This window comes from Chenopodium album, chromosome 12, assembly GCF_948465745.1.
Source record: "Chenopodium album chromosome 12, dcCheAlbu1.1, whole genome shotgun sequence".
NCBI classification, from domain to species: Eukaryota; Viridiplantae; Streptophyta; class Magnoliopsida; order Caryophyllales; family Amaranthaceae; genus Chenopodium; species Chenopodium album.
Window position 1 is genome coordinate 36,933,739 of NC_137845.1, and position 72,089 is coordinate 37,005,827.

Here is a 72,089-nt window from a genome sequence, read left to right on the forward strand (position 1 = left end):
AGTAAGTTCAGTGCAGTAAAATTTAGTTTTCTTAAGGAAGAATTATAATAGAAAATCAGTAAAAAATAATTTCAGTTCAGCAAAAATAATTTCAGTTCAGTAAAATTAATTTAAGTTTAGTAAAAATAATTTAAGTTTAGCAAATATAATTTTGTTTCACTAAAAATAATTTCAGTTCAGCAAAAATAAGGTAAAGTGATTCAAACTTTAATAAGGAATATAAGGAATTCAATCAAACTTTAATAAGGAAATTGAATTTAATGAAAGTATTCAATCAATTAAAATAAAAATAGAAATTTATGGTATAGTGTAATATAAAGCTCTAATAAAAAAAAAATTAAAAAAAGAAAACTAAAAAAAAAAAAAAAAACTTTACATTACCGAAACCTATATACGGTCAACAGTCACTAAATTCGATGCTTAATCCATTGAAATTTAGTGAATAGAGGAATTTTTTAGATTGAAATGAAGTGTTACTCATATACTGTATATAATATGTTTTATATAATTAGTGTTAATGCAACTATAATGGGTGTCCAAGGCGAACAATTTAGGCCCTGTTCACTTCACATTAAAAAATTAATATTAAGTAAAAATAATTTCAGTTTAGTAAAAATAAGTTCAGTTCAGTAAAAGAAATTTCAGTTCAGTAAAAGTAAGTTCAGTTCAGTAAAATTTAGTTTTCTTAAAGAAGAATTATAATAAAAAATCAGTAAAAATAATTTCAGTTCAGCATTAATAATTTCAGTTCAGTAAAATTAAACTTGGCGCATGTATGTTGACTACACTAACTTGAACAAGGCATGTCTAAAGGGCAGTTACCCGCTTCCAAAGATCGACAGCCTTGTCGACTCTACATCCGGGCATGCCTTGATGAGTTTTATGGATTCCTACTCCGGCTTCCATCAGATACCCCTGTGGAAAAATGATCAAGAGAAGACAACCTTCGTCACTGATCAGGGGTTATTCTGTTATACGGTGATGCCGTTTGGCTTGAAGAACGCACGAGCTACTTTCTAACGGATGATTAATACAGTCTTCATTAATCAGATTGGAAGGAATGTAGAGGCGTACATTGATGACATGATAGTTAAATCCAAGCTACAGACGGATCACCTTGCTGATCTCCGAGAAACCTTCACCACACTCAGGCGGCATAAGGTCATGTTAAATCCCAAAAAGTGTGTTTTTAGTGTTGAGTCTGGGAAGTTTCTCAGATTCCTGATTGACCAAAGGGGGATAGAGGCTAACCCCGAGAAGATACAGGCGGTGATTGACATGAAGTCACCCCACTCTGTCAAGGAAGCTCAGAGGCTTACCTATTGTCTGGTTGCGCTTGGGAGATTTCTCAGCTGGTCAGGTGACAAGTGCCTTTATTTCTTCCAAGTAATCAGGAAGAAGACTAGATTTGAATGGGGGGATGATGCTGCGGCGGCCTTTCAAAAGCTAAAAGAACATTTACACTCCTTGCCAAGGCTTGTTAGCCCTCCGCCAAAGGAGATGCTCTATATGTACCTAGCCGTCTCAGATCATGCCCTTAGTGCTGTTCTCCTTGCTAAGAGAGACAGAAATCATCTCCCGGTCTATTTCATTAGCTATGTGCTCAGAAATGCTGAACTCCGGTACCCCATGGTTGAAAAATTTGGCGTTGCTCTTTGCATGGCTGTCAAGAAGTTGAAACCATACTTTTTGGCACACCCGGTGGTGATCTACACAGATCAACCCCTCAAGCGGCCAATGACAACCTTATACTCATCCGACAGAATGCTCAAATGGGATATTGAAATGCAAAGTCTTGAAATCACTTACGAACCAAGGAAGGCAGTGAAGGGTCAGGAGTTTGCCGACTTCATTGTCGAAATAACAAGGCCGGTTGCTCCGGATAACCTTGATCAGGTTTGGAAGGTGCATGTAGACGGGAGCTCTACTATGAACGGCTGTGGTGCAGGCATTATCTTTCAATCTCCGGAAGGAGATAAATATGAGTATGCACTACGGTTTAAATTTCAAGCCTCAAACAACAAGGCGGAATATGAAGCCCTGCTAGCCGGCATCCTCATGTGTAAGGCGGCTGAGGCAACAAAAATTGACGCCTGCTCTGATTCTCAGTTGGTCGTTAGCCAATACCATGGTGAGTATGAAGCCACCTATTCGGCAATGATCAAATATTTGCAGGCGGTCAAGGCTGAAGCTGGGACACTTGAATAATTTCATCTAACTCAAGTGCCCCGGTCTAAAACAACCAGGCGGATTCTCTGTCTAAGTTGGCATCCTCCGCCTCCTGTGATACGCCTCGGTCAGTCTTTTGGGAAGTAATGGAAAAACGAAGCATATCTGATGATGAACCCATTGGAGTGCCGGACCGAAGTTCTACTTGGATGGATGACATCCGGGCGTATCTGACAGACGGCACGCTCCCTGATTCACCTCAGGAGGCAGCCGTGCTGAAGAATCGTGCAACAAACTTCGAGATGAGAAAAGGAGAACTCTTCAAGGCGGGGTTTCTAAAGCCTCTATTGAAGTGTGTTACCCCGAAAAAGTAGAAAGAAGGTCTTGAAGAGTTGCATGCGGGATACTGCGCCTCTCATGCAAGCAGCAGATCCTTAGCCGTCAGGGCAAGGCGACATTACTTCTGGCCCACTCTTGAGTCAGATGCCATGGAATTTGTAAGAACATGTGACAAGTGTCAAAGATTTGGCAAGCTAATCCATCGGCCGGCTACAGACCTGACGGCAATCCACAGCCCAGTCCCGTTTGCTAAATGAGGCATGGACATTCTGGGCCCGTATACGCCTGCACCAGGCGGAAAGCGCTATATTCTTGTGGCTGTGGATTATTTCACCAAGTGGGTGGAAGCAGAGGCGGTAAAAGGCATCAAGATAAAAGATGTCATCTTCTTCATCTGGAAGAACATTATCACCCGGTTTGGGGTACCCATGTCTATGGTGTTTGATAATGGACCTCAATTCGAGACGCCTCAGCTTAAAACTTGGTTAGGAGATCAAGGGATCTCGCATTGTTTTGCATCAGTCAGCCGACCCCAAGCAAACGGCCAAGTTGAAGCCTTCAACAAACTCATCTCAGACGGTATCAAAAAGAAAATTGAAAGAGCCAGTGGTTTATGGGCTGAAGAGTTGATTCATGTCCTATGGGCCATCCGGACAACTAAAAGGGGGCAATAGGAGAAACCCCATTTCTCATGGTTTACCGTGCTGAAGCTGTCTTGCCCATCGAGCATTATGATCAACTCTACGAGTCATGCTATACGATGAAGAGGCAAACTGGGAGGCCATGCGGCTAGCATTGGACTCACTCACAGAGCGCAGGGCCAATGCCGCCTTGCGTCATGAGATTTACCGTCTGAGAATGACTTATGCCTACAACAAGAGAGTGCACAAACGACCCTTAAAAGTTGGGGACTTTGTGCTACGAAAGATGGAGGCAACCGGTGGGGGCAATGAGCAAGGAAAGCTAACTCCTAAATGGGAAGGCCCCTACCATATCTATGATGAAGTAAGAAATGGCGCCTACCGGCTGGAAACTCCAGACGGCAGGCAGCTGCCTAGAACTTGGAATGTAGACAACTTGAAAAAGTACTACTTCTAAGACTTTTAAATTTTTGTAAATAAAAAGCCCATCAATGCAAAGTTGCTTTTTGTTTTCAATGCTAATTGCTTTGTATATATACATGCGCAACAATATACTACTACCTGTTGAAAACACAGACGATTTACTGAATAAATAAGCTAGGTTAAAAACTTAGAGGCTAATCTAATATTTAAAATTGGTGGACCATCGTCAGTGCAATGCACAAACGACCCTTATAATGAATAAAACTAAGCTAAGTTAAAAGACTTAGCGGCTAAAATGATATTCAAACCGAGGCCAATGGCCGAATGTAAACTTATTTCATAAATTCGTCTGCTCCTATTTGAGTATGGCGTCTGACGACGCCCCCCCGGGTGTTATCGTCGCAGAGGGCGTTCTATTGTTTGCTCTACCAGCATACGCAGACGACAAAGATTGAATGATCAAATTGGTAAACTCATAGCTGTCTGACCAAAACAGTCTAAAAGAATGATTAAGCTTAACACCGGATGACAAGTGACATCAGCCCGTTAATTATTGAAGTTCTCTGTTAGGTTGTTCAACGAAATTGTACCAGTCACCCCAATGGGGCAGACGAACCAGGTGCAATGGATTAAGGTATCCCAGACGGCCTTTAAGCTGTCTGGGGTCCATCAGACAGGCGGACAATATGTTCCTTATTCCATTAACTGTCAGGCGGTAATTTCCCGTCTGGCTCACAAAGAAGTTATATGCGAATACCCGGTTGGTTAAAACGGCTGTCGTTGACGGCTGTGTGCTTGGTTTGGGGCAGTCACTACTGTGATTGATTGACTTAGTAATATTCCATACTCTTTAAATTATCAAGCATTCCAAAGTCAATCAATCAAAGAAGTACTGAAACCAACCACACAGCCGCCAGGGGCAAGAGTAGCCGCCATACTTTCTGAATTGCCGCATGCTTTAAAAAGTTAGGCAAAAATTCATAAATTGAAACAAAAGAGCAAATTCATCAAACCGACCCAATCGGGAAATTTCATTTAAAACCGTTCAAAACTGGATAACATTATTAACCGAATATACATCCGGGATGAGAGAAAGTATAATTGTTACCCGACCCCTCAGTCGGTAAAACTACAGAAATACTCGACACGCAGGCCGGAAAAGGACAAAGATTGGCATATTGCCGCTGAAAGAAAAAGGAGGAAGCTGAATTATGGCTGCTGGGCCTGACCGTCCGGGACTTGACCATCCTAGACTTGATTAGCTTGAGCTTCATTAGCTTGGATTTGATAATCTAGGTCCACAGCTGGCTCCTCCTCATCATCCGAAACCTCGTAGCCTTGTTCAAGGGATTATACCTTGAATTGAGGCAGGGCCTCCTCGTTGAGCTGTTGTGCATCATACACCTCAGTGGCGTAATCGTATCAAAGCCTAAGCACATTAAACTCAACCTTGGTATGGAGTAGACCCCATGCAATGCGCAGTCAGGCTTCAGTGTCCCGCTCATTCTCAGAAACCAGCAGCTTCTGTTCTTGGGCAGTCTCGTCCTTGTGTTTATTCCTTAGTTGGACGAGTTCGACCCCCAGGCGGCTGACGTCTGCCCTTAGCTAGGCGTTATCGGTGTCAGCTCCTTCCAAGGCTTTGAGGTCCGACTGGGCAGTCCTCAGCTCGTCTTCAAGCATGGTTACCCGCTCGTTTACGACGTCATTAGCAGGCGTCAAGTTCTTTATCAGCTCCTCCTGTTTCAACTCTACTGCTTTAATTTCAACATCACATTGTATTTTACTGTATTTAGCAGAGTTGAGAGTTTGAACGGCCCTCTATTTAGCGTCATTTACCTCTTCTCTCTTCCGTCTGAAGGGGACCCTGAGCCTGTCAACCCTCAGCATCGCCTGAAAAGGTGGGGTCAGACAGTTAATAAGGAGAGTTAAAAGCTTTAAAAAGATGAGGTTCTAAGTAAAAGTACCTCAGCTAGCAGGCCTTGGATTCGGTCGAAGTCCACGACCTGCACATCCGGCACAGAGTGTTTCTCTGTCCAGGTAAGTGTCCGCACCATCCTCTTAGAAACACCTGCATGTCAGGCAGAGCTGAGGGAGTATCTGCACTAAAAGAAGTACTTGGTGAGAAAGCAGCATAGGCAGCAGCCGACTCATGCCGGCTACTCATTAAACCTTCAGGCGGATTGACCCGAGTCTTGACTCGCATATAGTCAACCGGCCAGGGGAGTTCGACTCATGTCTTACCTTGGACGCGGGGTTGAGGAGACTCCCCTTCAGCCGCTACAGCGCTGACTGTAGCAGTGAGTGGCTCGCCACCCTTCGATACCGTTGAGACATCCGGCTGTTTTCCAGCAGATCGCCCTAAGCTTTCACTCAAAGCTTTTATTGTTGCCGGGCCTTTGCCCCCGGTTGTAGGACAATCTGGGTTGGCTGAAGAGGGAGTAGAAGAGTTCTTTCTCCCCGTCTTAGACGGAGTTTTGGCCAGCTCTTCTCTCAGCTGCTTGAACAATTTGGTGATGGAGCGGGGGATTGACTTGCTTCTGCCTTGTAAACAATAAAGCATGAGATACAAACGGAAATTCATAACTTGAATGAAAGGGGTACAGCCGAAAGTTTGAGTTTAACAGACGGCCTACCCCTCCCTTCTTGGCCTCCTTGGCTTCCAAGGCCGCCTTCTTCTCCAGAAGCTGCCCCTTCCTCATAAGAGCAGCCGACTTAGTAGGCGTCATCTCAAGAGGAACCATATTCTTTTCTTCGTCTGCAGTAAGAAAGGAAACAGTTGGTCAAAAAGAGTAACAAAAAACAAACAAGGTATTAATATAGACGGCAAATCGCCGGGTGTGTTATAAGTCTACCCTGCTTGAACATAGGGCTAAGCCCACAGGCGGAGAGGAAGGCCTCGTTCTTAAAGAAGTCCAGATGAGGTATCCAGTTCCTAGGAACAATTATTTGAGTCCCATCCTCCAAGGACATAGTTGTTGTCTTTAAAAAGCCCGGCTCCATGATCTGCTCGTAAGCCTTAGAAGACATCCGGGGCAAGGCGCACTTCTTTTCGAGCAGCGCCGGATCTTGATTGTACCGGCAAAGGAACTAGTTGTGCCCTTGAGTTGGAGAACAGATCAAATAAAATATGTCCTTCCAGCCGGACCATTTGGACGGCTTGTCCAAGGTTATTAAGTATTCCGGGTGTGTGGTTAGAGCATACCACGCACCATACCCGCCTGGAACCCGGCTCATATAATGCATATGAGCAAACGCAGTAAAACTAGGCTCTAAGTTTTGATACTCGCAGGCGGCAATATAGCCCAGAATGTTAATCCACGAGTTTGGGGTAAGCTGCCAGACACCCAAGTCATACCCCTTCAAAATTCTTTTAATCCCTTTGTGAAGGGGGAAGCGAGACCGGGTTTAATCACGGCCTCATAACAGCCGAAACAGTTGTCGGCATTCTCAATATCGTCCCCCTAGGCAATCGTTGCCTCAGGCGGAGTAACCTCTATTCTCCATCCCTCTCCTACCGGGTGCGCATCCGCAAAAGCCCTGAAGCTGCTTTGCATGACAGCTAAGTCCCATGACATTAAAGTCAAAGCATGGAGGTGATTTCTCCTTATAGATAGGAGTTGGAATGTCATCTAAGATGTTGCAATCCAGGAAGATTTCGAACCCAGGTTGTCTTATTCCATTTCTGACAAAGGGCTCGTGAAATTTATAGCATGGATAATCTTCGCCCTCTCTTATGAATTGTCCATTTAGGGTGAGGGGATATTGATCCATTGTGATTGCTTTCTTTTGGGTACGAGCATTTCTTCGCGCATAAGCTTTTTCCAGGGCTTGCTTATAGTCTTTCGGAGTCGATTCAAAACCAAGTCCAAAAGTATCTAACTTAGGAAGGCTAGGCGATTTTGTTTGCATTGCTACTCCTTTCTTCTTTCCTAAAGTCATTCCAGGAAATTGTCCCAATTTTCGGAGTATACCATTAACTACATATTTGAATGGAGGTCGTAGCAAAGAGGGTTCCTTTCATCTTCCTTGATTAAGGAGACCTCTTCTGCGTTGAAGCCCCATAGGTCTTCATCGTTGTCATCGTGTTCCACATTTATGATTGGCTTATCAATTGCCTTGATTTTTATTTAGGAAGCATCGATTGTAATAGGAATTCCCCTAACTATGGCCTTCACTTGTTGATGAAGGGATGAAGGGACGGCCTTAAGGTCGTGAAGCTAAGGGCGTCCCAACAATAAGTTGAAAGAAGCTTTGATATCAACCACTTGGAAAGTTGTAGCATGTTCTATAACTCCTGCAGTGACATTCATAGTAATAGTCCCAAGAGCTTGGCGACGAGTGTTGTCATAAGCTCTTATTCCTTGTATGGAGTGAGACAAGCTTCATCCCTTATTCCTAACATCCTCGCAGTTTGTAGTGGGCAAACATTAATTACCGATCCATTGTCTACAAGAGTCATTGGGACATTCATTCTCTTACAGATTAATGTGAGGTTTAAGGCCTTATTGTGTTTGTCACCTTCTTGAGGTAAGTCTTTGTTAGAAAAGGTGATTAGATTTGATGGGACTTGGAAGATCACTCGTGAGGAAATTAGCTAATCCCTTAGGAGTGGTTTCTGATTCTATACCTACTTTAGCTAAAGCATCCATTACTGCAATTCTATGTTCACGAGGTGTGGCTAGTAATTTCCATATGCTCATTTTGACCTTGGTCTTTTTAAGTTGTTTAACAACATCGCTACCTTCTATGATTGGTATGGGAACTTGTTGGGTATTAGGGATAGGTTGTATACTGATGGGAGGTTGCACTGTCCCTGATCTTGTGAGAACATCTATGGGTGAATCTTCTTCATCCCAAATGTCGTCTACTGGGTATATTGTGGAAAGTGGGGTTTCTTCCACATCTTTGAGGTAGACATCCTCATCATCACTTTCCCAGACTCCGTTGATGCTAACATCCCTTTCTGGTGGGATTTGGACCAACTTTTTACTGTTAGTGAACCCCTGGATTAGATCTTTGAATTTGAAATAGTGTTTTATGGTATGTCCTCCTGCTTGATGGTATGGACAATATAACCTATCTGTCCTTTTCAAAGATTCAAATGGTCCTGGCTCGAGAGACTTGATCTTCCCACTCTCGAAGAGGATTTTAAACATGTTTGCATAAGAAGTTCCAATTGGTGTGTAAAGCTTGTTACTCCTTTTGGGTGCTTCGACTACTTGAAGAGAAAATGGCTTTCTCTTAGTAGTCTCTGCAGGTGTTGCCTCTTTAATGTCACATTTATATCGAGCCATCTTTACATGATTGAGGGCCTCGCGACATATGACTATTGCTTCCCTCACCATTTGTGTGAGGACCCATACTTCTTCTTTTGTAGTAAGTTGTTGACCTGTGAGGAGATCACTCATGGCATCGAAAAAGGTTTCCTCCTCTTCCTTGATAGCATGGGTATCTTTGACTTGTTTAATGAGGGACGATGGGTCAATATCACTTTTCTCATCAGAAATAGCCAAAGAATCTGATAGTGGGGCACTATTGATGCTTGGCTTCTTACTTGCAGCGGGCAATGGAAGTTTGTTGTCATCAATCAGATCTTGAATAGCTTCCTTTAGCTTCCAGCAATTTTCAGTAAGATGGCCCCTGCCTTGATGGTATTTACGATGCGCATTGGGGTTCCAACTAGCCGTCCTTCTTTCGATCGGTGGATCTCCAAATGGTCCAATGGGAGTTATAAGACCTTTTTCATGATGGCGATCAAATGCGGTGTCATAACTCATGCCAATAGGAGTAAAATTCTTCCTAAATGGCTTCTTTTTTCCTTGATTATTCATAGCAAGGACTTCATTCAAATTAAAGGTACTAACTTTTTTTGAGTGGGTAGTTTTGGAAGAACAAGGATTGTCGCTCTTCTTTCCTTTCCAGCCACTGATGGAGTTGTTAGCAGCTTTTTGCTTTGCAGGGTCGTCCTCAATGTTGATCCCTATGTCACAGACAGCCTTGAAAGTATTCAAATTACTTTGATATTTGAGATGCTTAGAATATTTTTCTTGGAGGTTCTTAATGAACATCCTTACAGATTCCTTCTTACTAGGCACCTCAACCATTTTAGCAGAAGTTTCCCTTCACTTATTGAAGAAATAAATAAAACCTTCATTCTCTTTTTGTTTTAACATTTCAAGTTCTCTATGATCAGTTTCAACTTGAATGTTACATTTGTACCTATCAATGAAAGCGTTTTCTTTGTCAAGGAAAAAGAACCATTGTTGGCAAACGGTTTCATGAGATAAAGAGAACAAAGAGTGAAAGACTTTCCTATCAATCCCCTTAATGTTCATTATGGTTTCGAAAGCTCTTAAGTGGAAATAAGGATTTTCAGTAGGTTTGAACCTAGGGATGTCATTGGCATTGAACTTCTACGGAAGAAGCTCCTTGTCCACTAAGACCTCTTGTGAACTAATGCCCTGGAAATTGTGGTCATTGGAGAGCTTGTTCAAGCTTTCCTCCATTCGCTGCATCTATTGCTGTTTTGCAGAGTCATTGACTTGAAGAGCCATAGCTTTCATCATTTCAGTTACATTGGCCAAGTTCTGCCTAAGTTCATTGACTTCTTCTTGATTTGCCATTACCCTCTTAGATTTTCTCTTTAGACGAATCGGTTTATCTAAAGATTTGAACAAAAGCGTTGTCCTTGATTAGCCACCCTTCTCTTCTTGACCAAGCGCTATAAATTAAACCATTTATTTTAATGAGTTGACTCAAATTGACGTTGATTTTGTTGGTTTTTAAAAGGCAAAACAGAAAAAATAGGGTGTATGTTTTTGGGAATCGGTGCATAGGGTTCAAATAGGAATTAAGTATAGGGTTTAAACAAGTATGGTTTATTTGGAGGATTAATATTCGACTTTCCCCCCTAAAAAAAATGACGGAAAACACGCGCACACAAGACTCTCTAGACATGGTTAAGGTGAAACATACATATAAAGTGTGTGCTTTTAATAGTGAGTGAAAGTGACATGCTTTGACACTTGTGTAAGACCATGGGACTATCTTCTTTGACACAATTAAGTACTAAATATAGCTTCTACAGTTTAATAAATTGATTAATTAGACTCAACGTGACCATGGGACTCGAGCAAAAATCTGGACCGTCGCTTAAGCAACGGGATTGTCGCTAAACGCCAGGACCAGCGCGATGCGAGAGTGCTGTCGTATAACGCTGGACACTAGCGTGTCGCGCCACAGGCCAAACTCATGCGCCATTACTGAAGTAGTAGTCTGGGCCTGTTTTCAGTGTTTTACTCTAAATGGACAAGCCTATAGTCGTACTAAGTCAAGTTTGATCAATTTATTAATACTTTAATTACTCATATTAATTTATTAATTAACTAAGAAAAGTCTCTTAGCCATTAATTAGTTTATTTAGACTCATTAACAAGTCAAACAAACGATTAGCGTAAACACACATAGGTTATGCACAAGCAAAGAATGCACAAGTAGTCAAGTAAGCACCATATGATGCAATGAGTTTGCAACCTAACCATGGCTCTAGTTCTCTAAAGTTCAAGGATAAGGGTTAGTCAAAGAGGGTCCATGGTTATGAGTCCGGATGCACCGTGCAGAATCTTTAACTTTGGAAGGGTTGGCGCATGTGGATGGGACCCCGCGAGTTAAACTCGTTTCAACGGTTTGGTGAATTCAAAAAACTCGGATGTACCCTTCGTTGCCGTGAGCTTTCGATTGGGTAGATGAAGCGTGATTTCCCAGTGAGTTATGGCCATATGTAGAACACATATGGGTTTAGGAAAGTGAGAAAAACTCAATTACGAAGTAGAATCGAACGAACAGTACTAGAATTGATCGAAAGAAAGAAGGTAGATTTTTGGCTCGGTATTGGAAGAACATGGCACGAGACAACAGGGCCTATCGCCAGAAGATAACTCTGTCGCCAAACGACATTGCTGTCGCACGGCGACAGAGCCATCGCATGGCGCTGGCACTATTTTCTCGGCGTCGGTTCCTACATGCCTCAGCAGCTTTCTGTTCTTTGAATTTTCCGAATTTTCGTAGAGTTTTTTCTATCATAGTTGTAAAAGATATTTCCCAAATTTCCTACGTGTAAAAATCCTATGTTTTTGACACATTATGGATGGTCTTTCCAATGCGGACCTTTTTTGTGCTTATGCCAATAATGTCAATCAAAATTACGCACATGAATACTTAGAACGTTTCGAGTCTCATCCACTCATTCTAAATCATTGTCAAAATAAATTTTAGGAATTAAAATAGAAATCCTCCCTAGTGAAGTCTCCAAAAACTGTAAGGAATATTTCAAGCATCCCACACTTGAGCCCCATTGTGATCATACAATTAAGCATGGTGGCGTCCAAAGGGAAGGAAGCTAGAGTAAAAGAGCCACCAACATGTTTTAGGAACTTGTAAACCGTTCACAAGGTGAAGGTTACACCCCTTCACGCTCCATGAGATCGCTAACTCCATAGTGGTCCTGAACCATGACTGGATATTCGGGGATGAAGGTACAAATCCAACCTAAAAGAGATTCAACCTACCCTAAAATAGGCCTCTACTTTATTCATTTCATATTCATGTGCGCTTTCTGACTAACATACAATCAATATATTAACCCTTAACCTGTTTATCTATGTTGGTTGAATATTAATGCACAAACAAAACTATTATTGGCGATCACTTGAATTAAAATCACATTAGCCTACACAAGATTATTAATTATCTTATTAAGCATGATTACAAGTACAAATTCCCTTTAGTCCTGCAAGAGAGGGTGTGATCAAGCAATAACAATAATAATATATCAAGCAACATAATATTAACAAATCATCATCATAATAACAACCCCAATAGCAAGATCCTAGGCATGATATTAACAAGAATAATAATAAATCGTAACATGTCACTAAGCAATAAAGATCAAAGCTTTATCCCTAACATGATTCTAGCATGATAGAAGAAATAGGAAGCAACCTAAACATGATACTAGAAAGAAACAAAAGAATCCTAACATGACACTAGGAATTAAATTAATTAAAGAAACATAATTTTATATCAAAAGAATAGTCGAATTACTTACTTCGATGCCTCGTATTTCTTTCTAATAACAAAATACACGCGTCAGTAACTTCAATAACAACATTAAATCAAACAATTAAATTAAATAATTAAAATAGGGATTTAGGACCAAACTCTTAGAAATTATCAACCTTTCACGTCTAGGGTGAAGGTAACTTCGAGCTTGGATAGGTGTTTCTAGAACTTGTGAATGCGGATTGTATTTGAAAAGGGGAAGGCTTAGAAAGAGGGAGAAAGAATAAGCTATTTCTTGAGAGAATATAAAGAGAATTAGATGATTCTGTATCAATAAAAAACGGGGAAATACGACCCTAGTTATAAAGAAAATAGTCCGGAAATGATAGAAAAGAATCAGAATTTGAATCAAAATAAAACTGGCTCCTGTCGCCAGCGATAGGATCCAGCGCGAAACGACAAGCATCACGATGGCGAGAGGGCCTGTCGTTTGGCGCTAATTAAAAGATAAAACGCACTTTTGTACGGAATCCTTTCTTTAATATAATTAAATAATTAAACTCCTTTTTTATCCATTTTAAATTAGTTTTTATTATAATAAAGTACTTGTTTTATTTCAAATCAAATTCATTATTTCTCCAAAGATAATTATCAATACTAACCCTATTAGAACTCAAAATAACCTTCTAAATTATCCTAGAAAATTAGAATCAATCCTAATAATTTTAGGAATATTAATTAATGGGCCCTCCACTAGATCATTAGGCCATAAAACTATTTCAAACCCAATTTAGTACTTTGGCCATAACTTCCTAATCATTCATCGAAACTGGGATTACAATATATAATTGGAAAGCTCTTGGCGAGCTCGACCCAACTACACTATTATTGGACCCTCGTCATGGACCAAGCTAAATTGGACAAGCTATTTTCATAAATAGAGAAGATTTTCGAAAACAGAAAGAAAGATTTCTATTAAAAACAACCGCATCACAAGACTTTTCACACTTCCACTTCATTCGATAATCAAGCGACGTGAAAAGTATTCATCACCGGGTTTGGTTTTTGGGGAGAAACATTTGGGTGTCTACACTAATACATTTAAAAGGAAAATCAATGCCTAAATTCGTTGCAATATAGCCCTAACCGTTGTAATAGACCTAATGCAACGGTTGTATACTGTTGCATCCCCTGGCATTACATTAGCACTGATACAATAGTAAATAGTCCTCATGCAACAACAACCTTAGAGTCGTTGCATTAGCTATATACCTAATGAAACAAAAACATCGTAGCCACCGCTTTAGCTATTTTAGCTAATGCCTTAGTACCATATACTTAATGCGATGACATTTTGCGATAGTTTGATATACAAATTATTGTCTAATGTAACAACTATTTAGTAATAATAATAACAATATTAATATAACAAGAATAACGAATAATAGTAATAGTAATAGTAATAGTAATAGTAATAGTAATAGTAATAGTAATAACAATAACAATAACAATAACAATAACAATAACAATAACAATAAAGGCACCGTTCTTTTTCTAAACGAAATGCTAAAATAATAATAATAATAATAATAATAATAATAATAATAATAATAATAATAATAATAATAATAATAATAATAATAATAAAGGCACCCCTCTTTATCTAAACGAAATGATATTGGTATTCGTGCAATTTCTTACATTTTCAACAGGATCGGTTTTGCTATAACTAGAGGGGTGGGGGGCCTAGATTGTATCTTGGCTCCGCACTAATTTCCTGTAAATTTATTAACTTTGTAGGTTTTTTTTTATTTTTCTATAATAATAATAATAATAATAATAATAATAACAATAATAATAATAATCTGAGTGAGATTGTGTCACCCCTAGATGAAGGAGATGATATTGTTCGTTTTGTGCTTTATGGTTTCTCCAAGCCGCAATTTCCCTCTTCTCCAGCTCGGCTTGGATACATCAGTGGTTTAGTGCACGATCAATAGTGTGGTTTTGATGTGGCTTTTCTTGATTGTTTGTTCTCTTAGGGGTTTCATACTATGAAGTCTATCCTTCCCAAGTGTTGTTTGGGGTTTTCTTGGGTTTTGAAAGGTGCTCTTGATAAGGTGATCTCTAAGCCTGATGATATTTCTAGTTGGGTCTCTTTGTTGGTGTTACCTCCTTGCACCCTTAAAACATTTTATCCGTGGAGTAGCTCGGAGTCTAGGTATTTGGAAAAATGTCGGCTTCAAGAAGAGAGTATTTCCCATGCTATTTGTTCTTGGAGTGCACCAGGTGGCAATTTGCAGCTTTTGACGGATACTATGGTAGAGGATTCTCTTACTTTCACTGTGGTTGATGATGAGGACCTTGATTTGGAGGAGCGTAATATCAAACAGTGTTGTGGGAAGATTTGTGATGGCCTTTACACCGATGTAGTTCGGTGCTTTCTTCTTCAGGCATTGCTCCTTATAATGAGGCCACTCTCTTGGATTTATGGGCTAAACATCCTACTTCTCAAGCCCCTTCTTTGTCTGATATACTTGTTGATCACCTTCATCTCGTTACTACTTCTGCTTTTGTTTTGAATTGGATTAAGAGTTTTTCACGTGACACACCATGTTATGGGGACGATTTATGTGATCAGCACCTTATGGATTGCTTGAGTGGTGCTGATGTGGCTGCATCAGATGAGTTAGTTGACTCTATTTCTAGGGTGGTGAATCTCTTTCTACCTATAAGATGTCCTATGCAACTGGGAGAGTATATTACTAGTGCTCCTCTTACACCACTTGTCAAGCCTGGTGATGGTATTCGTCCTGTTGCTGTGGGTAATGTTTGGCAGCCTCTTATTTCGAAAGTGGGTATTGTTATGGTTGGCCAGTCTTTAGGAACTTACTTTGATGGTCTTCATATGGTGTTGAGGTTTCTTCGGGTGGCGAGGAAATTCTTTGTGCTTTGAATTGATTGATTGAGGATTGTGGTTCTAATGTTGGTATTTCTTTGTTGTTGGTGCATTTTTAAAATGCCTTCAATCTAGTTGATCGTTCGGTCATGTTACGTGAGGTTTGTCGCCGTTGTCTGGGCATTTCACGTTGGGTTGAATTTTGATATTCTAACCCAGCCAGATTGTATTATGGGGACCAAACCTTATGCTAATCTCAGGGGGTGCAGTAAGGTGATCCCCTTGGTCCTCTGCTTTTTTTTCTTTTTTTTTTGTTTGGTTTTACAACCATTGGTGTGTAAAATCAGAGACACTTTTGATGTATGTCTTCAGGCTTGGTATTTGGATGACGACACTATTATTGGTGATACGTTGGTGGTGGGGAAGGTTCTGCAGTTGATTATGGAGGAAGGGCTTTGTTCTGGGTTACATCTTAATGTGAAATTACTGAAATTTTCTGGCCTACAGAAGATCCACAATGCAGGCTTGTGGGTGTCTTTTCACCTAATATTGCTCGACCTTTGCGTGGTGTTAAGTTGCTTGATGGTCCCGCTAGTTCCGATTCTGGTTTTAGTGGTGAGCTAGTGATGTAGAGGGTGACCAAGACCATTTTGCCTATGGATAAGGTTTATATGTTGGATGATCCTCAGTGTGAGCTATTGTTACTTAGGGCATGTACCGGAGTTTCTAAACTCTAATTTGCATTGTGTTCTTGTCCTCCTATTACTTTTGAGGCGGCTCAACGCACATTTGACGGGGCTCTTTGAACTTCCTTGGAGCATATTGTTACTACTTCGGGGCTTGGGTTTGGCGATTGGCAGTGGCGGCTTGCCACCTTACCATTTGCATTTGGAGGGCTTGGTTTGTGTTTCGCACGTGATGTTCATCTTTATGCTTTTCTTGCTTGTCAGTTACAGTCTGCTGGGTTATAGACACAACCTCTACGGCATGCCAGCATTATTGGTCTTGGATGAGCCTTTGAGAATGCGTTGAGTCTGTTTAATGTAACAGCGGAGTCTGACATCTTGCGTAATCCTACTGAGGTTGCTGCCCCAAAAATCATGAAGAAATTGGAAGATATATATATTTCACAAAGGTTACCATTTCTACAGAGTCCACCTATTCTTTAACTCCTCGACAATCAGCATTGTGGAAATCACAACTGGGAGATCACACCTCTGCTTGGCTTCGGGTAGTCCCTATTTGAGGGTTGGGTCAGACGATGAACGCCAAGACTTACCGATGTGTGTTTTGTTACTAGTTGGGTGTTCCATTGTTCTCTATCACGACGTCGTGCTCTACTTTTTTAAGGGTTTTTACTAGAGATATTTTCGGTGATCACATGGTGTCGTGCTGGTATGGTGGGTGTTAAACATTGGCATAATGTTGTTTGGGATAATCTTGTTGATGTTTGTTATCAATAAGGGATTTCAACTAGAAAGGAGGTTGGCATTAGGTTTCCTGAAGGGAAGGATGGGGCCATCAAACCTGCAGATGTGTTACTTTATTCCTTGGATCGTGGTCGTGATGTCTGTTTTGACTAGATAGGGCCTTCTCCTTTGACAAAGTCTGGGTTGTCCGACTTTGTTTATGAACAGGTTGTGGCTGATTTGGCTCATCAGAAGCGAGTTAAGTACGAATCTAGTTTTCAGGCAATTGGATATGGTTTTCTTCCTTTCTCTTTCTCTTCACTTGGGGAATTAGAAAAGGAGGCGGTTGCATTGCTGAAGCGGATCCAGATGTTCTCGAACACTCAAGACATTAGGGCACATGCTGCTACTCATATCTTCACTAGGATAGGGATTGCTATAGCTCGAGGAGTGGGGGCCCAGATTGTATCTCGCCTTCCCAATAATTTTTTGTAGGTTGTATGACATTGTCTGTTTTTGAAATAATAATAATAATAATAATAATAATAATAATAACACTATTTTTTGTAGGTTGTATTAAGTGATTAATTACTCACTTTCCGCGTTTCCATGAATTACTACATCATGTATAAACTGTTAGTAACTTCAATAAATATGTAAATCAAATTGAAATTAAATTAAATAAATGTAGAGTTGATTTGGTCCAAACCGTCAATTAATTATACCTTTCATGCCTTGGTTGAAGTATAGAACTTCAGGTGTTGTATGGACTCCTTGGAGTGCTTAGGGGAAGTATTATGGAAGAATAGGGAGGCTAGAGTTTAGGCTAAAGAGGGAGAAGAGAATGATTTTTAGTGTAAGGAGAGAGAGAATGATTTTTGGTGCCCCGAACAGCAAAAAGGAGGCTCGTATTTATTGAGGAAATGAGTAGGGGATCACACTAAACCCTAGATAATATAAAAACCCTAATTTGGGGCGCCGTGACACGGTCAGAAGGTGCCGTTGATGAGTGTCATTTATGGTACTCTTATGCTAGGTTTTCTTTATAGTTTTATTATCATCTTTAGTCCTTTTTGCTGTGTTTTTATATAATAATGCTTGCTATGCATGTTTGTGTGTAAGTTTGGAGAAATGCATGCTTTTATTGGTTGTCTTGTCATTTTGTTCATTTCTTGACTATTTCTCTCGATTCTTTGTTTCCTTGATTTGTTTTGTAGGTATGTTGAGTTTCCCGAGGTTTGATCACCAAGGAGAAAGCTCGAGTGCATTCAAGAAAGTTAATGGAGCAAAGTTTAGGATTCCGAAAACGCAACATAAGTTAGCTTTGCGAGCTCGAGGGCCTTGGAAGTTTTGCTTTGGCTCGAGGCATTCTAATGCTTGGAAGATAAAGGAGCTGCCCTTCTCACGAGCATCGCCTCGAGTGCACCAATGGTAAGGATGCTCGGGAGCGCGGAGATTGATCGAGCAAGCGAAGGAGGCCAGGCCACGAGCACCGAGCAGGGGTGCGCGCGCCCGGCCTGGTGGTGTGTGCGCACCAGGCGCCCTGCCCCCTTCGCTCGTTTCTTCTATTTATACCCTTAATCTTTTCCTTTTTAGGGAACGACTCATTTTTGTACTTGACATATATTTTTCCAGAATTAGTAGAGAGAGAAAGTAGAGAGAGAAGTTTAAGATACTTGATTGTACTTGAATTTGATCTTAGATTTCAATTTGATCTTGGATTTCTTCTTCTCATCAATGAAAGTTTGTGAGATTTCTTTCCCTTGAATTCACTTCTATTGCAATTTCCTTTAATTTTGAATGTTTGATTTGAATTTCTTTCTTTGCTTTAGAATTTATTGAGAGATTTAATTCCTTCTGGATTAAACTTGAAATGAATATGATTTTGATTGAATTTGTTTTGTTTTCCAATTTCACCATGATTAGTGAGTAGATAAGTTGATAGGGAGAAGGGGAAGCATGCTAGATTAATGATTTTTGCTAGTTGATGATCCTTGATTTATTGAATTGTTGCATTTAAATTGGTTGACATGGTTGTGCATGTGATTAATTAGACTAGGAGTGATCAACCTATAAGATTAATCTAGATTGCATTGCAAATTTCTATGACATGAACCCTTGATTTGAGAATTGCTTTAATGATTGATTTTGATTGTGATTTTCCTAGTTAATCATTCATAGTGAACCCTAGCTTGGCTTATAGGAGATAGCTCTTAAATTCCTTTGATTGCAACTATTGTTTGTCCTTTGCAACGTTTGAATTGATTGAATGATCCTTTAATTAGCATAATCATTGAGCTTGCATGTGGACCAATATCCCTAGTGTTTAGTATATTGAATTTCTCGATTAATCTAGTTTTCTCGATACCTAGTTACCAACTGCATCTTCCCACAATCGTCGAAGTAGCTTAACCTAGGATATAGCTTGCACCTACTCATTCCCTTGGGTTCGACCCTTGACTTACCATATACTCGTGTTGGGTTGGTCGAATGTTTATATATTTTCTTTGGCTCTAGGAAAGGGTAGAAAACGACCTAATTTCCCCTACGTCAAAAATGGCGCCGTTGCCGGGGAATTGATATTAGTGCTTGGTTATAGTTGTTGAGTCTATTTCATATTTAATTGAAAATACAAAAAGATTTTCTTTTAGGCTACATTTGTTGCCGTGCTACTAACCATTTCTTTTGAGATTTTATGCATAGAGCATGTGGTCGTTTACTAGTGCCATTTGATCCGGAAATTAAGAGAACTATTGCAAGGTTAAGAGGTGCTAGACGATCTTTGAGCCCTAGCGTTTCAAGTGAAGAAGAACCACAACAAGAGGAACACGCAAGAATCGGAGAAAATCCAAGGGTGGCGTTGAAAGAATTGGGGATTCTCAGTGCATATAGATTTGAGAGTGGGATTGCTCCACCTACAACACCGGCAAATGAATTTGAAATAAGACCGGCAATGATCACTTTGATAGAGAGGCGACAATTTAGTTGGGCCAAGCATGAAAGCCCGCTAAATCATCTCAAGGAGTTTGAAAATTATCGCAATACTATCAAGGTGAATGGAATTTCCCAAGAATTCATCCGCCTCAAGCTTTTTCCCTTTTCGCTCATAGGGCGTGCCTTAGAATGGTTGGACAAGGAAGTCAAGCCGAATTCTCTAAGGACATGGGATGAAGTGACCAAGGAGTTTCTATCCCATTTCTAACCACAAAAGAAAACGACGGAGGCTAGAGCTGTGATTCAAGGTTTCAAGCAAAAGCCTAGTGAGAGTCTCTATGAATCATGGGAAAGATACAAAGAGTATCAAAGAGAATGTCCTCACCACGGAATTCCTACCTACCAAATTATTCAAATCTTCTATGGATGCCTTAGTCCTCAAGGAAAATCATGTTTAGATGGAGGATCTGGAGGTCCTATCATGAACAAAACAGAAGAGGAAATGGTAGACATAATTGAAGACGTAGTGAGGTATTATAGAGATTGGCAAGATGGAGAAAGAGAGTCATCTAGCAAGATTAGCTCTTCAGTGTACTCGGTTGATCATCTATCCTCACAAATGACAAACTTGGGGAAGGAGATGTCCGCTATCAAGGCGAAGTTGGAAAGTTCTACCTACCAAGTTTCAAGTCTTCCCTCCTAATCTAAAGGGAGAGGTATGTCTTCTAATTCTCAACCCCTTCCCTCTTCTAGTAACATGCCTAGTGGATGCTTGTTTTGTGATGATTGTGGGTTGTATGATCATGATGTTTCTAATTTCCCTCATGCATGTATGGATGTTTGTGATGATCAAGATGGAAATGTGAATAAGCATGTGAACTATGTGTCAAATGATCATGATTCTAGGTTTGAGAATCAAAGAGGTTAATGGAATAGGAATTACAACAACCATGACAATTTTGACAACTACAACCAAGGTGGTGGTAATAGGATCCATGGGAATCAAAATTCCCGAGGTAACTATAACAACCAAGGTTATAGTAGCCAAAATCATAACAAAAATTATGGCAATCATAACCAAGGTTATGGTAACCATAATCAAGGTAGAGGTAGCTGGAACAATCAAAATAGGGGAAATTTTCAAAATAATTCTCAAAGGGGTCCCCCACCCCGTTTTGCTCCAAAGGCCCAAAATGATAATTCCTATGTTCAATCCTCTTCTTCTTAACATAGAACCAATTTGGAAGAAATCATTGAAATTCAAACAAAGTTGTTGAATACTTACATGGCCCAAGTGACAAGAAATTTAATGAAATGATGACTCATAATAAGATGCTTGAAAACCAAATTTCTCAACTTGCTAATGCTTTGAAAGACCATGCTAGTCCTTCTTCCTTACCTTCCCAAGGCCTAGATCCCAAGAGATCGGTTAATGCTAATGTCACAAGGAGTGGTAAGGTTCTTGAGGAGAGTTTGCCTAGGAAAAACGAGACAAAAGAGGGCACAAAAGAGGTTTTGATTGAAGATGAGAGAGATGATGTATCTTTGAGTGAGGTTGAGATTGAGAAGCCTAGTGAGGTGAGAGTGGAGAAAGAAATTGTGAAACCCAAGCTTCCTTATCCACAAAAATTCATGAGAAACAAGTTAGATGAACAATTTGGAAGATTCATTGACATGCTCAAGCAACTTCACCTTTTTTTACCATTTACTGAAGTAGTCACCAAAATGCCTAACTACACAAAATTCCTCAAAGATATTTTGAGTGGTAGGAGGACTTGTGATGGTGCAGAGACGGTGAACCTTGACCGAGAATTGTAGTGCAATCATAATGAACAAGATGCCACCTAAGCTAAAAGACCCCGGAAAATTTTCCATCCCTTGTGCCATTTATTAAATACAAATCGAGAATGCCTTGTGTGACCTAGGAGCTAGTGTTAGCCTTATTCCATATTCGATGTACCAAAGACTTGAGCTAGGGGAACTCCTACCTACTAACATCACTTTGCAATTGGCCGATAGGTCAATTAAGTTTCCTAAGGGTAAGGTAGAGGATGTTCCTTTGAGGGTTGGGAAATTTGTTATTCCGGTGGATTTTGTGGTGCTTGAGATGGACGAAGATGCTAACATTCCTATCATTATATGGAGACCATTCCTTGCTACTTTAGGTGCTTTGATAGATGTGAAAAGTGCTAAAATTTCACTCAATGTAAGGGATGAGGTGATAGAATTTGACTTGAATGACAGTATGAAGTATCCAAGTTCTTCTTTAGAAAATTGCATGTTGATTGATTCTCTTGACCATGTTGTGTCTTCTATGCATGAGCAATTGCTCACTTCTAACGATGCTCTTGAGAATGTTTTGTTGAATAAGGAAAAGATAGGTGCTCCTAGCAAGGATATGGCTTTGTATGAAGATGTGCTCAGTGGAAGCCTTGAGGATGTTGAAGAGCAAATGTGTATGAGCATTTCTAGCCAAGAAGCGTTGCAAGTGGCTACATCAAAGGAAGGTAAAGGTGTTCCAATGGTTGAGCTCAAACCTCTTCCATCACACCTTAGGTATGAATTCTTGGGACCCAACTCCACCTATCCCATGATTGTTAGCTCTTCTTTGACTGAGCGCCAAGCTCAAGATTTGTGTGATGTTTTGAGAAAGCACCAAGGTGCCTTGGGTTATACCATTGATGACCTCAAAGGTATAAGCCCCGCTTTATGTACACATCACATAACCCTTGAGGAGGGTGCTTTACCTTTTATTGAGAGACAACGAAAGTTACACCCCCAAATGGGAGAGGTAGTGAAGAAAGAGATCACCAAACTTTTGGATGCGGGAATTATATACCCCATCTCAAGTTCTAGGTGGGTCTCTCCCGTTCATGTTGTCCCAAAGAAAGGAGGCATGACCGTCGTCGAGAATGAGAAAGGTGAGCTCATTCCGACGAGGACGGTCATGGGACGGAGGATGTGTATAGACTATAGACGTCTAAACACATCCATCAAGAAAGAACACTTCCCCCTTCCTTTAATTGATCAAATGCTTAAGAGACTAACGAGGCACAAGTTCTATTGTTTTCTTGATGGTTATTCGAGATTTTTCCAAATCCCTATCCCCCCGGACGACCAAGAGAAGACGACCTTCACTTGTCCATATGGAACATTTGCTTATAGGAGAATGCCGTTTGGCCTTTGTAATGCTCCCACAACATTTCAAAGATTCATGATGAGTATATTTGGAGATATGTTGGAGGAGGAAATGGAAGTGTTTATGGATGACTTCTCCGTGGGCAGTGTTTCATTTGAGGCATGACTTGAAAACCTTGAGAAATGTTTGGCAAGGTGTGAGAAGGTGAACTTGGTTTTGAATTGGGAGAAGTGTCACTTCATGGTGGAGGAAGGCATAGTCCTTGGCCATAACATTTCTCACTAGGGGATAGAGGTGGACAAAGCAAAAGTTGAGGTTATTGAGAAGCTTCCACCTCCGGTTAATGTGAAAGGAGTGAGATCTTTCTTAGGACATGCCGGGTTTTATAGAAGATTCATCAAGGATTTCTCGCTCATTGCAAAGCCCCTCAATGATCTTCTTCAAAAGGATGCCTAGTTTGTATTTGATGATAAGTGTTTGGAGGCATTTAATAAGTTGAAGAAGGCTCTAGTCTCTACTCCTATTGTTCAATCCCCAAGATGGGATTTACCTTTTGAGTTGATGTGCGATGCGAGTAATTTGGCAATTGGAGGTGTCTTGGGTCAAAGAGTGGAAAAGAAGCTACATGTGATATATTATATGTCCAAGACTCTAAATGGTGCTCAAAGGAACTACACCACAACGGAAAAGGAGTTTTTGGCTATTGTTCATGCTTTTGAAATCTTCCGTTGTTATTTGTTAGGTTCCAAGACCATTGTCTTCACAAATCATCACTACAACATAAACGAGAAAAAGCAATGGTCAAATGCAACGGTTAAAACTAGTACAACGGTCTGATGCAATGGTGATAGTTAAAGTCAAACATAAAATTGCATTAAAAAGGAAAGAATTTTTACGAAACATTGATCAATATCAAAGTGAATGAAGATCAAAATGTAGTAATCATCAAGTACCAAGTTTCTCTCTCTAAAATTTAAGAACAAAGTTTTCCTAAATCTTGAGCTTCTCTCTCTAAAATTCTAATCAAAATCTAATTCAAGCTAAATCTCCATTGATTCTCTCTCTAGAAATGAAGAAATTCTATATATAGTAAAACTGACAAAGGAGAAGTTAGTTAGACGTCCAAAAAGAACCCCAAATGGCGCGGTCTCTCCTCTCAATGCGCAGCCGCAAAGAAATGGGTACGGAACAGGGGGAGGAAAGCTGCGCGACCGCTCCTGCCACCTGCGCGCCCGTGCCATAGTCGTGTGCGGCCATGCCTGGGAACAGGGGAGAACTTCCTTGTTCGGTTATTGATGCTCCCGTGCGCTCCACTTGATACATGTTGAGGGAGGAAGTTTCTAGAGGTCTTCACGGTGGGTTCAACACCGATTTTAATGTCCATGAATCATGAGAGCGTGGCCTTGAAGACTTAGCTTTTGCACTCCTTCACTTTTGAGCTTCAAAGGGAGAGTCCGCCTTGCATCTTGAGCTTTATATAACCCGAGAAAACGCCATTGAGTTTCTTAAGCATCACTAATCTCCTGAAATCAAAGAGAAGCAAGAAAGTAAAGGAGAAAACGCAAAATAAACTAAGAAATGTAAGAAAATGAGAAAACATCTAAGAAAAACACAAACTAGAGAAATTAGAAGTAAAACTAAAGAAAAAGAGATAAAAGAGATGTAAAAGCAATCAAAATTCATCCTAAAAGAGGCTAAATGAGTGCTATAAATGACACTCATCAGAAATCATGCCCTCCTTCCTTTAGAGTCTTTATTTTGTTTTCCAAATTATTCACAAAGATGTCAACACTTTCTGGAATTCCTAGCTTCTTCTTCCATTCCTTGCTTCTTCTTCCATTCCTTTTGAATCACCATGTTTTCTATAGGTTGCTTCCTTAACTGATAAGTCAACTTGTTTTCTATTACATTTGGAAGCAAGCAAATATCTTCAACATTATAGGAACTTATAGAAAACTCCTTCATCATGTCAATCTTAAGCATACAACTGTTTTCATTAAAATGATGACAAAGCCATGGCAGCATTTTTGTTAAAACTTTTGTTAGTTTCAGTTCAAGCAAGCCTCCAAATCCAACACTTATTACATATGATCTTTGTCTCTCACTGAAATCCTTGATCAGATCAAATACTACATTGGGTCTGCAGTGTGTTTTCTTGATGTCCAAATCACCATCATTGTCACTTCCTTCTTTAACATATATGGCTTCTTGTACCTCCTTATCTGAACTATCAAGCTTCATTTTCTTCTTTAAATGAGTTTTTGTGTTTTTTCTGTCTTCTTCTGATGATCTATCAAATTCTTCATTCGTATCTTTTTCTGGTTCATAATTGCTATCTTTAACTTCAGCTTTTGTTCTTTTTTTGGTTCCTATAATTTGTGAAACAAGGAGATATTAAAACATTTACTTTTAAAATTAAAAATATTCAAAAACAAACAACTTAATTCACAACATATCAATCTAATTAGATTCTAATACAATAAACTTTTATAAACATTTTGAAGGTTCTATTTCCTTAAGCATTCTCTTTATTAATATTTGCTTTTTTGAAATCCTTGGAAGCTTAACACCTAATATAGTAATTTTCACAATGAGTTTATGTTAATACAAGGAATTTATAAATATAAAACATGTTAAAGAACATTAAAAACATATATTTACTTTATAAGCTTTTTTGTTTACCTTATTAAATTTATCATTTACTTTATAAACTCATATATGAGTTTCTATTAATATTATGATTAGTATATAAATAACGAACATGTTAAATTACTTTAAAAACATATATATTTACTTTATAAGGTTTTTTTTTTTTTTTTTTTAACTTTATTAAACTTATAATTTACTTTTATATTCAATCATGTAATAGTATGCATCAATATATTATATTGATAACATAGACTTATAAAGATAAATGCTTTACTTTATAACTGTTTCTATTTATTTTTTAAAATGAATTATTATACTTCATGATTTTATACCTTTAATTGGAGATTGCTTTGAATTTGCATGTTTCTTTCGAGATATCTTCTGTGCTGCTGGAGCTTTCTTGACCGCAGGAGATTTTTTCCCTGCTGCAGGAGATTCCTTTTGAGGTTTCTTTGCTGCATCAAGTTGTGTTTGAGTTTTTTTTTGCAACATTTTTCTTTGTATTTTTCGTCATTTTAATCTGCATGCAATTCAAAACCAAAATGTATCATACTTTCTCTATTTATACTCTATGCAATTCAAAACGAAAGTGAATCATACTTTCTCTATTTATACTCTATGGTTTTATATTCCCTGATATATATACTTTCAAATCAAATCTTGTTATTATAATAACAACATAAATGATTTCCATACATGCAACATTTCGAACAAAAATTAGGACCTATTGGTCTCAGCTGCAAATTCATTGAAAACTTGCAGATTGTTTTAGTTATATTCAACCTCTAGGTTTAGCAATTATCCATCTTTAATAACTTTGGACAATTTATAAAAAAATTACATACATGTTTAATCAATACACTAGCCACATTAATTTCTTGATTAATACACAAATAGCTAAAGATCACACAATAATTTATTAACTTTTAAGCTAATTTCTATCTACTTGTAAAAATAATCCACTCAAAATTAAAGAAAACTACAGAAACTCAAAGGAAAATACTCCAAACTTATGATTTTATTTTGTTGACTTTTAATTATTTTGTATCAACTTTTATTTGATTTCTTTTAACTATTATCGACAATTACTCAAAAATTAACCAAAATTACTCTAAATTAGTAGCAATAAAACTAAAATTACTCAAATTTGTAAATATAAACAGATCAAAAGTTTTATTAATATTCTTTAAAAAAACTTTGATATAAATTTATGAAAAAAAACTGATCTAAATTTATGGCAAAATTCGTAAAAAAATAAATGAATAAATAAATAAACCTTTGATTCAATTTCGAATTAACTTCTAATCAATTTTAAACTAAATTACAACAAATTTAACAAGAAATGAAAAGTAAATCAAACGTAATTGGAACAAAAACAAATAAAATTCCAAATATACCTGATTATTAAGAAATTCAAACTTCGAAACACCAAAATTGAACTTCGAACTACTTCGATTCAACTTCCGCTACTTCAAATTTAACATATTCAAGAAAAAAAACACAAAAATAAGTAATAAATAACAAAAAAATTAGACGAAAGAGTATGAACTTCAAAGTTTCGAAGTAATACCTAATATTCGCCAATTTTTGCAAATTTTTGAAAATTCTTGTTCCAAAACTGAAAAATTTAGATAGTAAAACTTAAAATTGTGATTATATAGTGAAATTAAGTAGTTGAATTTGGCGGTTATGGCGGTTTTTTTCAAGATTTTAAGTAGTTGAAAATGGCGAAGCAGAGAGAGGAGAGAAAATGGCGGAGGAGAGAGAGAGAAGAGAGAGAAAATGGGGCCTGATTTTCGTGATTCATTTAATTTATTTGAACAAATTTAGGTCGTTAGGTCACGCGCCTATTGTCTCTAATCTAACGGTCTAATCTAACGCGCCTATCATTGAGATAATTCATAATTCGTTTGATGTCATCTTAAATTGAATGTTATTTCAAAAACTTCTCATGTATAATCGAATGATTCATGTATTATAATAAATTACTAATAAAATATTTTGAAAAAAAATAAAGAGTTTACTATCGATTTTAGAGTATAATGACTGTTGGTGGCACTCACATAAGGTTCTTAGGTGTGATAGAATAATATGAACAAATAGAAAAAGTGAAAAGAGAAATTGAGATGTAAAGAATAGTAGAAAGAGTATATTTATTTAAGAAAATTTGTAGGTTATAAATCTTTTAATCCCGTTGAAAATTGATTGTGGCGTAATGTACATGGGCGAATTGACTTTTTGAGAACAATTTGGGAAGAAAGATGAAAAATTGGAAAAATAAAGGTAATGACAGTTAATTAATTCATAGATAAAGAAGAAGATTATATGGGTGGAAATTAAATTTAATGGAGAAATTAATTCGGTGTTACACCCAAAAATTAGATTTTTGACTTTATTGTCTTTTTATTTTTACTATAACCAAGCAAATTTGCCTATATATAGAAACGTGAAGATCAAAGGTTTTAGGGCTGAACTGGTAAGGATGTAATGAAACTGGGCTGGTATCATCTAAAGACCTAATGTCAAAAAGGCGGTTTGGAGGAAAAATGGATACTTTATTTTTTGAAGATAGTTTGTGCCAGGAGGCCTAACTGCACAACAGTTGTGGGAGTCAGCTATAACCGCTCCAATTTGGCTATAAAAAGAAACGTGAAGATCAAAGAAAAGACACCAGCAAATAAAATCAACAACAAGCATTTCATTTCTTGTAAGCTTTCTTTTTAGCTTTCGTAGTTTCCCTTGTCTTAGTTGCCAAGTGATAGATTAATTTTCTCTTAACATGTATTGAACATCGTTCGTCTTTTTCAATTATATGTATGATCATGGAGGTAACTTCTCTTTCAACGTATACAATTGTAGACTTGACTCTATCCTTTAATTAATGGAATGCATTTGTATCTTTTGTCATACGTTCATCTACTTGTTTCTTTAAGCAATCTAACCTGTTTTACTTTATTTGGGAAAGCTTCCTTATTGTTTGTGCTATTACGTAAGCAAGGTTGTTAATCTTGAAATCGGTAATTTGAGTTGCAACCCCCTAATATTCTAGAATAAGATGGAGTATTTAGCTTGTTGGAAAAGAACAATATTTGCCTCAACATTCGGAAAAATCAACTTCCCGAAATTCGAGATATATTGTAGGAGACGATTAAATGTGAGTTGAAGTTTCAAGGGAAAGAATTAATGCATGTAATGCATTGTACAATGTATATAATTTAATTTTAATTTTTTTTAGTGATGGAATTGCACTTTACAATGTATCTTTTGCAGCCGCCCTGCCTATCGTGGTCCAGATACGGGTTTAAGGCTAGAGAATATTAATAATAATCTAATAATATAAACCAATTACTTTTGTCATGGTTTAGAAAATATATTAAACTTATAAAAATAAATAATATTTTAAAGCCTTAAAATAATAACTTTATAAATAAAGTTAAGCAAAATAGAATTCACTTTACTTTTTAGAGCAAGAATTCACTTATTATTAAAATCACTTTAAAATCGTATTAGCTTAGGAAGTATTTATAAAATTAATAACTCTAAATTTGCTAGAGAAATACCTTAAAATAAGGTATACAATATGATAAATTTAGAAATTTGAATAAATAAAATGTATGTGAAAATCTTTGTTTAAGGAAATAATTTTTTCATAAAGGAATTAATAAAATGTGAATTAGGACATTTAAGCTTAATGAATATAATTCTTAATTAATAAAATGAGTTTAAAATACGGGGTATTACAATAAATCAGACTATCTACAAGGGTTTATGCAAGTCATCATACAAGATGAAAGAGGTGACCTTTTACGAATGACATTACTAGTTGATGGGTCATGAAATAAGCACAATTATAGATTAAGTAAGGGTTGGTGCCCGGAGACGAATAGCTACTGGGGATAGGTAATAGTGAAGGGGAGGGGAGAGCTTCCCATGGGTTAGCTCAATTAGCACTCTATGTAGAGATGATCAAATGCATGTCTGGATCGAGGGGCTACGGTGGGCTGCTAGCGGGTCTCTAGGAGCGATTATTATTTACACATATAAAATTTCTAGGTTTACAAATATTAGCCTTAGATGGATGGTAGATCATATACATCACCTAAGCAATGCCTTTTCTTGGTGTAGTATCCACAAAGTAGTATACACATTTTTGCTATTACGACAAATGATAGATGTGCTTATCATCTCTTAATAATATCAATCTTGTAGTTTATTTTATGTTAAAATAAAAAATACACCTATAGGGTCAAGTTTAATTGATATACATGTAATTTGTTTTCAAGTTAATGTATATAATATTTTGACATATTTTCATACTGTATCATACCCTCCCCCTTTACAAGACTTCTCCTTAATTAAGGGTAGTAGAAAAACCAGGAAAAAAGGCTTCAAAATCATCCTTAGCAACCCAAGAAACTTCATGTCGAGGCTTTTTTAAACATTGCACCAAGTACTGCTCTTGATCAACCCTAGAAAAAAGGAATAGACCTTGAATCCAAGATACGAGCTGGAAGAATTGGAGCAGGAGCACCCTGGTTCAATTTTATGGGAATAATATATGTTGCAGGTAGAGACGACAATGGATCGGAGGTGGGTTGGGTGATGCTTCATCCGCCTCCATCCATCAACGATCCATATGTCACCCGAACCATCCATCACCTAATTTTCTTTCATCGACATCCGATCCATCCATCGTCCATGGATGAATCGGGTGGATCTGTTGATAATTCGAGTGAAATAAATATGTAAATACAACTTTGCACTTTCATAATAATAATTAAGATTTGAAAAAAAAAGTGATCAATTTTATTAAAACTTTAAGAGATCCTTCTATTACTCGTTCCTTTTACTAAATTAAAAACACATGTCAGTTCCTAACTTTACAAATAGACATTAAAATATTATAACATGGCATTTATTTTTATTTTTTTATACTTAAATTTAACAAGTGGATGGATGGGTCGGGTGATGAATCGGGTGATTTATCGTCTCCCGAATCCGACCTGATCCGTTACCGCATCCATCCATCATCCATACGTCACTCGCTTAAGTTTGGGTTTTCATCCATATATTTGGATTGGGTGGATGGTTATTCATCAGGTTTGGATAATATTGCCACCCATAGTTGTAGGTGACGCGGGTGAAACCTAGGTCATTGATTTATAAGATTCCCCGATCAAAACCAAATTTATAAAACTAAACCCAACCCTAAGTATAGGGGTAAGTCCGGGTCGAACCCAAGGGAATGTGGTATATGCTAAAGTCTCTAGCTATGCTATTCCGAAACCTAGGTGAGGGTTGGTCTAAGCAAACTAAATAACGCAAATAAATGAATACAAGAATGATATAAAGGATGCTAGGAAATTAGAATCCACATGCACTTATACCAATAATAATAATTGGGTAAGAAATCGACCAAGCATACAATATGAGGGAAGGTAACAAATGCAATCAAAATCACTTAATAAAGAGCTATTTCCTAGGGTCAAGTTAGATGTCTCTACAAATGACTTCAAAGGAAAATCGCAAAACAAGATTAATCGATAATAATAGCTTCCAAGTCAATTTTTCGTATCAATGAAAACTATTATTCAATCTAACTTGATAGTTAAGGTTGATCACACCTCAAGATATCAAACACACGCGCAAATTTCACCAACCAATTTCATCACAATAGTGATCAATCAAAATCCCCCACTTAGCCATGAATTATCACTCATACGTGATTTACCATATCCCTAACAAGTAATCTACTCACTACACATTGCAAATTTGAATAACAAAACTAAACTAATCACCAATTTCATCATCAACATTGTATTCAAAATATAATCAAGCTATTAAAGATAAAATCAAACAAACAACAAGTAATTCAATCAAAATTTAAGAATCCAAAGCTAAAATTGCATTAACAAGTAAAGAATTCTTACAAAACTTTGCTCAAAATCAAAGAGGAAGAAGATTGAAAGTAGCATTCATTAAATTCACCAAGTTTCTCTCTCTGAAATCTAAGAACAAAAGTTTCCCCAATTTGAGCTTCTCTCTCTAAATTCTAATCAAAATCTAATTCTAATCTAATTCAAAACTCATTCTCTCTCTAGAAATGAAATAATTTTATATATAGTAAAACTAATTAAGGAGAAGTAAGTTAGACGTCCAAAAAGAACCCCAAATGGCGCGGCCGCTATAAATGGGTATGGAACAGGGGAAGAGGAGGTGCGCGGCCGCACCTCACACATGCGCAGCTGCGCATAAGGCTTGTGCGCCTGTGCCGTACTCGTTCGCGCCCGCACGTGGGAGCAAGGCACCCCCCCTCTTGAGCGGTCGTTGATGCTCCCGTGCGCTCCACTTAATACATGTTGGGGGAGGCAGTCTCTAGAGGTCTTCACGGTGGGTTCAACACCGGTTTTGATGTCCACGCAGCATGAGAGCGCTGCCTTGAAGACTTGGCTTTTGCACTCCTTCATATTTGAGCTTCAAGAGGAGGAACCGGCTTGCACCTTAAGCTTTGCAAATCCTGAGAGAAGGTCATTTGGATCCATAGACGTCGCCAATTTCTTGAAATTCAAGAAAAGCAAACAAATAAAAGAAAAAGGAAATTAAACCAAGAAATGCAAGAAAATGGGAAAACAACTAAAGAAAACACAAAGTAGAGAAATATCCAATAAAATTAAAGAAAAGGAGATAAAACAGACATAAAAACAATGAAAATTCATCCTAAAGGAGGCCAAATAAGTGCCATAAATGACACTCATCAAACTCCCCTATGCTAGACTTTTGCTCGTTCACGAGCAAAACATAAGCAAGGAGAAATAGGATGAAAAATTATTCAAACCAAGAAAAGGAAAGAAAAAGATAAGAATGTACACTAAAACTCACTTTTGTAGGAATCACAATTGTTTTTAGCTACAACAAGCCCTTTAAACCCCAAAGTCGCCAATGAGGACAAGTGAGCTCTCCCTAAGAGTTTGACCTATAACTCTTGAGGGTAAAAATGAGGTAAATCATTGAAAAAAGAGTAAAATCAAAAAGGAAAAATTTAAACAAATAGCTTTTGAAATGGACTTTTACAATTGATCAAATGCAAGTGAATAAACAACTTTCTATATAATAAAGGTATGCATGTTCCAAGATAACCAAGGTTGATTGAAACACAAGATATGCTAAGCATAGAGAACTAATGAGACACAATTCACCTTCATCCCAAACAATCTTACCACGTTCTCCCAACTAGCTTCAAATCTACCTCTAGTGAGCATCTCAATGATTCCTCGAAGGAACCGAAAAAGAAGAAGTTTTTAGGGCTTCTTGACATCTTGACTATTACACACCGCTCTATAGGCTTGACTCACATCTCCCTCCACCGACTTGTGACTCAACCACAAAGGTCAAAAGGTCTTGAGAAGGGTTGTAATGTTAGTGCGAAAAAGGTGAAGGTAGGCTAAAATTTGAAATTTGGCAGTATACCTAAATTGTGAAGCAAAGATTGGCCAAATCTCAACACCAAAACCAAGTAATCACCAAACAAAAACACCAACACCCCCAAGCTTATTCAAAGCCAAAATCACAATCATATATATAAAAAGCGAAAGGACGCTTCCCCCCAAGCTAAATGAAGCATTGTGCTCAATGCTTAAAAAGGGAGAAATACACTTACATCAAAATATTTTAGAACTTTTTCATTTTTCACAATTTATTCATTTTTGCCAAAGCAATTGAATGTGCTTTGCTTTTCTCACTGTTTCTTTTTTTTTTTCAATTTTTCACTTTATTACATTGTCCTCGCCTCTTTTAACTATGGACGGGTTTTTCAACTTGGCATTTGCCTTTTATTCACAAGGTATTTACAACACAAACTTGCTTAATTATAAGAACCAAACAATCCATCTCATCCACCAAAACTCTAATAATAGAGACCAAATGCTTCACAAAAACTAAAGATGGGAACAAGAATGAAACAAAAGGCTCAAAAGCTAAAGATATGGCTTGAAAATAAAAATATATGGCTCAAATAGCTAGCAAGAAGGCAAATGTAAACCCAAAATAAAGAAAAGAAAACTATCCTAGAAAAGTGAAAATTACCACCCCGAAAAGATATCTTTGTCCTTCCCAAATGGCTCAGTCGCGATCGTGGAAGATGAAAGTCAAATTCTAGATAAAGCACACAATAGTTAAGGATCCATGTACCGCTCAATCAAGAAATGTTGAAAGCAAGAAGAATTAAAATCTCACACGGTTGTAGCAAAAACTCACTATTAGCTTCAAATCCACTAAAGGGAGCAACTCCTTCTTACCACAAACCAATGGAATCCGGCTACAAGGTCCCAAAAGGTCTAAACCACTACCTTAGCATACCTTATCCTAGAATAAACCAAAGATACTCTTAAAACAGGTACACCGATACGATATAGGAAATTATTCTTTCAAAAGCAAAAGCTCGGATGGTATTATGTCCAATGCAAAAGCTAAACAACTAAAAAGATGAAAACAAAGCCTAAAAATCTTTTTGTTTTTTTCATTCTTGATTGAAAAATAGAAAACAAAAGGGTAAAATAAGAGAAAGAAAAGAAAAGGAAAAGAGAAAGAAATGCGAAAGGATGCAGGTAAGACATGTAAAACCCAATCGACATACAAGCGGTCATTCGGCAACATCACCAATGACCCAAACACTCTATGGTGTTACAAGTCAAGCATCCTCGAACAATCAACTCTTCCTATACTAAACCTAGACTAAGCAAACAAGAAAGAAAAAGGGAAAGAAGAAATAGAAAGATCTCATCGGGTACTCCAAGCAATGCTAATAAAGAGAAATAAAAAGAAGCAAAAATCGTCACGATGCTCCAAAAGCAAAAGCAAGGATAATACTCCAAGTGAGAAATAAAATACTATGTACAAAGAAAAATTGTTAGTAACTTCCACTCAAAAACTCGAAATATCTAAACCGAGAAAGAAATGACCATAGAATCAGAGAGAGCGAAAAATAGCAGAGAAAAACTCATCCAACCATAAAATAATCAATCAGCAGGAAAAGTACGATCAATAAACAGACTAATATCAGATCATCATCATCAGAAAACAACCTCATCAGACAGAAATCATCATCATAAATCATCAGCAGAAATGGGACAGAAACTCAAAGACAGAACCACAGTGAACCATAGAAGCAAAGGGGAGACCAAAGCAGCACAAAAAATCATAAGAGTACTCCCCCAAGCCTAAAGTGAGCTATCCCCCCCCCCCAAAGCTAAAACCTAGAAACAAGTAGGAAAAAGAACAACATCAATGCAAATCAAGCATAAAAGGGAGGGTAGCTAATATGGTATCACTCGGCGCTATGGTAAGGGGTAGAATGGGTACTCCCCTTACCGACCTCAGAAAAGACTTGGCTAACAACATCATCGACCACCATCGGGCCTTTACCTCTCACCCTACTCTCCCTCTGAGCCTTATCCTTAGCAAAATAGTGAGACCAATCATCAAGAGTCGACTCACTCGATAGCCCCCGCCGACCAAAGGTTTCGGGATTTTGGGAAGGGGTTAGGGTTAGCCAGGTCACATGTAAAATCACAAACTCCGGGCCTTTTATAGTCATAGGAGGCCGGAGTGGTCCCTCTAATTGCACTGGGGGCACATGCCCCCCCCCAATAAGGGTAGCACAAAGAAGGCACTTGGTATGGGTCGTATAGGACCCATTGGGGTACGGGTCCTTGTTAGACTAGGAGGTGGGGGTAATTCAAATAAGGCTCAATCTTCCCCCTCCTCACATGCAAGTCATAGATTTTTCTAGCATGATAGTCATATCCTAGCACAAAGTCATTTCCCAAAGGGGAAGAATTCAACACATTGCCAATGGAATCAATTTTTGCATGCAAAATAGACAAATCACAAAGAGAAGTAGAATATGAAGAGGAACAGATCATAGGAGTACCTCCTCGGGACACCGAGGGCAAATCATGAGGGAGAGTATGAACGGGAGCACATGGGTTGATGCGAAGGTTGGGCGGAGGAGTCCGCTTGAGAGAAGGATCAATAGGCCATTTGTTGGGCTGCCAAGGAAGAGGAGTGCCCAAGCACCAAGCGGTGGCCTCCGGATGAGGGATAGGGCACCAATCGGTAGTCTAAGAAACCTTCCAAATGAAGAAATCCTATTTAGAAGTCCGCTTCATAAACGTTTGGTTGATTAAAGCATATGCGTTGAGGAGATAGGACGGAGACTTCTCTTCGACGGTCCCGAATGGGCTCAAGAGACAAGATAATCTTCACGTACTTCTTGTTTAGAGAAAGAGCAATGATGAAGAGCAATGATGGTGATCAAACCACGCGATTTGATGATTCCAGAAAGAAACATACCATCACGAATATCAACAAACCAATTAAGCAATTGAATCCCAAAATCAATAACCCCGATCTCTTCAAATGGTTGATCCGCTAACCATAACCAACTAAGCTTCTCCCTAGAGATGACACCGAGGGATTCCTTCGAGAAGAATGCATAGGTAAGTAACCTATTGAAATACCTCAAGCTCGGATGAATGATTGAAGTCGTCTTGGAATATTGAGGTTGATATGGTCCTTCGACCGAGATATGCCTCCACCAATGACCCTCATTATAACCATGATTGTTTTGCAACGCCTCAAAGGCCGGATAGATATACTCGGAATCTTCCAAAGGGACGGGTAACTTGAAAAATCTCGCTAAGGTAGGAAAGTAAGATAGAGTGGTCGTTCTTAAACGTCTGGAACTTTAAAGTACGAATAAGCTCACCACCCTCTTTCTCTTCATGTACCTCGAGAGAGGAGAAGAACTCAAAAGTGAGACGGGCGTAAGTTGGAGCACTAAAACCAATGAATTCCTCCAAACAAAGATTCTGAGCCAAACGCCTCACATCCACATCTATACCAAGCTTTATAGTCGTTGATCGATCATAAAACCTTGTTGATAGAAGTTTCCGGGAGGAAAGCTAGATAAAGTTCTCCCAATGCTCGCTCTTTATAAACTCAACTCTATAAGTCTCACTTACATTTGGCGGGGGTGGCACCACCGCACGGGAACTAGAGCCACGAGCTCGTTTAGGACATCGGAGGGGAGCCATCTACACAAACAAACTAAAACAATATTTCAAAGACATGAAAGATATGGTGCTCACAACAAGTTACAAAACCAAAATGGATGAATCCACAATCAAACATTGAAATAGAATAAATAAATTGGCACATAACAAGTATGTAAGCACATTTAAACCACAATTTAAGCAAGGATTCATAAGCCTTTTGAGAATAAAGAGTGAGTAACAACATTCATACAAGCATCTATGACCATTTCAAAGAGGGTGAAGACCAACAATGGTGGTAATGAATCAGTAGCACAATCAAGCAAAACCATAGCATCACAAGTTCATATATACACCAATAATCATCATGAATACAAAATTTGGGGACATGAAATAGGCAAAGTAGAAACACCATTAGAGCATAAACCGTAACATTCAAATCCAACAATACAATACAAGGTGTGAAATTTATCATGAAAATCAAATGAAATAGAGAATTCATACCTTGAATGAATTTTTAATTCAAATGAAATGCAGTACAAAGCACAACTTCTAGCAAACATTCCCAAACTTGGAAGTTCCAAAACCCCAATCAATAACACCCAAATTCCCAACTTTTGGAGAGAGAAAATCAATTATAAAGCATAAAATTGAGTATCTGAAGTGATTATCAAACAAGGAAAATGAACAATGATGATTTTATAATGAAATATAAAAGCAAAAATAGGGAAAATGCTTGAACACTACAATGAAAAATGAAGCAAAATGAAAGAAGAGAAAGAGAGAAAAGAGAGGGGTGCGTTTAAGGGGGGAACGCAGCAGACTAGTGCGCCCGTGCCATGGGTCTGCAAGCTCACGCAGTCCTCTTGCGTGGTCGCGCAACTCTAGGTTGCTCATACGTTGTGAAATTTTGGTGCGCACACCTGTGCGCACAACACCTATGATGATGATAAACACGAACATAGGCAGTTTCTAAACCCCATAACAATGGGTTCAACATCCATAATTCATGAACCCACCATCGTGCACCCACCAAAGTTCAATTCTTACTCAAAACTTCCAATAAATAAAAGAATAGTTCATCTTTAAAATTTGTTACCAAGATTGTTGGCAAACTAACCAACATCATAGTAAAACTACCGAAAATCACAACAAACAAAGAGAATTGGTTAGTCCATAAACATTAAGAAGAAAGATAAAATCAAAAGAAAAATGGAAAGAAGGTTAGAAAGTCGGGTTACCTCCCGAGAAGCGCTTGTTTAACGTCATTAACTTGAAGTTCTCCACCCTTTAAACATTGACTTTGAAAGGAGATGATGAATCCATCGAAGAAATTTCCATAACTCCATTAGGAAAAACATCTTGCACCATGAAAGGACCACTCTATCTAGATATGAGTTTCACGGGGAACAACTTCATCGTGGAATTGTAGAGGAGAACCTTGTCACCAACACAAAACTCCTTTTTATCGATAAGCATGCATGAGCTTCCTTAGAACGTGCCTTGTAAGTGCTAGCACAATCATATGCATCATGTCTAAGCTCCTCTGAATCATTAAGTTCTAGCCACCTTTGCTCTCCCGCACTTGCTAAATAAAAATTGATTTTCTTGATCGTCTGAAGAGCACGGTGCTCAATTTCCACCGAAAGATGGCAAGATTTGCCATAGACAAGAAGATATGGAGTGGTGCCGATAGGAGTCTTAAAAGCCGTTTAATAAGCCCACAAGACATCATCAAGCTTGTCCGCTCAATCTTTCATGTTTCTAGCAACCGTCTTCTCGAAAATTAACTTAATTTGACGATTTAACACCTCAACTTGTCTACTTGTTTGAGGATGATAAGGAAGGCCAAAACGTTGATGAACCCCATTCTTTTTAACAACTTCCGAAAGGAGTTGTGCACAAAATGTGAGCCATTGTCACTAATCACCGCCTTGGGAAACACCGAATCTTGGGAAAATGATCTTTTTGAACACTTTCATCACCACCTTGTGGTCATTTGTTGGGGAGACAATGGCCTCAACCCATTTTAACACATAATTCATCGGCACAACAATGTATTGGTTCCTATAAGGAGAAGGAAACGGTCCCATGAAATCAATTCCCCATACATCAAAAACTTCTAACTCAAGGATAGCTTGTTGATGCATTTCATTGCGCTTTGAGATGTTCCTGGTACGTTGACATCGATCACATGACTTGACAAAACCCCACGTATCCTTGAAGATATGAGGCCACCACAAACAACTTTGAAGAATCTTAGTAGCGGTTTTAGAAACACCAATATGACCACTAGTAGGATCCGAGTGACACATCTTCAAAACACTTGGCACCTCCTCATTTGGAACACAACGCCTTAGCAAGCCATCAACTCCTCGTTTGTAAAAGATGAGATCATCCCACAAATAGTGCCTAGCCTCTCTCTTGAGCTTCTTTCTTTGATTATTTGAGAATGAAGGTGGAAACTCCCCCCATGCAAGGTAATTTAGCAAATCGGCAAACCATGGAAGCTCCTTTACATTAAACGACATACAAGGAGTCATCAAGCATCCTATCCTCAATTAGAGAACCATCATCTCGGATTTGGGAATCTTCAAGGCGAGAAAGATGGTCCGCCACAACATTTTCCGCTCCTTTTTTATCTCTAATCTATATATTAAAAGTTTGAAGCTCGAGCACCTAATGGATCAACCTTGGCTTGGATTCCTTTTTGGCAAAGAGGTATTTGAAAGCCGCATGATTCGTAAAGACAATGGTCTTAGAACTCAACAAGTAACAACGGAACTTTTCAAAAGCATGTACAATTGCCAAGAATTCCTTTTTCGTTACTGTGTAGTTCCTTTGAGCTCCATTAAGGGTTTTTGACATGTACTAGATGACATGGTTCTTTTTATCCACCCTTTGACCTAGCACTCCCCCAATGGCCTTGTCACTAGCATCGCAGATCAATTCAACAGGAAAATTCCACCTCGGGGCTTGGACGATGAGAGTAGAGATCAAAGCTTCTTTCAACTTGTTAAAAGCCTCCAAGCATCTATCATCAAATACAAACACGACATCTTTTTAAAGAAGATCATTGAGAGGTTTTGCAAAAAGAGAGAAATCCTTGATAAATCTTCTATAGAACCCGACATGCCCTAAGAAAGGTCTCACTCCTTTCACATTAACCGGAGGTTGAAGCTTTTCAATCACTTCAATCTTTGCCTTGTCCACCTCTATGCCTTTGTGAGAGATCTTGTGACCAAGGACAATGACTTCCTCAACCATGAAATGACATTTCTCCTAATTCAAAACCAAATTCACCTTCTCACATCGAGCCAAACATTTTTCAAGATTCTCAAGGCACGCCTCAAATGAAACACCACCTACCGAAAAATCATCCATGAACACCTCCATTTCCTGTTCAACCATAACTCCAAATATGCTCATCATACATCGTTGGAAGGTGGCGGGGGCGTTGCAAAGCCCAAATGGCATTCTCTTATAGGCAAAATTTCCATATGGACAAGTAAAAGTTATTTTCTCTTGGTCATCCGGGTGAATAGGAATTTGGAAAAACCCAGAATATCCATCAAGAAAACAATAATACTTGAGCCTTGTTAGTCTTTCAAGCATTTGATCAATGAAGGGAAGGCGAAAATGATCCTTTTTGGTGGATGTGTTTAAACATCGATAGTTTATACACATTCGCCATCCCGTGACCGTCCTTTTAGGAATGAACTCACCTCTCTCATTCTCTTCTACGGTCATACCTCTATTCTTTGGGACAACGTGGACTGGGGAAACCCATCTAGAGCTAGAGATGGGGAATATGATTCCCGCATCCGATATCTTAGTGATTTCTTTCTTAACTACCTCCCCCATTTGAGGGTGTAGCTTTCGTTTCCTTTCAATTCTAGGTGAGGTGCCCTCCTAAAGAATGATATGGTGTGAACATAAAGCCGGGCTTATACCTTTGAGGTCATCAATTGTATAACTCAAATCACCTTGGTGCCTTCTCAAAACACCACATAACTCTTGAGCTTGACTGTCACTCAAGGAGAAACTAACAATAACGGGATAAGTAGAATTGGGGCTCAAGAATTAATACCTAAGGTGTGATGGTAGAAGCTTGAGCTCTACAATTGGAACACCTTTACCTTCCTTGGTTGAGGCCACTTGCAACGCATCTTGACTTGAAATTCCCATGCAAATGTGATCATTAGAAGTGAGCAAGTGCTCATGCATAGAATTCACAATATCATCCAAGATTTCAACTCTCGTACAATTTTCAACTGAAGAAGAAGGATATTTCATGCTTTCATTCAAATCAAATTCAATGAATTATTCTCTAAATTTGAGAGAAATCTTAGCACTTTTAACATCAATCATGGCACCCGAGGTAGCAAGAAAAGGTCTACCAAGTATAGAAGATTTTGTTTTTCTTGAAATCAACCGGAATTATAAACTTTCCTACCCTCAAAGGAACATATTCTACCTTACCTTTTGGAATCTTAATTTATTAATCGGCTAGTTGCAAGGTAATGTTGGTAGGTGAAAGTTCCCCTAACTCAAGTCTTTGACAAATCGAATATGGCATAAGGCTAACACTAGCTCCTAAGTCATACAAGGAATTATCAATTTGCATCTTATAAATAAGACAAGGGATATCACAAGTTCTTTTTCCACTCAAGATGTCCTTAAGAAATTTTTCATAATTCGGCATTTGGTCAATGACATCGGTAAATAGAAGGATAAGACGAAGTTGCCTAAGCATCTCTATGAATTTGCAAAATTGTTCATGTAGTTTGTGCCTATTGAACTTTTAGGGGTATGGGAGCTTAGCTTTGATTACTTCTCTTACTTTCTCTTTTTCTTTTTCAAAGAGTTTTTTTCTTTCTCATCTTCAACCAAAACTTCCTTAGTACTCTCCTTAGACTCACTTTTCTTAGGCTCTACATTCTCATGAATCCTTCCACTCCTTGTCACTATGGCATTAATTGGTCCCGTAGGATCTAAACCTTGAGATGGTAGGGAAGAAGGGATAGAATGCTCTTTCAAGACATTTGCCAATTGAGAAATTTGATTCTCCAACATCTTACTATGAGCCATCATGTCATTAAACTTCTTATCACTAGATGACATATAAGTGTGCAACACCTTGATTTGATTTTCAATGACATCCTCCAAACTACCTATAGAAGAAGATGATTAGGCATAAGAGCTATAATTTTGACCTTGAGCTTTTGGAGTGAAACCGGGTGGGGGACCCCTTTGATTGTTGTTTTGAATATTTCCCCGATTTTGGTTACTGTAATTGCCCCGACCTTGATTTTTTCCACTTTGGTTATGATTACCATAATTTTGTTTATGGTTCCCATATCCTTGCCCTTAGTTTTAACCACCATAACCTTGGTGGTTATATTTGCCTCGCAAACCTTGGTTTCTATAACCCTTATTGTGGTTATATTTATCAAAATTCCCATTATGATAGTTCCTATTCCCAATATTTCTTTGATTACCAAATCTAGGTCCAACATTATTATTAGACACATAGTTCACATGTTAATTCTCATGGCCAACATAATCATCACATCCATAAAAAGAAGCATTATGACAATTTGAAGCATCATGGTCATATGAATCACACAAATCACAAAACGTATAACCACTACACATGTTGCTAGAAGGGGAAGGTGATTTGAGTTAGGAAATGTACCTCTCCCCTTATTTTGGGAGGGAAGAATCGGTGCTTGAGATGAAGCACTCTTAAGTTTGGCTTTGATAGATTTTATTTCCTTCCCTAACTCCGAGATTTGTGAGGACAAGTTGTTGATGGCGTTGATATGATCAACCGAGTACACCGAAGCACCACTTTTCCTTGTTGTTTCACGCTCATCATCTTGCCAATCCATATAATGCCTCACTGCATCTTTAATGACATCCACCACTTCCTCCTCCGTCTTGTTCATTACTGGTCCTCCGGCTCCCGCGTCAAGGCAAGATTTTCCTCGAGGGCTTAAACCTCCATAGAAGATTTGGATGGTTTGATAAGTAGGAATCCCATGGTGTGGGCACTCTCTTTGGTATTCCTTATACCTCTCCCATGCCTCATAAAGACTTTCATTGGGTTTTTGTTTGAATCTTTGAATAAGAGCTCTTGCGTTGGCCGTCTTCTTTTGTAGGCAAAACCGAGATAAAAACTCCTTAATCACTTCATCCCATGTCCTTAAGGAGTTTTGTTTCACCTCCTTGTCCAACCACTCCAATGCACGTTCAATCAGAGAAAAAGGGAAAAGTTTAAGGCGAATAAACACTTGAGAAACCCTATTCACCTTGATGGTATTGCAATACTTCTCGAACTCCTTAAGATGATTGAGGGGACTTTCATGCGTTGCACCACTATATTGACACCTCTCTATCAAAGTGATTATAGCCGGTCTAATCTCAAAGTTGATTGCCAGTGTCGTAGGTAGAGCAATTATACTCTCATACCTATAGGCTCCCAGAACTCCTAACTCCTTCAATGCCACTCTATGGACATCTCCCATGATGACTTTCTCTTCTTCTTGCCTTGGAGAACGTCTAGCAACTCTCAACTTTGTAATTGTCTTTCCAATTTCCTGATCGAAAGGAAATAGAGAACGAACACAAGATCTACGCATACAATCTCAAAGAAAAGATTAGTAGCATGGCTACAAATGTAGCCTAAAAGAAAGAAAATATTTTTATGTTCTTCAAATAAATGGAATAGACTCAATCAACAATAACAAATAACCATGCCATTCCTCGGCAACGACGCCATTTTTGACGCGGGTGAAACCTAGGTCGTTGATTTCTAAGATATCCCGATCAAAACCAAATTTAAAAAACCAAACACAACCCTAATTATAAGGGTAAGTCCTGGTCGAACCCAAGGGAATGTGGTAATATATGCTAACGTCTCTAGCTAAGCTATTCTGAAACCTAGGTGAAGGTTGGTCTAAGCAAACTAAGCAACGCAAATAAATGAATACAAGAACGATATAAAGGATGCTAGGGAATTAGGATCCACATGCACTCATGACAATCATACCAATTGGGCAAGAAATCAACCAAGCATACAATGTGAGGGAAGGTAACTAATGCAATCAAAATCAAGTAAAGAGCTATTTCCTAGGGTTAAGCTAGATGTCTCTACAAATGACTTCAAAGGAAAACCGCAAAACAAGATCAATCGATAATATTAGCTTCCAAATTAATTTTTTCGTATCAATGAAAACTATTATGCAATCCAGATTCATATTTAAGGTTGATCACTTCCCAAGATATCAAACACATGCGCAACTTTCACCAACCAATTTTATCACAATGATGATCAATCAAATCCCCTAATTAGCCATGAATTATCACTCATACATGCTTTACCATATCCCTAACAAGTAATCTACTCACTACACATTCCAAATTTGAATAACAAAACTAAACTCATCACGAATTTCATCATCAACATTGTATTCAAAATATACTCAAGCTATCAAAAGATCAAATCAAACAAACAAGTATTTCAATTAAAATTCAAGAATTAAAAGCTAAAATTGCATTAAAGAGTAAAGAATTCTTACAAAAATTTGATCAAAACCAAAGAGGAAGAAGATTAAAAGTAGCATTCAACAAATTTACAAAGTTTCTCTCTCTAAAATCTAAGAACAAAAGATTCCCCAATTTGAGCTTCTCTCTCTAAAATTCTAATCAAAATCTAATTCTAAGCTAATTGAAAACTCATTTTCTCTCTAAGAATGAAGAAATTCTATATATAATAAAACTAACTGAGGAGAAGTTAGTTAGACGTCCAAAAAGAACTCCAAATGGCACGGCCTCTCCTCTTAATGTGTGGCCGCTCAAAAATGGGTACGGAACAGGGGAAGAGGAGGTGCGTGGCCGCACCTAACACCTGCGCGAGCAGTCGTTGATGCTCCCGTTCGCTTCACTTGATACATGTTGGGGGAGGCAGTCTCTAAAGGTCTTCATTGTGGGTTTAACACCGATTTTGATGTCAATGCAGCATGAGAGCGCTGCCTTGAAGACTTGGCTTTTGCCCTCCTTCATTTTTGATCTTTAAGAGGAGGAACCGACTCGCACCTTAAGCTTTGAAAATCCTGAGAGAAGGTCATTTGGATCCTTAGACGTCGCCAATTTCCTGAAATTCAAGAAAAGCAAACAAATAAAAGAAAAATCAAATTAAACCAAGAAATACAAGAAAATGGGAAAACAACTAAAGAAAACACAAAGTAGAGAAATATCCAATAAAATTAAAGAAAAGGAGATAAAAGAGACATAAAAACAATGAAAATTCATCCTAAAGGAGGCCAAATGAGTGCCATAAATGACACTCATTAGCAGGCATGCTTCCTCTAAATTGTTTCAGCCAAGAAACATGGAAAACATTGTGATTTCTTATTGAACTTGGTAACTGCTACCTGTAGGAAACCTTTCTAATTAATACAAAAACCTTGAAAGGGCCAAAGTATTTAGCAGCCAGCTTTATAGCTAACATAATTTTGCCTATAAAACTGCAATTTGAGCCAGACTTAATCATTCACTTCAAACTGTCTATCAAATCTTTTTTTATTAGCCTAAACTTTCAATCTATGTTGTGCCTTTGTCACGTTTCCCTTAAGAACTTTCAATATCATCTCTCTCATTTGCATACTTCTATCAGCTAACTCATTAGTTGACTCACCAGGAAGATAAAGTAAATGAATGGGTGGAGCTTGACAATATACATCCTTATAAGAAGTCATGCTAGCAGAAGAATGCAAGTGAGTATTTATACCACCATTCGGCCATAGGAAGATATTTACACCATTCTTTAGGTTGATCACTAGTTATGCACCTAATATATGTCTCCTGACACGTATTAACTACCTCAGTCTGCCCATCAGTTTCAGGATGATAAGCAGAGGAGAGTAGAAATTATGTTCCTTGCAATGAGAATAACCCTTTCAGTTTGGCTCAAGAAGATAAAGTCTCTGGCACTCACTATACTCCTAGGCCACCCATGGAGCTTGAACACATAATCTAGGTATACCTGAGCTACCTCAACAGCTATAAAAGGGTGCTTGAGGGCCATGAAATGAGCATATTTTCTCAGTCTATCAACCACAATAAATTAACATTTCTGTTCATAGACATGGATAACCTTGTGATGAAATCCATGGAAATATCAGTCCAAATTTGCTCAAGTATAGGAAGAGGCTGTAATGCACCAGGCTTAGCAGAGCTATTGTATTTTGAGGCTTGACAAACCATACCTTTTTTGACAAATTGGCTCACATCCTTTGCCATACCCTTCCAATAGAATACCTTGTGCAACTTTTTCCATGTCTTGTCTCTATCAGAACGTCCTTCCCCCAGAGTAGCATGATGCCAAGTCATTAATTTTCCCTTCAAGGTTGGATGAGGACCAATAATATTCTTGCCATGTCTTCTCAACAAACCATCTTACAAACTAAACCCAATCAGACTATCACCTTAATTAAGCTTTCCCACCAAAGCTTGAGTGTTATAATAAAGATCATAACTAGCTTTAATGGCTTGAGTAAGGTCAGAGTAAATCACTGAAATTACCAAAAGTAGAATCTCTAACCTAGAAATCCTAAATCCAGTAGTGTTCTCAAAACTTACCTTATATTAAATTTTATAATTGTAGGGAATAATTTCAAACATCCCACACTTGAGCCCTACTGTGATCATACACTTAAGCATGGTGGTGTCCAAAGGGAAGGAAGCTAGAGCAAAAGAGTCGCCAACAAGTTTTAAGAACTTGTAAACCGCTCACAAGGTGAAGGTTACACACCTTCACGATCCATGAGATCGTTAACTCCATAGTGGTCCTGAACCATGACTGGATATTCAAGGTTAAAGGTACAAATCCAACCTAAAAGAGATTGAACATGCCCTAAATAGGCCTCTACTTTATTCTTCTCATATTCATGTGCGCTTTTTGACTAACATACAATCAATATGTTAACCCTAAACCTGTTTAATCTATGTTGGTTGAATATTAATGCACAAAATAACCTATTATTGGCGATCACTTGAATTTAAATCATATTAGCGTAAATAAAATAATTAATTATCTTATTAAGAATGATTTCAAGTACAAATTTCCTTTAAACCTGCAAGAAAGGGCGTAACCAAGCAATAACAGTAATATATCAAGCAACATAATAATAATATTGATACAACAAATCATCATCATCATCATGATAATATTCATCAAAGCATAATAATATTAGTAGGATCCTAGGCATGATACTAACAAGATTAATAACAAATCCTAGCATGTCACTAAACATTAAAGATCAAATCTTTAACCCTGACATGATACTAACATGATAGAAGAAAATAGGAAACAACCCAAACATGGTACTAGAAAGCAATAATAAAAGTATCCTAACATGATATTAAGAATTAATATAATTTAAGCATGCTTTCTAAAGATATAGAGCAATGAAATTACTCACTTTGTTGCCTCGTATCTCTTTCAATAAAAATAATACACACGTTAGTAACTTCAATAAAAATATTAAACAGTAAATCTAATTAATCAAAGAATTGAAATAAGATTTGGGACCAAACCCTTAGAAATTATCAACCTTTCACGTTGAGGTCTAAGGTAACTTCGAGCTTGGTTAGATGTGTCTGAGTCTTGTGATGGAAGAGTTTTGTTTTAAAATGGAAGGCTTAGTAAGAGGGAGATCAAACAAGCTTCTAGCTTTTAGAGAGAGAGTAGAGAGATGATTGTTGATTGTTGATTGTTGTTGGTGATGAAAACGGAGGAAATCGACCTTATTTATAGAGAAAATTGATCGAAAACGATTAGAAAAGAGTTAGAATTTGAATCAGAATAAAATTCCTTTTAGAGCGGCAAGCTAAAAAGCATCGTGGCGCGATGGAATTATTGCGGGGCGATGAAAACAGGTTTTTGCGTATTTTATTTTTATCGTAACTTTTGATCTAGAAGTCAAAATAAGTCATATAATATATTGTTGGAAATCTATTGAAGTCTATTTAGAATCAGATTAAAATATTATGTAGAATAAAAGATATGACTGAAATAGTGGAAGGGTGTTAGTTTTGGATAGAGTTTCGTATTTCTTTCATATCTTTTTTGTTATAGCTCGAAATTAATATTATAATATATCATTGGAAAGATAAATTCAAGAGCTATCCAACCATTTATGACTTGGATAAAATTTACGAGGCACGAAAATAATATCTTACTGTCTTTGAACGTCTTTCATTTCGAATAGAATTAAGACTTTCAAAACGAGAAGTTTTATTAAATTTCTAACACTTTATCTTATCTTTTCAAAAAGGATAATTAAGATCTTTTAGAAACATATAGAAGCTTCTAATTAATCCTAATTGGTTTATAAATATAATTAACAGTAATGGACCCTCCACATGATCATTGGGTCGCACATCAAACTTGTTTAGACCCTGTTTTTTTTTTTACCATAACTTCCTTGTTATAACTCGGAATAGGGCTTATAATCTTGGGAAAGGTCTTTTCAAACCCCATCCAACTACTCAAGTATCGGACCCTTATTATGGACTATACAAAATTAGATTGGTCGTTTTTCATAAATATGATACGAAATGAATGATTTTCGAAAATAGAAAGAAATATTTTATTAAAAACATTTTAGAAAACAGAAGAATTCACGAGACTCTTCAACATTTCACCTTACTCGATATAAATGATGTGAAAAGTAATCATCAATGGGTTTGATTTTTGGGGAGACACAATTTGGTGCCTACAGAAGCCCCCACTTTGGCTGAATTTGGAGAAACGTAAGTTTTGAAAACAAAAGTCAGAGAAGCGATAGGGACGGAGAATGACTCAGAACATTCTACGATCCTAAATCATTCTTGTAACACCGATACCTGCAAACTAGCGTTAGTTAAACAGATAAGAGAGTTAGAAACGCGTATCTTGCACCGTCGAGTACACGTCTCTAGAGTAACCGATTTGTTTGTTGCTGCATTTTGTTATGACGATCTCCACATGATAGGGAACATCGTCGAAGACCACTGCTTGTAGCCATCTTCCGTTTTGTTGTGACAATCTTCCACATCGTTGAATATCGCTGCTTGTAGCTATCTTCAGTTCTGTTGTGACGTCCTTCCACGTCTTGGGAATTCTATCGCGAACCACTGCGCCTCGAGTGATCCATTGGACGGCAATCTTCCACGCCTTTGGAATTCTATCGCGAACCACTATGCCTCGAGCGATCCACTGGACGATAATCTTCCACGCCTCGGGAATTCTTATTGTGAACCACTACGTTTCAAGAGATCCATTGGATGACATTTTTCCACGTCTCGGGAAATCTTATCATAAGCTTCTACGCCTTGAGCAACTCATAAGTGAATGACGACAAATTTCCTCGCCTCGGGCAACATGTCGTAGACTCTTTCGTCTTGAGCCGTCTTCTGAATGATGATTTTCCACGCCTTAGGAAGCCTAATAGTTTTAACAATTTCCATGCCTTGAGAGTCCTGCCGTGAGCTCCTACGCCTTGAGTAACTCGCAAGTGAAATTCCACTAAGTAACCACGCCTTAGGATGCGATCACCAACTTCTACGCCTTGGGAAGTGTGCATCAATCGACAATTTTTCTTCATCTTGGAAATAATTTGTCCGATAATTATAGGTCTCTTCGCCTCGAGAAACTTGTTGGAAACGTCTTCCAACATTACTTCGCCTTGATCTATCCTCTCAAATTGGGTGACAACTTTATCATCCAAGGGAATGTTGTCAAAGATAACTATGCCTTGAGTCGTCTTCTCAAATTAAGGTGACATATTCCACATCATTAGGGGATGTCGTCGAAGACCACTGCGCCTTGTGCCGTCTTGTCAAATTCTCTCATCTTCACGCCTTGGAAGTGATAGCTTCTCATGTCTTGAAAAAACTTGCGTCGTTTGCCTTAGACCTTTGTAAAAATCACTTGTCCGTCTAGGACTTAGTGCACCTGCATCTATGTTTTGGACTATAGAACATTGTTTATGTTTTTCTTAGGGTTGACCTAAGGCTTGATGTGTTTGACTTATTGTGGTTAGTTGACTTGAGGTTGACTCAAGATTTAACTTATTTGACTTTTTATGTGACTTAATGTGTTTTGATTAACTCGACTCAATGTGTTGTGACACAACATGACTGAATGTACATGAGTCGTGTGTGCATTGTATTGTGTTGTGCTCGTACGACTCGAAAATGCAAAACTCTTCCGTCATTTTTGTGGAGGGTACTGACTTTCTCCAGAAAAAGAAAGACGCGAAAAAGAATCGAAGTGAGTGTCGCGGTGTTTGTGGTGCATGTTGAATGAGCTTACTCAAATGTATGCATTGATGTTGTATCTCATGGTGAAAGGATTATAGCATCCTAGGCTATCTCGATTGATAAGTCGACGATGAAAACTTAGGCACGAAGGCTAAGTAGTTCACACTTTGCAATGCAATGATGATTACAAGTGATTTTGATATGACAAGGCATGCTTCAACATTGTGTTAAGATTTCATCACAAAGGGTTCTTATGGGAAGGTTTATTTGGCCATGAATATGTGATGTGTGTGAAAGTGATACCAAAGTTAGGGTGTAAAGGCTAACGATGCGGAAAAGTATTTTGAATAGAGTCAAATGATGGTAACTGTTAGGCTGGGTAGGCTAATGATGTAAGGATCAAGCCCCCAAGTCTAGCTCTAAATGGATAGGTATGAGCATTGTAGATCTCTTTATATGATCATACATGAATGTAAATGTGAATGTGAATGCATTATTATTATCACGGCCGCACCCCAATGTAAGGTTGCTTACGTATCCGTTAGGAATCAGGACGAACGTAGCTCTAGCCGAACCTCGCACAAGTGCGTGTATACCTCAAAGAGGTCTTTGAAGGATTGTAACGTGGTTAGGCTAAAGGTTGAAGAAGAAGGGGATAATTTCTCAAGACCCTAGATAAGCTCCCAAGGTGTGCAACCTTGCTTTTGAATCTTTTTATTTGTATGCTTGAGGTTTCTCACTTTCGAACTCTCTTTTGGTTTTGCATTTTTTACTCTCTTTTTTTGCTTTGGCATTTTTTTCATACTCAAATCCTTTTTTATAAGTGTGGGCAATCCCAATGATGCGGTCTATCACTTACTTGGCATTCATGTTTCTCAGGCATGGTACCGAGCACTCGATGAGAGACGCAATCTGAGACGTGTTCATATCAAAGACATGTTCATGTCAATGACATCAGAACACTTGCCCTTTTGCACACTTTTATTATTTTTGAACTTTTAAAGTTTTTGTAAAATCACTCAAACTTTTGTATTTTGCATAAGTTGCACACCATCCCATCCTAAGGTTAGGTAGATGTGGGTTGAAAAAACACAGGTCTATCGTTAGATGAAGCTTAAAGTGGTTCATCAAGAAAGGATTATATATTTGAAGGGTGAAAGGTGATACGATATGGCTACAAGGGTGCCTCGAATCATTAGTATACCTTGTGCTTGATCAAGCATGGATTTTTTTTTTAATGCAATGCAATTTAATAATCATATGCAAATAAATACATGCTCACTTTATTAAATTGAAAAAAATAAAAAATAAACTCTAATAAAAATCTAATGAGGAAGATGAGGAATGCCTATGCTAGACTTATTGGGGAAAGGAGTAATAAAGAAAAAAAAATAGAGAAAGAGGTCACTAAATCTTGTCGTTGAAGCTCGTCTCGTGTCTTGTGCTCTATTATCATTCGGTTTTCTTGCCAGCTGGAGGTATGGCAGGCTCGTTATTATAGATCAAATATTGGATGACCTCTTTTAGCTTCCAACAACTCTCGGTAGTATGCCCCCTACCTTGATGGTACTTGCAATGAGCGTTAGAAGCCCAGTTGGGTGATCTGTTTTCGGGTGCTGGATCTTGAAGAGGTCCAATAGGAGTGATGAGTCCTTTGGTATGAAGTCGATTGAAAGCAATAGTTCATCCCAATAGGGGTGAATTCTTTCCTTAGTTGCTTTTTAGGTCTTTGATTATCCATGGCTAAGACTTCGTTAAGGTTAAAGGCACTAATATTGTTACTAGAGTAGGTGTTTTCGAAAGAAGAAGGATTATCGTTCTTCTTTCCTTTGCACCCACTGTTGTTACTATGGTTTGTAACTTTTTGTTCTGCGAGATCATCTTCAATATCAATACCATTGTCATAGACAGCTTTGAAAGTATTTAAATTTCATTGATATTTTAGGTGCTTTTGGTACTTATTTTTGAGGTTCTTAATGAACATCCTTATGGACTCTTTTTCGATAGGAACCTCTATCGTCTTAGCGGAAGTTTCCTTCCACTTGTTGAAGAAGGAAGTAAATCCTTCGTTTTCATTTTGTTTTAACATCTCAAGCTCCCTATGGTCAGTTTCAACGTGGATGTTGCACTTGTATCTATCAATGAAAGCGTTTGTAATAGACTCCCAGGAGGAGGTCATCTCCTTTTCTAGGGAGAAAAACCATTGTTGACAAACGGTTTCAAGTGATAGTGAGAATACTGAAGGAAAGGCCTTCCTGTCAATAGCCTTAATGCTCATTATAGTCTCGAAAGCTCTTAAATAATGAAAGTAAGGATTGTCGGTAAGCTTGAACTTAGAAATGTCATTGGTACTGAACTTCTGTGGAAGAAGTTCCTTGTCCACTAAGACCCCTTAGGAGCTAATTCCTTAATACTTATAATCATTGGAAACTTTCTTAAGGCTTTCTTCCATGCGCTCAAGCTGTCGTTGTTTACTAGGATCATTGACTTGAAGAGCGAGAGTTTTGAAAATCTCGGTCAAGTTACTCATGTTTTGTCTCAACTCATCAACTTCTTGTTGGGTTAACATTTTCTTAGCTTTCCTTCTTTGATGGATTGGTTTATCGAAGAGTAGTACTTGAATGAAGGTGTTGTCCTTGATTAAACGCCCTTCTCTCCTTGACCAAGTGATGTGGAAAGGGAAGTATGGATACTTTTTGTTAATTATTTGACTCAAACTCGATTCCACATGCGATAGATGGGAAGAGATTATGGAATATGAGGGGAGTGACATGTATGGTGAAATCATGTGGAGAGTGGAAAAATGATATAGATAGAGAGATGTTTAGGAATAGAATGAACCCCTAACTCAAATGACGGAAAAAACGACTTATGCATGGACCTAAGACATGGCCATGGTGACACATATACAATGTGTGTGCTTTGACTAGTTAGTGTAAGTGATATGTTCAAGACAAATGTCATGACCATGTGACTAGACATGTGATTAGACTCATACAAAGACTAAGTTAAGACTACATCTATATACACTATACTGGACGGGCTATGGTATTTCAGTCATAAATTTTTATTTGTGACTCCAAATTGCAAGAAACCAACGCCACATGAAAGTTAAAACTGGGGGCTACAGATCCATAGGCTATACAACTCGTAATACTTTCTAGAAATCCGATTATGACCAAAATTAGTTGACGCTTGTGCAGTATGCGGGAATAAAATTCCGGGTTGACTCAAAGGAACTATGACTCTATTTTAGACATATTTATTAGCTCAAATTAATTAATAAATTAATTAAGAAAATTCCTTTATTCATTGTTTAGTTTATTTAAGCATATTTATAATCAAAAGTCAAAACAAACGGTTAGTTTAATCTCATGTAAGTATGCACAAGTAGTCAAATAGTCACAACATGATGCAATGAGTTTGCAACCTAATCATGGCTCTAGTTCTCCAAAGTTCAAGGATTATGGTAGTCAAATAGGGTCCATGGTTATGAGTCCAGATGCATCGCGTGGAAGCCTTACCTTTGAAAGGGTTGGCGCGTTTGGATGGGACCCCACAAGTTATATTTGTTTCCATGGTTTGGTGAATTCACAAACTCGGATGTACACTTCGTTGCAATGAGCGTTCGATTGGGTATATGGAGCGTGAATTCCCAGGGGTTTATGGCCATTTGTAGAACACTTATGGGTTTTAGGAAAGAGAGATTTCATTAAATCAGGAAGTAATATCGGCCAAACGGTACAAGAACCGGTCAAAGCAAGAAGGCAAACATCTGGCTCGGTATTGGAAGTACCTAGCGCGAGAAAACAGGGACCATCGCGAGGATATGGCCCTGTCACGCCGCGATGTTGCCATCGCGTCGCGACAGAGCCATCGCACTACGATGGGCTCTATTCTATCAGCGACAGTTCCTACATGCCTCGACAGTTTTCTATGTTCTTAGAATTTTCCAATTTTCGCAGCGTTTTTTCGATTCTAGTTGTAAAAGATATTTTCCAAATTTCCTACGCGTAAAAAGCCTATGTTTTTGACGCATTACAGATGGTCTTTCCAATGAGATCCTTTATTATGCTTATGCTAATAATGTTAATCAAAATTACGCACATGAATACTTAGAACTTTTTGAGTCTCATCCATTCATCATAAATTATTATTGCCAAAATAAATTTTAGGAATTAAAATAGAAATCCTCCTTAGTGGAGTCGCCAAAAACTGTAGGGAATTATTTCAAGCATCCCACGCTTGAGCCCCACTGTGATCATACACTTAAGCACGGTGGCGTCCAAAGGTAAGGAAGCTAGAGCAAAAGAGTCGCCAACAAGTTTTAGGAACTTGCAAACCGTTCACACGGTGAGGGTTACACCCCTTCACGATCCATGAGATCGCTAACTCCATAGTGGTCGTGAACCATGACTAGATATTCGGGGATGAAGGTACAAATCTAACCTAAAAGAGATTGAACCTGCCCTAAATAGGCCTCTACTTTATTCTTCTCATTTCATGTGCGCTTTCTGACTAACATACAATCAATATATTAACCCTAAACCTGTTTAATGTATGTTTGTTGAATATTAATGCATAAACAAACTTATTATTGGAAATCACTTGAATTAAAATAATATTAGCCTAAATAAAATTATTAATTATCTTATTAAGCGTGATTTCAAGTACAAATTCCCTTTAAACCTAAAGAAAGGGCGTGACCAAGCAATAACAATAATATATCAAGCAACATATTATAGGGAATATTTCAAGCATCCCACACTTGAGCCCCACTGTGATCATACACTTAAGCATGGTGACATCCAAAGGGAAGGAAGCTAAGAGCAAAAGAGTCGCCAACAAGTGTTAGGAACTTGTGAACTGTTCACAGGGTGAAGGTTACACCCCTTAACGATCCAGGAGATCGTTAACTCCAATAGGTCTAGAACCATGACTGGAAGTTCGGGGATGAAGGTACAAATTCAACCTAAAAGAGATTAAACCTGCCCTAATAATAGGCCTCTACTTTATTCTTCTCATATTCATGTGCGCTTTCTGACTAACATGCAATCAATAAATTAACCCTGAACCTGTGTATCTATGTTGGTTAAATTTTAATGCACAAACAAAACTATTATTGGCGATCACTTGAATTATAATCATATTAACCTAAACAAGATTATTAATTATCTTATTAAGCAAGTACAAATTCCCTTTAATCCTGCATAAAAGACGTGATCAAGCAATAAAAAATAATATATAACAATATCAAGCAACATAATATAAATTGACAACAATCATCATCATCATCATATTAATAATAATAATCTTAATCTCAACGCAATAATAATATTAGCAAGATCCTAGGCATGATACTAACAAGATTAATAACAAATCCTAGCATGTCACTAAATAATAAAGATCAAATCTTCATCCCTAACATGATACCAACATGATAGAAAAAAAAAAAAAAGAAATAGGAAGCAACCTAAACATGATACTAGAAACATACATGATATTAGAAATATTAGTTATTACCCTAAACATGATACTAGGAATCATAAAGACATCCTAACATGATACTAGGAATCAAAATAATTGAAGCATGATTTCTATATCAAAATAACAATTAAATTACTTACTTGGATGCCTCGTATCTCTTTCTAATAACAAAATACACGCGTTAGTAACTTCAAGGAAAATAATAAATCAAACAATTAATTTAAATAATTGAAATAGAGATTTAGGACCAAACCCTCAGAAAGTATAAACCTTTCACGTCTAGGGCGAAGGCAACTTCGAACTTGGCTAGGTGTGTCTAGAACTAATGAATGTGGAATTTTGTGAGAGGGAAGGTTTAGAAAAAGAATAGAGAAAGAGAAAGCTTCTAGCTTTAGAGAGAGAGAAAGAAAGAAATGATTGTTGTTTCTTGATTGTTGATGATATAAAACGGAGGTCTAGGACCCTATTTATAAGAAAAAAAAGTCCGAAAACAGATAGAAAGAGTAAGAATTCGAATCGGATTAAAATTGGCTTCTGTCGCCAGGTGACAGACATCAGCGCCAAACGACAGACTCTGTCGTCTGGCGACAAACTCTGTCGTTTGGCTTTAATTAAAAGATAAAATGTGCTTTGTACGGAATCCTTTTCCTAATATGATTAAGCAGCAAATTCCGTGTTTATCAAATTAAAATCAGGTTTATCATAAAACATTTATTTTATTCCAAATAAAACACTTTAAAATATAATCATCAATCCTAATACTATTAGAATTTAAAAGAACCTTCTAAATATTCTAGAAGATTAAAATCAATCTTAATAACTTTAGGAATAATAATTATTAGGCCCTCCTCTAGATCATTAGACCGCATATAAAAATCATTTCGGGCCCAATTTAGTATTTAATCGATAACTTTCTCATTGTTCATCGGAATTGTGCTTATAATATATCGTTGGAAAGCTCTTTTCAAGACCAACCCAACTACACTATTATTGGACCCTTATCATGGACAAAACTAAATTGGACTGGCTGTATTAATAAATATAGTAGGAAGAAATTTTATCAAAAACAGAAAGAGAGATATTTTAATAAAAACATCCACATTACTAAACTTTTCACACTTTCACCTCGTTCGACAATCAAATGACGTGAAAGCTATTCATCACCGGGTTTGGTTTTGAGGAGACACATTTGGGTGTCTACACATATTAATAATATTGATACAACAAATCATCATCATCATGATAATATTCATCAAAGCATAGTAATATTAGCAAGATCCTAGGCATGATACTAACAAGATTAATAACAAATCCTAGCATGTCACTAAACATTAAAGATCAAAGCTTTAACCCCGACATGATACCAACATTATAGAAAAAAATAGGAAACAACCAAAACATGATACTAGAATGCAATAAAAGCATCCTAACACGATACTAAGAATTAATATAATTTAAGCATGCTTAATAAAGATATAAAGCAATGAAATTACTCACTTTGTTGCCTCGTATCTCTTTCTATCAAAACAATTCACACGTTAGTAACTTCAATAAAAATATTAAACAAAATCTAATCAAAGAATTGAAATAAGATTTGGGACCAAACCCTTAGAAATTATCAACCTTTCACGTCGAGGTCTAAGGCTACTTTGAGCTTTGCTAGGTGTGTCTAAGTCTCGTGATGGAGGAATGTTGTTTGAAAAGGGAATGCTTAGAAGAGGGAGAAAAATGACCGAAAATGGAGGAAATCGACCTAATTTGTAGAGAAAAACGATAGAAAACGATTGGGAAAGAGTTAAAATTCAAATCGCAATAAATTTCTTTTTAGCACGGTAAGATACAAAGCATCGTAGCGCGATGAAAACAGTTTTTTTTCCGGATTTTGTTTTTATCATAACTTGTGGTCTAGAAGTCCAAAATAAGTCATGTAATATGTTGCTGGAAATCTCTTGAAGTCTACTTTCCAACCCAATTAGAATCAGATTAAAATCCTATGTAGAATAAAAAATATTACCAAAATAGTGGAAGGGTGTCAATTTTGGATAGAGTTTGGTATTTATTTCATATCTTTTTCGTTATAGTTCAAAATTAATATTATAATATATCATTGGAAAGAAAATTTCAAGAGATATCCGACCATCTAATATTTGGATAGAAGTTATGAGGCACGAAAATAATATCTGATTATCTTTGCACGTCTTCCATTTTGAATATAATTAGGAATTTCAAAAAGTGAAGTTTTATTCAATTTCAAACTCTTTATCTTATCTTTTCAAAAAGGATAATTAAGATCTTTTAGAAACTTATAAAAGCTTCTAATTAATCCTAAATGGTTTAGAAATATAATTAAGATTAATGGACCCTCCACATGATCACTGGGTCGCACATCAAACTCATTTAGACCCACTTTATTTGACCGTAACTTCCTTGTTATAACTCGGAATTGGGCTTATAATATATCGTTGGAAAGGTCTTTTCAATTCCCATCCATCTATTCAATTATCCGACCCTGATTATGGACTATGCTAAACTGGATTGGGAAGTTTTTCATAAATAGGATACGAAATGAATGATTTTTGAAAACAGAATGAAATATTTTAGTAAAAACAATTTAGAAAACAGAAGAATTCACGAGACTCTTCAACATTTCACCTTACTCGATATCAATGATGTGAAAAGTACTCATTACTGGGTTTGGTTTTTAGGGTGACACAATTTGGTGTCTACAATAATCAAATATCATGGGTTTGGAGAGCAAAACTGCTGAAAGGGAGTTGAAATCCTCTTTTGGAGCAACCATGTCAAGCTCTTTTTGTTAGTTTTGACAACAAAGGAGCTCCTATAAAATATTATTCCCAAATCTGAACAGCAAAGACCATAGCAAGTAACTCCTTCTCATACACTGAGAGTTTTTGCCACTTTAGCCCCAATGTCTTGCTAATAAAGGCTATGGGATGGCTATCTTGCATCAACATAGCCCCAATACCTGTTTTAGAAGCATCTGTCGCCACCATAAACTACTTAGAGAAGTTTGGAAATGCTAAGTCTAGAGCACTTACCAAAGCAGATTTCAACATGTCAAAAGCATTATGAGCTAAATGAGTCCACTCAAATGCACCTTTTTTAACAGTTCTATAAGAGGCTTACTAATGCTGGCATAAACTCTTATGAATTTCTTGTAATATCCTACAAGCCCAAGGAAGCTTCTGAGCTCCTTGACAGTTTTGGGGCTTGACCAAGAATTGACATAACTGACCTTTTTAGGATCAGTTTCCATTTCCTTTACAGAAATCAAATGCCCCAAATACTAAACTCTGCTAGAAGCAAATGAGCATTTGCTTAACTTTGCATACAAAGAATGTTTTCATTAGCTTGAATACCTTAGCCAAATGTTGCCAGTGCTCATTAATGCTCTTGCTATAGACCAAGATGTCATCAAAAAAATACCAGAATACATTTCCTTAGCAATGGCCTAAAAACATCATTCATCAAGCTTAGAAAAGAGAATGGAGCATTAGTAAGGCCAAAGGGCATAACTAAGAACTCATAATTCCCTTCATGAGTGCAGTTTTGAAAACATCATAGTGATGAATTCTCAGTTGTTGGTATCCATCTTTGATATCTAACTTATTGAACACCATAGAACCAAACAATTAATCAATCAACTCATCCAAAACTAGAATGGGGAAGTTGTTCTTGATGGTTTTTTTTTTTGAGCTCTCTATAATCAACACACAACCTCCATGTTCCATTTTTCTTACCTACCAAGAGCACTGGGGAAGCAAAAGGACTGGAACTAGTTCTGATAATTCCCCTTTCTAGCATTTCTCAAACCAGCTTTTCAATGATGTCTTTTTTCTTAAGTGAATACCTATAAGGTCTGATATTCATTGCTCCTTTCCCAGGCTTCAACTCAATCATGGGATCACAAACACCTTCACTAAGAGGTAGATCTTCAGGTTCTTCAAAAACATTAGCAAATTGAGATTTCAATGCTGCTAATGCTTCACGTTCATTGTTTTCTCTAGATACTTGGAGTAATCATGTGGGTTAAACATCTTTTGTCACTTCACACACTTGCAAGAAACATATTAGGCAGCACAAGGCATCAATCTTGTGGATGGTGTGTCCTGCAACACCTTGAACTTCTAACTAGGCATACCCTTCAACATCACTTCTTCATTGTTCATCTTGAATTTCATTTTTAGTTGCCTGAAATTCCAAGAAATGGACCCTAAGGTACTAATCCATTGGATTCCTAAGACCATATCACAGCTTCCCAAAGGTATTAGCATAACATTTGTAGTATATTCATGCCCTCCAACTGACCAAGTAAATCCTCTACACAATGCTTGACACACTAAGGGCATGCTCTGGTTTACTAAACTAAGTTGAATTCACTGAACTGAACTGAACTGATTGGAGCTAAACTAAACTGAACTGATATGATTTGTGTATGAGAGAATGAAATTAGGAACTGAACTGAACTGAACTGAACTGAAATTAAGATGTAGAGAACAAGCCCTATGTTATTTCCATCTGCCACCATAAGTGACTTTCCATCAATCACTTCACTCCTACAGCTAGGGATGGTAGTGGATCGGGTTAAATGGGAGACCCCCCATCCCCACCCAATTGGGGCGATGATGAAGTGGAGGTTTGGCGGGTGATGGGGTGGGGATGGGTGTAAAATGTGTACCCGCCATGGGTGATGGGGCGGGTATGGATTTTAGAGTAGACCCGCCCCATATCTGCCCCGCCCCATACCCACCTTATACCCGCACCATATTTCTTTTAGAAGAGTTTAGAATTTATGAAACTTGATACCCCCTAAGACCCAATAAGCTTGAATAGTGAAAGTCCCAATTTTCTTAACCTAATTTGATATAATTGTCATTAATGTGATACAATAGAGCATCATGGCAATGGGTTTGGGATGATTTTGGGGCTGGTATGAGGTGGGTATAAATATCCAAGTGGGTGATGGGGCGGGGATGAATCCTATCTTGTACCCGGTGGGGCGGCTATGGATGTGGATATTATACCCACCACGAGTGGTGGGGCGGGGATGGGTGTAAAATTTTTAGGCGGGTATTGTTATGGAGGTACCATCATCCGTGTCCGACCCGCCCCATTGCCTTCCCTGCCTACAGCCTAGTGTCTTAGCCATGTGTATATCTAGGAAATTATGAGTACTTCCAGAATCAATCAAAATATGCAAATGAGTTCCATTCACCATAACCTTCACTCTCATAATGTGAAAATTTTGACTTTTAGTTAAAGCACTCAGAGAAAATATAGGGATGCAACTCTTGAATTTAATCTCGCTCTTCTAGCTCAACCACTGCAGCATCAACTTCATCTAACCCAGGAATTTCTACTGTGAATAACTGAGGCTCATTAAACTGACATTTGTGATTCTTATCATATGGTGAATCACAATAACAGCATAGCCCTTTAGCTATTTTCTTTGCTTTCACTTCTCCTGGAACATATTTAGTGGGTTTGTTGTGTATAGGAAAGGTAAGGGGTTTCATTTGTAGAGTGGATAAGAATGGAGGTTTGGAACTACTATTTGTGGAAGGGTTAGGATAGGAGTTTTGGTTAAGGATATAGGATTTGGGGGTTTTTTGAGAATTAGTAGAGATTACCGGTGATTATTTGGCGGGTCGGGTTAAAGCAAAAAAAATTAGCCCACTTTTTGGGGCCGGGCCAGGTTGGACCAAGCTTTAGGGGAAAATTTTTGTGCCCAAACCCGCCTAAAATGGTCGGGCCGTGCGGGCTTTTTGGGCCATTTTTGGGACGGGCCTAAAAAATCAACTAAATATTCATAAAAATGCATTCCCAAACCCGTTCAAAAAAATAAATTTTTGGATTGGGACAAGCCCGGCTCGATTTCAAGCCGAAAAATTCTGCCCAAAACCCGCTCAAAATAAAGTCGGGTCGAGGCCGGGATAACTTTGATCTCCTCTAGCAGAGATGGATTCATCCTGCAACCTTGCATACTCAATAGCTGCAGTTATTGTTTGAGGTTTAAAAGCCCTAACAAATGGCCTAATCCCTGGTTTCAAACCACCAACGAAACTCTCAAGCAAATATTTCTCAAGCAACACATAACTATTCTGCAACGTTAAAGCTCTCATATTTTCAAATTCATCAACATAAGTCTCAATGGTTGCGGAAACCGAGATCAAAACTTCAGAAATGAGATGGAATGGGGAAGAAGGCAGAAGAATAAAAGAAGAAGAGGAGAGTAATTGAATAGAGAGGGAAAGAGGAGAAGAGAAGTAGATAGAGAAGTTGTTATTTTATTTCTTAATTAGCGAAATACAACTCATCTCAACTTAATAAGCACAATGCAAAACAGAAATTAAAGTTTCCAATCTAACAACCCAAATAAAATAGAAAGCGACAAAAGGCAAAAAGTAATTAATAAACTTAATTCCAACAAACTTTCCCACCAAAACCTTGGCTAAATATTTTCATACTGTATCATATTTGTATATAGGCATGTCACATATGGCCACCAATATATTATTAAGCATAATCTTATCTTGCTTTCTGTAGACATTTGATTGTGTCTCTCTAAAAATCAAACCCAATGATGAGTACCTTTCACGTCATTGAATATCAAGCAAGGTGAAATTTTAAGGAGTCTCGTGAATTTCCCCTAATCTAAAATGTTTTAATTCAAAATAATTCATTTTGTATCTTCAAAATCATTCATTTCGTATCCAATTTATGAAAAACATCTAATATAATTTAGTTTAGTCTATAATGTAGGTCCAATAATTATGTAGTTCGATGGGACTTGAAAAGATTTTTCCAAAAATATATTATAAGCCAAAATCCGAGTTATAACGAGTAAGTTATGACCAAAATACAAAACTTGACCTAAACTGAGCCTTATATGCAGACCCAATGTTCATGTGGAAGGTCCATTAATGTTAATTATGTTTCTAAAAAGTTTCTAGAAGGTTCTAATCTATCCTTTCTAAAAGATAAAGATCAAGAGTTTGAAATTTAATAAAACTTCTCTTTTTAAAAGTCCTAATTCTATTCGAATTGAGAGACGTTCAAATATATTCAAATATTATTTTCGTGCCTCATAATTTTAATCCAAATCTTATATGGTTGGATAGAACTTGAAATTATATTTCCAATGATATATCATTATCCTAATTCTAACCCATAACGAAAAAGATATAAAAGAAATACGAAACTCTATCCGAAACTGACACCGTCCCACTATTTCGGCCATATCTTTTATTATACAAAATATTTTATTTCGATTCGAATTGGGTTGGAAAGTATAATTTAATATCTTTCCAATGACATATTATTTATCATTTTTTGATTTCTGGATTAAAAGATATGATAAAAACAATAACCGCAAAAATTGCTGCCTATCGCAAGAGTTTTATTCCGATTCGAATTTGGATCTTTTTCTAATCTTTCGACCCTCGTTTTTCCATATGAATAGAGGTCATATAGCCCCTTAAATCATCAATAATCATGATCACCAACAATCATCATCTCTTTATCTCTAACCTAAAGATTATTCTTTCTTTCTCTCTCTCAATTTTCTAAGCCTAGCCTAAACACATCATACATCTTTTTTATTCTTCTTTGATTTGATCACCATTCCTCATTCACGAGATACTAATACACCTATCCAAACTCGAAATTGCCTTAGACCTTGACGTGAAAGGTAGATAGTTCTGAGGGTTTGGTCCTAAATCTATATTTCAATTGTTATTTAGATTGCTTGTTTTAATCTTTCTTGAAGTTACTAACGTGTATATTGTTTTAATAGAAAGAGGTACGAGGCTTCAAAGTAAGTAATTTGATTACTTAATTATACTTTTTATATAGAAATCATGCTTATATTATTTTAATTCCTAGTATCATGTTAGGATATCTTTATTGTTTCCTAGTATCATGTTTAGGATAAAGCTTTGATTTTAATATTTAGTGACATGCTAGGATTTGTTATTAATTTTGTTAGTATCATGCCTAGGATCTTGCTAATATTATTATGCTTTTATTATGATGATGATTGTTGTATCAATATTATAATTGTGCATTGCTTGATTATTCATGATTTTATTGTTATTGCTTGATCACGACCTCTTTTGCAGGTTTAAAAGGAATTTGTACTTAAAATCACGTTTAATAAGATAATTTATAATTTGGATTTTAGGCTAATATGATTTTAATTCAAATGATTGCCAATAATAGATTAATTTGTGCATTAATAATCAAACAACGTAGATTAAATATGCTTAGGATTAATTTATTGATGGTATGTTAATTGGAAAGAGCACATGAATATGATAAGAATAAAGTAGAGGCCTATTTAGGGCGGGTTCAATCTCTTTTAGGTTGGATTCGAACCATCATCCCTGAATTTTCAGTCATGGTTCAAGACCACTATGGAGTTAGCGATCTCTGTTATCGTGAATACGGGGTGTAACCTTCACACCAGTAAACGGTTCACAAGTTCTTAAAACTACTAAAGATTGGGAGCAAATCCTAACTAAAGATTAAACTACTAGTGGAGACAAACAATTGTTGATCCGAACTTAATTCAACCCCAATACTAGATTTACCTTACCCAAAGCTAAGACAATTGATCCACTCAACCCCGCTCAAGTTCATTCGATTCAAAATAAATAAACCAGACCCAAATCCAACTTGAACTAAATCCAACTAGGATTAGGTAGATGTTGACTTGAATTTGACCCAACATAAATCCAACACGAATTGTATAGAGTTAGTCTCGAATTTCACCAGATTCAAACCTAATCTAAACTAGACATATCTTGACAAAAAATTAACCTAACCCAACCCAAGGTGGATCAAAGAACAACTATGATCCGAACAGACTCGACTTGACAAAAATCAACTTAGGCTCCATCCAATGATCCAATTTGACACCTCATCAATAAGTTCTCAAAAAAAAAAAAATCTCACCAATCATAGTTTATATATTAAACTCATACGAGTAAAATTTTCTAAACTAGTATAGTACCCGTGCAATTGAACGGTATAATAAATTCATACGTATAATTTAATTATCAAAATAAATTTAAATAATAATAGTCAAGTAGAAATCAAAAATTACGCTCTAACATATATAGATCCTAGCTAGAAATATCATATTTAACGTTGATATTTACATAATTATTCTACTATTATTTTATCTATTAAATTATTTATAGACTTAAATTAAGGATGACAACTGGGTAAAAAAAATGTTAGTCCCACACCGCACTCGCCCTATATGGAGCAGATATGGGTCCAACTTTGGCGGGTAAGTAGGTAGGTATAAGTATATAAATCATACCCACCATGGGTAATAGGTAAGAGGTGGATTTGATGTCATACCCTTATATTACATTTCCGTGATAGGAATGATGTCCTTCGAATAAGTGTATTATTCCGATAAAGGGTTCGGAATTATTATAAAGCTAATTTTTCAGTGAGGTCAAGTGATCGGAATGCCTAGTTGGAGGCTGCTTCAGATCAGTAATATAAATGTATAATTAATATTACAGCTTAATCTTAACCAAACCCTTCGTGTAACACCCAAGCAACTAATGATCCATCATGACAAATTAATCCGAAAGGAATTAATGAATCGCTCGAGTATTAGGAACATAAACGTCGAAAATCGAGGTAAGAGCGTCGAGACCGTTCGTCGTAAGTCGAGTTGAATTAATGAAAGACGAGACGATAAAAATCAATTAATCAATAAATTACCAAAATACCCCTAGCATCGGAATGCCCCGAGAAAACCGAGTGCTAGGGGCATGGCATGCTAGCAATACTAGCAGCACCAGCGGCACATAAGCACACCATAAGCCCACACCATGTGCGTGGTTTGCTGCGAGCATGTGCGGGCTGGTGCATTGTCAACAAGTTGTGGCGCGTTAGTGCCCGCACTACAACACCCAACAACTCGCATTATAGCGTAGCTTGCTGGGGAAGGTTGGGAGGCCTTGCGTCCAGCAGCCCGCGCTCACGCAAAGCGTGCTAGGCAAAGCCATGCAAGCACAACAACAGCATCGCAAGCACGCAATGTGTGCGGGCTGCGTGCTACGCAGGCTAGCGCGCGCGGTAGCTGGGTGGAACCCTTCCATGCACACGAGCAGGCCCAGCCGAGCACAAGGTTGCCAGCTGGGTGAGCCTTGCTGCCCTAGGCTAGGCGCCATTTGGCGCCATGATAAGGAATCGTGGTTAGTGAGGCTTGGGGAGCAAGGCATTGGTCCCCCCCATCCTTTTGTGGTCCCTACCTACCCTCTCCTTCCTTGTTGCCACTTGTTGATTAATTATTGCTTTGCTATTTTTCTTTTGTTTTTGAATTAAAAATAAAAGGAAAAATGATATTTACCAACTCTCCCACATTGATGGGAGAGTAGAATGTTTTGTGGGAATTCTTTATAAATACCCATGTATTGGGATTTGAGAATTCCACTTGAGTTGGAACTCATAAAGGCATCTCAATAATAGTGAGAAAACCTTTAAGTTCACATAAAACTCAAGTATTATTTTTTTGGTCCAAACACGGCTAAACTCCGAGTTAGAGACCGTTCAGGTCGGTATTACGGGTGGACTACCGTTGGAGGTCTACGCGCTTGCGGGACTCGGATTTCAAAGTAATAGCTCGTTGGATCGAGCGAAGCACACACCAAGGGTAATATTGTCTTTTCACTTTTATCTTGTTAATTATGTCTCTTAGTTATATTAATTTTGAACGGGTCTTGGGGTCGGGTTTTGTTCCGCCGAAAGTCGGACTTTTCGAAATTCAACAACGATATCGAAGCCTTGCTCATTTAATTTTGTAACTAAAATTTTCAAGGTGTTTAAAATGGATTTAATTTCTTGTTGTTGTTGCTACTTAGATTAGTAGCTCGATTTTATTAATTTTGATCTCGTTTTATTTAGAATTTTGGCTCCCGAACCAAGATTTTCACCAATGACTGGTGAATTTTGGGTGGAATCGATGTTCTAGAAATATTCCGAACCTTTTAAGATTACGAAAAAGCCAAATTCTGCCAGAAATGCATGTTTTGAGGGATTTTTGGTTTTGACGAAAAATTTTAAATCTTTTAAACCTTGAATCTTAATGGCATATTAATTGTGATTATGCATTTGGTTCTTTCCTTTATGCTTCTGCAATTTTAGACCACTATTTGAGCATGATTAATTTGTAGTAATTGGTGCTTAATGGTTGACTCAAATTTTCACATAATTGCAAATAAATTGCTAAGTGTGAAAAGTTTGTGTTTTGAGGCTCTTAAGTACTAAAGATACAATCTTTAATTATTTTAGTTGGTTGGAACTTTGTGTTACTAAATTCCATGTATATTTATTGGAATTTCTTGAATTAATCAATTTTTAAGTTTATTGGAATCATAAAGTTTCAAAATTGTGATTGAATTTTAATCTTCATATTGGAAGATGTAATTTTTTCAAAGATTCACTAGTTAAAGTTGGAATTTTTCATTAAATATTTATGTTCATTATTCCAACTCCCTTTAATTTTATCAAAATCTCATGATTAATTTATGTTGGTTAGATTAATAGTGAGAGTAGCCCTTCATTTTGTTGCATCAAGATGAACCAAATTTTATTTAAAGAATAGTTCTTTGATTAATTTGGTTTGTGCACCTGAATGAATTTTATTTTATTAGACTTATTTTAATTTTCATTTTGCTCAAAATATTGATTCTAAAATATTAATTTAGAATCGATATTTATTATCACATAAAATCTGGAATTTTTTTCGCGAGGCACGAGCACTCAACTCGAGGCCTAAGAACCCCAAGCAAGCACTCGGCCAGCCAAACTGCTTGCCTAGCCCACATAAGGCCGCCGAGGCTGCTTGGCGCCTCGAGTATGTGTGCGTGCGTGGTGAGCGCATAGGCAGAAGCATGGTGTGGCAGCGGGTGCATAATGTGCGTGCTGTGCATGTGGTGTGTGTGTGCAAGTGAGTGGGTGTGCGCAGCCTTGGTGCAGGAAGACAGCCAAGTACGTGCTGCCTCGCACCTTGCAACCCGTAGCAAACGCTGATAGGTAGCCCACAGGAGCACCTAGCAGTGCTGCGTTGGTGTGTTGCGGGCGCACGCACTAAGCTGCATTGCCCGAGCTGCTAGGTGTAAGGAGGGTGCGCCCATCGTAGGGATCCTTCTCCTTATGTGCCCATGGCGCTTTAAAAGCCTAGGACTTTACTTGTTAGGATGTATTAGGATTTGAATTCCTTACTATCTGGGAGACCTTGAATTAGACATGATTCTATCATTATGCTTTTTTTTAAGAAACTTGTAAGGAGTCGCCAATGAGTTTTAGGAAAAATCATAAACCTCGTTCATAACTTTCTCCCAAGTAGGGTTCAAGGGATATTTAGCATGAATCATAAGTTTACGCCATACCCAAATTGGTCTACGTGTACCAGAAATCAATGTATAAGGACCAATGAGAAATTCATCGATATTTTATCACCTTCACAAACGACTATAGTAGATATGGATATGTCTACCTTATGTCGCACAAATCTGAATCGTTTGAGAAATTCAAAGAATTTCAGAGTGAAGTTGAAAATCAGCTTGGCAAGAAAATCAATGCCCTTCGATCAGATCGAGGTGGTGAATAATTGAGCCAAGAATTCGATGACCATCCGAATGAACATGGTATACTTTCAGAATTGACACCCCCAAGAACTCCACAATGGAACGAAGTATCCGAAAGGAGAAATCGAACCTTGCTAGACATGGTACGATCAACAATGGGTCTTAGTGATCTTTCTATATCTTTCTGAGGACACACACTTCTAACCGCGACACTAACACTGAACCGTGCTCCGTCAAAAGCTGTAGAAAAGACTCCATATGAATTATGGATGAAGAAACCTCCCATGTTGTCTTTTCTCAATATCTGGGGCTGCGAAGCATATGTCAAGAAATTTTTTTCTAACAAACTTCACCCCAAATCTGACAAGGTCTTCTTTGTGGGCTACCGAAAAGAAACCAAGGGGTATTACTTCTACAACAAATCCGAGTACAAAGTGTTTATTGCTCGTGATGGTGTCTTTTTGGAGACGAAATACCTTTCCAAAATGACAAGTGGGAGGAAAATCAAACTCGATGAAGTTCAAGAGTACAAGCAACAAAATCAAATTGATAGTCAAAGTGCTCAAACGACATTTGTTGACGTTGGTTAAAATGTGCAAAGTCAAACCAACAATGCAAATGGTCAGTCCATTACCCTACTGTTGGACTTAATGATTGTGATGATGACATAACCTCACTTACAGACTAATAAGAGCTTGATTGTTTAAGTGTGTGATCAGATGCAATGACTAGGAGAATTAAGTGTCGTGCAAAGATACCATGAGGAACAGGAAAGCCAGAAACAGAGTTATCCAAAAAGAAAAGTTCCTTTAGAGGAACTGGTGCTTCAGAAATGGAAACTTAAGAAGAGAAGGTTCCCCTCAAGGAACAGAAGCTTCAGAGCAGAAGCTTTACCAGAGAAGAGAAGTTCCTCTTGAGGAACGGAAGCCTCGGAGTAGAAGCTTCATCAGAGGACATGAAGACTAAATATTTTTATATTTTAGGATTTATGTAAGTATAAGATATTAAGTTACACTCGAAAAATCTGTGTGGAATTGGTCTAAAAAGATAATATTGTGCTATCATATTTTTAGGAAAGTAGTTAAGTTTAAAACGTTTATCTTTTTCTTAACTAAAAAGATTTTATTTTATTTCTGATTTTCAAAGATATCTTTTGGAAATAAAATCTTCCATGTTTTCCAAAAACTTGTGGCCTACTCCCCATGATCTCTTTCAATTAAGGAGTTCATGCTTCCTAGAAATTAGGAACATGTTCATCTTAGTGGGTTGGAGTAATGGCGTAATGGATTTGCTGCACAAAGGAGTTTTTCCTAAACGAATTTGATCTATAAATAGTCTTTGAAATCAATTGGAAAAACTCACCCTTGCTCACATAAGTATTCAAGCTTTAATTCGAGTTAAGTGTCAATTCCACATAAGTGATATAGAGTATTCTTATGTTCTTATACTAGAGTTATTTATCTTTCGAGTTGTAATTTGGGGAATGGGGAAGTTTGAGTGAACTTCTGTATGTGAGAAAGAGAAGTGAGAAAGAGAAGAGAAAGAAAAGAGAAAGAGAAGAGAAAGAGAAGAGAGATAGAGAACAGAAAGATAAGAGAAGAGTAACAAGTTGAGTGACTTGTTCCTCGGGGTTTCAAGTTCGTTGAGGAACTTAAAGTTTGAGTCTTTAATTTGTAATAGGACCATTTGCCCTATTCTAGTGAAGATTCTTTTCCCAAAATCACAAGTAGTTGTGGTTTTTCTCCTTGTTAGGGCCAAGGAGTTTTCCACGTAAAAATCTCTCTTACATCTTTTAGTTCCTTCAGTTTATCTTCCTGTACCTTTAGCTTACTTAATTTTAATTCCGCAAAAAGTTTGGCTAAACTCTCATACTATAATTCAACCCCCCTTCTTGTAGTATTCATTGAAACAACACCTACGTAGGTCGTAGAGGCCAAAGTCTCAACTTGATAGATATCTTGGTGTCATATTAACCTAGAATCAAGACATCCTAGTAGTGGATGGAGACGAACCGGTAACCTACAAAAAAGCTATGGCGAGCTCCGACTCTGCTTAATGGCAAGAAGCCATGAGATCTGAAATGGATCCCATGTTTGAAAATCAAGTATGGGACTTGGTTAACTTACCCAAAGGTTACACACCTATCGAATGTAAGTGGATTTTCAAATTGAAAACTAACAAAGATGGAAATGTATTCATTTACAAAGCTAGACTGGTAGCAAAAGGTTACATGCAAATTAACGGCATTGATTATGATGAAACCTTTTCTCATGTCATAATTCTTAAATCCATTTGGATCCTCCTAGAAATTTCTACATATTACAATTATGAAATATGGCAGATGGACGTTAAAACCACCTTCCTCAATGGAATTTTGGAAGAAACTGTGTATATGACACAGCCTGAAGGTTTTGTCGACCAAAACAATGTTGGGAAGGTATGCAAGCTTAAAAAGTCCATTTACGGGTTAAAGCAAGCTAGCAGAAGTTGGAATCTGCGATTCGATGAATCCATCAGTAAGTTTGGTTTTATCAAGAATTCTGATGAGTCTTGTGTTTACAAGAAGGTCAGTGGGAGTGACATCTCTTTCCTAGTCTTATATGTCGATGACATATTGCTCATAGGAAATAGCATTCCGATGCTAGAGTCTGTAATGGCCTGGCTTGGAAAATGTTTTCATTAAAAGACTTGGGAGATGCACGGCACATATAGGGCATCAAAATCTACAGGGATAGATCTAAGAGGATGATTGTATTGGATTGAGCCAAAGTACTTACATTGATAATGTACTGGCACGATTCAATATGGAGGAGGCCAAGAGAGGTCACCTACCCATGTCACATGGAATAACCCTAAGCAAGAAGCAGTGTCCAAAGACACCTGATGAGGGAGAAAGGATGAATCAAATTCCATATGCTTCGCTTATTGGATCGATCATGTATGCCATGATATGTACTAGGCCAGATTAATCGTATGCCATGAGTGCTACGAGCCGATACCCATCAGACCCAAGAGAGGCGCATTAGACGCGGCCAAGAATATCCTAAAGTATCTGAAAAGAAACAATAATAAATTCCTGGTATATGGTGGCTCAGATGAATTAGTTGTTAAAGGTTATATTGACGCAAGCTTCTAAAAAGACTGAGACGATTTCAAATTGCAATCGGGATACGTATTCTATCTAAATGGAAGATCGTTTAGTTGGAAGAGTGCTAAGCAAAGCACACTGCAGATTCTACAACTGAAGCCAAATACGTGGCAACTGATGAAGCGGCTAAGGAGGCAGTTTGGATTCGTAAGTTCGTTGGTGAACTTGATGTTGTACCCTCCGTCAAGGGTCCAATAGCCCTCTACTGTGACAACAATGGAGCTATTTCTCACGCTAGGGAGCCAAGGGAACATCAAAAGGTCAAACATATCAAGCGGCAATTTTACATGATAAGGGAATGGAAGTTAGAGGGTGAAATCGAAATTTTTTAAAGTTGGAATTTATAAAGTTGGAACGTGTTAGACCTAGATTAGCCCAAATTGGACCAATCTCCATTTGACACGTGTTATTCCCAGAATTTGGGATAAAAGGCGGCCTTTAGGGCTCGAATCTCGAGAAAGTCGTAATTCGGTGCACATTTACCAATAACCCTATATATAAGGAGATCGAGGACTTGATCGAAAAGAGGACTTGATCAAGGACTTGATCGAAAAGAGGACGGCTGGCTCTAGCAAAGGGTCAGTCACCCAAAAAATCTCCTCAAGCTGCGAGGAGAAAACCAGTCAGTGACAGCCATCCTAATCCACATCAGAAGGAGAAGACTACGCCTGTCTTTTACTGGACTAAGATCCTTCTGCCCCAGATGGGCACAAGGAAGGTCATCCATGTAGTTTAGCCGGATGGCAGCAAAAAAACCTTCACTGATGCTCGACACATCATCGAGCAAAAACAGAA

General features: G+C 37.6%; 2 non-coding genes across 2 annotated transcripts; one reads left to right on the forward strand and one right to left on the reverse strand.

Annotated features, from left to right (window-relative positions):
* Positions 1–20,161: 20,161 nt before the first annotated feature.
* Positions 20,162–20,267, reverse strand: LOC145573382 (small nucleolar RNA R71). The gene has a single exon (XR_014097425.1). It is a non-coding gene; the product is annotated as a small nucleolar RNA R71 (small nucleolar RNA).
* A 22,485-nt stretch (positions 20,268–42,752) lies between these two features.
* On the forward strand, positions 42,753–42,859 carry LOC145573420 (small nucleolar RNA R71). The gene has a single exon (XR_014097456.1). It is a non-coding gene; the product is annotated as a small nucleolar RNA R71 (small nucleolar RNA).
* Positions 42,860–72,089: the final 29,230 nt, after the last annotated feature.